General features: G+C 35.6%; 3 protein-coding genes and 1 pseudogene across 3 annotated transcripts; 3 read left to right on the top strand and 1 right to left on the bottom strand.

Moving 5' to 3' along the window:
• Positions 1-12,672: 12,672 nt before the first annotated feature.
• On the top strand, positions 12,673-19,959 carry LOC146131828 (carbohydrate sulfotransferase 9-like). The gene is made up of 4 exons (XM_083397082.1): positions 12,673-12,710; positions 12,956-13,199; positions 17,014-17,171; positions 18,208-19,959. Exons 1-4 carry the CDS (start codon positions 12,673-12,675, stop codon positions 18,593-18,595), a joined length of 828 nt encoding a protein of 275 aa, XP_083253208.1. The 3' UTR covers positions 18,596-19,959.
• A 4,613-nt stretch (positions 19,960-24,572) lies between these two features.
• On the top strand, positions 24,573-27,043 carry LOC146131827 (uncharacterized; annotated as a pseudogene).
• A 47-nt stretch (positions 27,044-27,090) lies between these two features.
• Positions 27,091-36,782, top strand: LOC146131826 (uncharacterized). Its single transcript, XM_083397079.1, has 10 exons — positions 27,091-27,102; positions 27,307-27,379; positions 28,057-28,189; positions 28,649-28,817; positions 30,296-30,464; positions 32,722-32,819; positions 33,231-33,302; positions 34,382-34,537; positions 35,115-35,277; positions 36,658-36,782. The coding sequence occupies exons 1-10, from the start codon at positions 27,091-27,093 to the stop codon at positions 36,780-36,782; spliced, it is 1,170 nt and encodes a 389-aa protein (XP_083253205.1).
• A 1,181-nt stretch (positions 36,783-37,963) lies between these two features.
• Positions 37,964-42,690, bottom strand: LOC146131825 (uncharacterized). Its single transcript, XM_083397077.1, has 7 exons — positions 42,579-42,690; positions 42,079-42,149; positions 41,518-41,613; positions 40,925-41,123; positions 39,937-40,086; positions 38,840-39,022; positions 37,964-38,082 (listed from the first exon to the last, which is right to left on the bottom strand). Exons 1-7 carry the CDS (start codon positions 42,688-42,690, stop codon positions 37,964-37,966), a joined length of 930 nt encoding a protein of 309 aa, XP_083253203.1.
• Between the last annotated feature and the right edge of the window lie 29,399 nt (positions 42,691-72,089).

Genomic DNA, 72,089 nt, shown 5'->3' with positions numbered 1-72,089 from the left:
CATTAAATCGAAAGTTACGTCATTCTCTACCCAGACCGTCACAAAAAATGCTTTTAAAAATTTGGCGGGATTATGAAGACGATTTTCCGGCAGAAATTCTAAATTTTTCCCAATGTCTCAAAAATTGTATCGACCATTTCTTCGGAGGAGGGGACAAAAACCTGTTAGAACCGCCTTAAAACTGGTTTAATCAAGAATTTGTGGCAATTAGAAGCAAAAAGGTTTGCATAAAGTGTTTGCATGTACGTAGTTCAATTAGGCAAAAAAAAACAGTCCTTTTTTGGGGGGCTTGGCCAAGTCCCTAACCCACATAGACCCCCCCTGAAAATCAATACTGTCGGCCCTGTAGGTCAAGTTGCGCTGGCTTAACAATGGCATCACGAACAAATATGTGCAGTCGACTAAACTGCGGTCAAAAGTGACATTCAGGCGATAAAAAAACGGAACACACATTGGCTTTGTGTTTGTCGGCCAGCAATGTGGACGTGCCGCAAATCGCGCGTTACATTACAGTATAGGTGTTGAATATAACGTTGGACGACAGGAGGTTGGTAACAGTTTATTTAAAATCCGAACAGATAAAGAAACTGTACAGCTGAAATGATAGGATCACAAAGTAGTTGAGATTATTAGTTGTATATATCAAGTGATCGACGATTTTTAAACTCCTTCAGTTGTTAATACTATGATTAAAGCCAATTCGAAATAAATCTGTTTAAATATTTTTGCCAGAATTGACAATATCAACCTCGGCTTTGTTGCAGTTTTCTGGGCCGTTAAATAAAGTTGCTCTAGTTTATTTTGAACGTTTGAAGTTAATTCTTTTTATCTGTAATGTAATTAGTGATTATCTTAAAGGTATTTGTTTTCCTTTTTTGACTATAGATGTTTTAAAAGCGATTAATTTTGAAATGTTGTGGAATTCAATTCAAAACTGTATTTTGTTAAATAATATGTAAACAAATTTATAAGTTTGGCGCTGGTCTAGAATCCCACCACAGCGTTTAAACAATAATTAAATTAACGCGCAATATTTGGTTTAGGGTGTCGGTTAGTGTTTGGGTTAGGGTGGGTCAAGTATTATTATTTAATAATGTTACTTAACCTACCTAAACCCAAACGTTAAACCAGCACCCTAACCCAAATAATTTTTTGAAACTTCATTAAAAATGATTTTGAAACATGTTAAAGATAGGATTTGCGCGTTTTTTCGTTTAAGTTAAAGTCGAACTATTAAGTTCAGTTGAGACAAAATTCAAGTTTAGATTCAAGAAATACTTTATATTGCATGAGATTAGTTTTAGGAATGTTAGGAATGCCTCTAAAAAAAACTATTTAACGTTAAGATTTCGGCAAGATTGAACTTTTAAAAACGGGGTTGTTGAGCCTCTTAAACTTAAGGCTACCCTATTTTCAGCACCCACAAAGAGGACATTTTTTGCCGGCAAGTAAAACGAAAGTAGAGTTGTTACGTTTGAGTTCTATGATGTTTTATGCTGATTTTCGGGATGTTTGATTGTTTTGGGATTCTGCTGGCCGACTTGAACGCAAATATTGATCTATTTACGAGCGCGATGGTTTTGCTGTTGACGGCTACGAAGAGAGTTTTAAAGTGAATACAAATCACACGCCTTTACTCTATTAATGGGCCTATTTACATTTGAGGTTCGGTTGCAATTTTTCTGGCGCAATGCTTGCAATAACAATCAAGAAGGTAGGGCTGGTATGGCAATTTGTTGGAAAAACTATTTTAAACCAGAAATTCAGTATGTTTGATGGCTACAGTAAATTTTTTTGGAACAAATACAACGTCTCGGCTAAAAATTAAAATTATTTTTCTAAGTAAGTAACTAACTCAAGATGCGAAAAAAGAAATCATTCGGGCATTTTTGAGCGTCCTCGGAGGACCATTCACTTTTCTTGAGAAAATAGGACAAATCCTCCTAGGACATATGGTAGGGCTGTTTACCACACGGCACAAATCGTGTGACGTCACGTTGCCTCATGCCTCGCTGCCGAGTTGATGTTACCACGACAAGAGACCAGTTCAACTTAACCACCTAAACTTCGTGTCTATATTACGAAGTGATGAAGTGGCTTTAAGCGGGAAATGCTCGTCACAAGTTCGCAGTCTTCCGATTTAAACACCTTCGTTTTAAACACGGTAAACACCTTAAAATCGTTCAAGGGAACAAATTAAATGATAATATAATTTAATATTCATTTGACAAAGGCGGCGTTTTTTTTATTAAGGTAATTTTGACACATCGTTCAAGGTACACTTTCGTAAAGTTAAGGTATCGCCTCATATTAGAACAGTTTTACAAATCCTCCTAAAAGAGGACATAAGCCTACTTAAACTCCAAGCAGGAAAACAGTGCGTTTTGTTGTTAAAATTCTTGGGTGAAGTTACTTTCGTTACGATGACCATATTGTAACTACGTTAAAAAATACATAAATGCTTTCATCGCGCATAACTTTCATGTTTGAAAACGTTTTTGTCCACAAGAATGTCACAAAGAGAAGGCTGTAACATGAAGACTTACCGGAAACGACACAAGCTTAGTTGTTTTTTGTTTATTGGTGTAACTTGAATAAGACCGATATACTCTCGATGTTCTGTCATATTTAAAACCCGTACATATTCACGTCAAGCGCAAGAAAATCATTTCTATTTCGAGTACGATTGCGAAAACTTCCATAGTTGAGAGTTACATGCTTTGCGTGGCGCAGGGATGACCAACCTTTTTTTTTTTTAGCAGAATGGGACGCATTGCAACATTAAAATGTTCGATGGGCCGCCTACCCTATTAAATTAAAGGGGTGACGTCATAAGTTACGTCAATTCATGACGTCATTAAAGAACTTAACTTGTAAAACCGTTTTTCGAGAGTGAACTCGTGCGCAAATATGCAAGTAAAGCTAGGCCTTTTGGGCGAGAAAGATGAGTTTACATGCCGTAATATGCCATGATGCGACACCTTTGGGCTGATATATATCCTTGAAACCTTCCGCAAAACACACACAATTAGAAAACACACATCAAGCTTAACAATGATGTGCAAAAGTGTTCGATGGTTGTTAAAATGCGACATTAGACTCGATTATAGTCTCAGAAAATTTATAAGATTAGGCCTACCTCAAATACTGCGCGTTCTACACGTTTTGATGATAGTCGAAACAACTGTTTTTAATAAAGGCTACTGAAAGGATAAGTGGTGGGCCGCACGTAAGTATCAGGCGGGCCGCGGGTTGGACATCCCTGCATGGCGTAGCGCATTTTGGATCAGCAAATTACCGCAAACAAGCCAGAAAGTTGAAGTGATTTACGCAAAGATTTTTGTTATTTTTGTGGGATAATAACCAAAGTATGAGGCACTGCCTTGTACCTAGTTTGAAACAGAGGCGGCCGGATGATTTAAATTGGCGGGTTGGGCCAGATGATTTAAATTGGCGGGTGGCTCTAGGTTTCCTTGCCTGTGTGAAATTGAAATGCAAATGGGCAGAATCTTTGTGTGCCCAATTTGTCACGTATACCCTTTTAAATTGAAAAGTTCAATGAAACTAAACAGAAGCATTATCGTCAAAAATCAAAAAAAAAAAAAAATTATTTTTAACCAAAAAAACTTTTTTTGCTTTTAATTCAACCAAATTCTCGATTAAACCAGTGAAAGGCGGTCCCAAATTTTTGTGTATTTCGTAGACTTTGACTAAAATAAATTTTTACAAATGTTGACCAAATTGTGATGATATGTTGGCACACTGTACTTTGCAATATTACCGAATGTGACTCTATTATATTGACATGACGTGATGTAACTATGCATTGACGACTGTTTAACAACACCAGGGATGGTAAATTGCACTTGCATTCACCTTAAAACATGGGGATTTGTACTGCACTAACGCTGCGTATTTGCGCAGTCCGAAAATATTGCATTCAAGTTACAATGCTTCTGTCAACTTCAGGATGCGGCCTGGGATTTTTCGTTTGCTTGTTGCGGCCCGTGTGGCATTTTGAGTTGTGCAGTCCTTAAACAAACCTGTTGTGCCGCGTCCATATCCTTATTGACATAATTAACAATTGCTGTACCGCCGCACATCACAATCCAAACTGACGCATTATATTGGTAGTTATTAATTTACAGATTTCCGTTGCATACCGCACGATGAAAGTTCTATTCTTCTTGTTTCGAAGTGCTGTCTTTTGTTTCTCAGATTAAACGCCTTCTGTATTAAAGTCATTTGCTCATGGCAAATAAGTCCTTAAGGGTTTTTTAGATTTAACAGCGTTTTTTTAAGTTTAAAGGGTCGGATCCATGATTTTTGTTTATTTATGTCATAAAAAATTTGGGATGACGTGGCAAAGTTAGGCCAAAACGTGACGTCATAAACTTAGATATGTGGCGACCCATAAAAGTTGTAACTTACGAGCACCACAGATTACGTTAATTTTGTTAATTTTGTTTAAAAAAATTCACTCGACAAACTAGTTTTGGGTTGAAAGGGTGCTTTGTTGAGAAATAGATATTCCAAAGGTGTTATCGATTCGCGAAACTGCGCAACCGAATACCTTTCAGTGAATTTATTTGAAGAAATTTCATTTTGGTTAAATTGTAGTTTTAACAAAAGCTTCGACAGACAGAGTCGTTTTAAGAATCACATTTTTAGAACGCTATAAAACGATAGGTTTAAAGTTTGTCTTTGGCAGTTAGGCTCCAAGCGTGTTCGAGGTATTCCTGACTTTGGCCTACGATCGTGGAGAATAACCGGAAGCCCGATGAATTTTATCGTTTATAAGAAAGTGCAAAAAGTGTAGTTTGAAAATGTCATAAAAAATAGTGTAAAAAGTGTAGTTTGAAAATGTCTGTTATTTTATTATATTGAGAAGACTGAAGTGCTTATATGGTTTAAGCTGCCAAGTTTTGGAGGGTGCTTTAGGACGCACGACGCATTTGGACAAAAAACAGTTTATTATAATGAGCGCACATTGTTTTTTAGCACGTATGGGTAAAATAGCCAAAATAGATAGTTGGGGGGCCATGGCTTTAAACGCCAGCTTTTTCCATTTTTTCTTTTTTAAACGTTCATGAGACTTAGTAAGAATATCAATCAGAGCCCATGCAGAGTTATTCGAAACACTCTAAGTCCAAATTCTACTTACTTCTGTATGGGCTTTGATATTCTTACTACGTCCTACTAAACCTCCAACCATTATGCTCCGAAATTTATACAACTATTGGATTTTTTTTTTGAAGACGCGTTAATATTTGTTGTCAAATTTATGAAATCCGTTGGTGTAATAACATCGCCGCTTTTTTCCGCTTATTTTTCGGCTGTTTTTAAGCTTTTTTTAAGTTGTACAATATTGGAGGTTGTAGTCTTTTCATATTCCACTGATTGAGTTAATCGCGATTACTCGAGATTCGTTAACTTTAATGTGTTATGCGTAGCCAGTGTTTTTTTAAGGACCGAAACGGTCCCACAAATTTCTCCAGCGGTTTCCCAAATTTTGGACTTGCAACTTTTTGGTATTTAAATGAAACACTTGCGGTATCTTAAAACTACTTAGCGGTCACCCAAACCAAACCTTAAAAAAAAAACTGGTCTTGACACTCCCTTATATATCAGTAAACTATGTTATATAAGAAACATTGCACCTGGCATACGAAACACATCGGTGCCTATCGCCGCCGCCTAATCACCACTCGTTATTGTTGTTTCAATTAGCAGTTCGCCTATCAACGACTCAATATATTTTTTAGTAAAACGAAAAGACTTCTCAACGACGTAAAAAAACAGGCGTGTAAGCTACAACAATGCGCATTTAAACTAAATCAATTTCGCTCCCAATTTTTTTATTTGAAATCCTGAATATTATCATCAACGGAGTATTTAATTTTCCGGTGTTCGTTCTTTAGCGATAAGCCGGTCAAGCGTTCTTCGCCGCATGTCGCTCTATTGAACGTTTTTATCAGCCTCGTGTAAAAAAGGTTTAAAAAAAAGAAGCGCTCCGCCGTCGTAGTTGTAACAGGCAGAGTCATTGCACGCTTTATACAACCGGCGAAATCTAACTACAAATATCACCAAAAAAATTTTAATCCTTGGATTTTAATCCAAAAGGGATTCCTATCCAATATAATTTGAAGTTTTACTGCGCATGGTTACGCTTAGTTGTACATACGCGAGTGGTAAGTTTGGATAAGGCCTATCGCTGTGGCGGCGCATTGCAAGGGCTTGCTTTCAATGTAGCCGGGTAGTGCAGTGTCAACGTGTTTTCGGGCGACCAATTACTTCACCTCACGATAACATTAACCTAATAATTAGGTGTCAATTAAAGTATTTTAATTAAAGTATTTTAAACTCGGGAAGTATTTTAATAAGAATGTGAGTGATAATTCTGTGTGTGCTGATTTTTAAGCCTTTTAACATAGCCCATGCTTTATAGACATATATTCAACTGATATCCTAATTCAAATGCATTCAAGAAGATGGCGGGATGCCTGGTAAATTACCCGTTCGCCGTTCAGGCTTATTTTACACCGTAACAAACTAAATGAAGTAGTAGCCAACACCAGTGGTCGCAAACCTTTGTCTGCCCCAATTAAAATTAAACTAAAATCAGCATTTTAATGCGACCACAGTTGTTTTTAGATGTGCAGCCTTATAATGCTTGAAATAAATAACACAGGCGATTAATTTTTTTTTATTATCCACAAGGCCAGATTCTGTTTGATTCGATCCCCCTTTTTTTCATAATTACGCATCCATAACTAATTTCTGCTGTTGTTATTGCTTTAATTAGAGCAATACCTATACAGTGATATAAGCCTTGATTAGAGTCAATAAGGAGGAAAATTGATTTTTTGTTCCTGTTCTAAAGTAACATACTGGATCCGACACATAACTTTGATCTTTATAACAAATCAATTTACGACACATCTGGTAAAAAGAATTTAATTCTTGCAATCTTATACCGCCCCTTTTATTCGTTTTTATGTCCCCCTCAACCTCAAGTAGGCTGATTGAAAATATACACCAGCGCAGTGAATTCACTCTAAAACCCACATGGTGTCATAGCAATAGTTGTTTGCTTTTATCGTCAATGGTTAATGACGGTGGTTAGCTGTAGGGCTAGGCATACCGTAAAGGTCCAGTTACCGCGACATTTTATGAAAACCGATATTTATATCAAAATTCAGAGTTAGTTTCCAAATTTGGGTTGAATTTTAGCAAACTATAAACCTTTTCAATTTAAAAAACACACATAAAGGGCTTTATTACGAAACTGTGTTTTCTTTCATTCAATCCAGGGTAAAAATCTTATAAATTTGTTACAGATTCTAAGGCAAAGGAAACGTTAGTGGAGCAGTAAGTTTTTTTTTTACCAGAAGCTTGTATGCCTACTTACAAATCAGGCCAGAGAGATTTGTTTTTAAAGCATCCTGAAGGCAAAGTGTCAAATGCTATTTGCAAAAAATTGGAGTCTGTATGATTTAGTTTTAGAATATTTCTTTTAGGGTTTTATTTAGAATCATTTTTCTTCAATAGGGTTCCATTTATTAAAATGAATAGTAATGGTATAAATGACTAGTAATTACAGTTATTTTGTTTCAGTCTGTCACTTATAGTACGGCAGCAAAAGCGAGAAACTTTTAAAAGTAGGGCCTACTACTTTAAACTTTCCAGAGCAAATAAAGATAAGAACACTCAATGCCTTTAAGCAGATCAATTAGTGTACTTATAGGAAACTTAACTTGTTACTAAACTATATCATGTAATGAGTGATTACACAAAAACTAGTTCTATGTAGACTACTGCGTTTAAATAATTTCACACAAATGTTAAACAGCAAGTTTTGCCTTTTGATTGACAGTTTTACAAAATACAAAGGCTACGCCTAATTCCAATACAAAACTATCATTAATTGTATGATTTTGTACTTTATGTTAGTTTAAACATTAAACTCAAAGATTAAAAATTTGAGTATTTCGATAAGTAAAGTAACACAGATTAGGTAAAAGTTTAAAAACAAAACTAGGCTTTTTAGAAGAAAACTTTATGGCTTTCTGAAAGGTGGTCTAATACAAAACACAACAAAACCTGACTATGTTAGTTTGTTGCGGCGGCCCGTGTATATTTTTAATACATATTTTTTAAGAAACAATTAAGCCTTGACGTGTTTACAGAATATATGACATTTTGCAATATCCCCAAATTCCAGTTCTTTTCAAACTTGCTAAATATTAGGTGCCCTTTTTTAGCCGTAGATTTTGCAGGCAATATGTAACGTTGCAGGTAATATGCGAATCCTTAAAATGATGAGCCAGTGTTTTTTGCGAATAAATCGTTCATCAGAGTCCAGCCATAAACCGAAAGTAGAATAACATCAACGTCGGGAAAAAGCACAGTTCGAAATAAGACCAAAAACGGACTAGCACCAAACAAATAACGTCCACCAAAATAATAATGGCCGGAAACCTGCAAAACATATAAAAGGCCTGGTTGACGTCTCTTCAAACCTTTATCTAACAATTACCTCTCCCTGTAGTTCAAGGCGTTATTTTGTCCATTTAAATCTTATTTTAATGAATTTTCTCTTGTTCAGACAAGTTTAGTTATTATTCAATCGTGCTTTTTACTGAGTATTTGGCTTTATGCTTTATTATGTCGTTGGTCTTAATTCTATGGTATAATAGATTATTCTTCTTTAGATATTGCTGCTTTTTTAGGTCTTATGTGAAACATTCAGCTATCAAATTCTTCAAGAAAAGAGTCTAGTATGAGAAATAGGAACATTAAGCTTGTTTTCGTTCTGTGCATTTTCGGCTTTGCATTACACACGTTGAGAAGAACCCTAAAGCTCCCTATCCATGGGCCGTCGACGGTCAACAAGGCCGCGCCGCAAATACGTGACGTCACTTACAATGACGTCACAGTGAAACATGTCAACTTGGGTGCGGAGTTAAAAAAAGAAAACGACGCGGAAAGTGTTTTCAAGAGACGACGTGATCTAGTTGAAGCTGTTTGCGCAAAGTACACCCCAAATTATCGCGACCTTTGGAAAAAGAACAGTGTTTCTGGTGAGTGCTTGAAGTATATAAGTAGAACATAATAATTAAGATTAAAGGTAGTAAAAAACTTAGCAAACATGTAACGCCAAAAACTAATTTTCAGGTTGCAAAGTTTTGGACCTAGTTTAATCCTTATCATTAATATGCAACCAAAAATCTGATTGTAAAAATTGGGAATGCCAGATAATATCGGATCTGAGCCAATACCCGATACCAAGTGGTAGTATCGGTACTCGTCCGATAATATCGGATCGGAGCCGATACTTGATACCAAGTGATAGTATTGTTGCTTGTCCGATACAAGGGTAGTATCGGTGCCGAAAAATATTTATACAGGATTGTCGAACATGGTTTGCAATCTGTTCAGTTTATCTGCCTTAAAAGCTAAATTTATCATGAAACAGAAAGTTAACTACTGGTGATAACGAACTTCTTTAGGCTAAAGCAATTTTTGACATAATAACGTAGAAAAAATACCTTTGAAGATATAATTTCACCTATTTTTGCCTTTTTTTGTGAGCGTGATAATAAATTCATTTGGGATCGTATCGAGTTGCGATTCTTGCCTAAAATATTGGGTGTTGGTTTTATAATAGAAATGTCAAATATCGAGTATCCCTTCTAGTCTCTTTATGGCCACTGATTACCCAGGGGTGGAAATAAATCAATTTTCTTACTGGAACGATAAAATACTTTCCTATAGGAACGCATGAAAGTATTTAGACGTCACATAGCTGCGCTACTGGGTCTAAAACAAGTAGTATTAGGAAATCTGAGGGTATTATTCGATATAGTACACAAATGTACAACGTAATATTAGTTAAGTTAGATTTAAAGAGATGGCGGGATGGTCTTGTGAAAACCGGACATATAAAAATATTTTTTTGGTTAATACATCGTTCCAGCATACTTTTAACACTGGTCACCTTCTTTATGCTAAATACATAGGATACGACGTGTTTGTTAGTTAATAAACGTAAAAACACATGTGAAGTTACCCCTTACTTATAGTAGCCTAGTTGTTTTTCTTCATAGTGTTTTCCGATTAAAAAAAAATATTTATAACATGTTTACTGAGCCAAATTAAAAACTTATTTCACGTTTTAAAATATTGGAATTAAGTTTATGACAAGAAAACAGGTTTTTATGTCATTCGCTAGCAATGCTGGTCAATGAGCATTATTTTGAAAATGGTGACCATTTTACGTATAGGGTAGGGCTTTTTTTAAGATTTTTGTTTAACTTCTTCAAAAATAAAAAGGTTGAGTAGATCGACATCATCTTGATTAAGACGTTTCCGTACGAACTTGTATCACAATAACAGAAGATTATACAAGTTCGTATACGAGCTTTGCATAGCAACGTGGTTATCAAGATGGTGTTGTTCTACTCGATATTTTTGGCTTTGCAATTCATTATCAAGATCCATTACAGATCAGTGCACAGTGTACCCAACCAAATGTGCTTTTGTAATATAGTAGTATAGCTCACATTTTGTACACAGTTGGCGGTATAAGCATTATTTACACTTAACGAAAACTGACGGAAATCAGTCAATTAATCTGTCGCCAACTTTTAAAAATCCCATTCGTCTTCTATATTATTAATCAGGTGATGCTGTTTTTATATATTGGGCTTTTCAGACTTATTTCTCGTCCAAATCTTTTTATCAACTTATTCAAAGCCAAAATGGTCGAGTGGATCGACATTATCTTGAACTTGTGTCATATTCGTAATAAGAATATCAAGGCCCATACATAAGTAGGTATCATTTTGGACGTTTCGAATAACTGTTTAATCCTTTTCAACTTTATTCATTTGAATAAAGACTTATTAAAACGTCCAAAATGATACCTACTTCTGTATGGGCTTTGATATTCTTATTACGTCTTACTACAACCTCCAACCATTATGTATCATCTTCAGTTTTGTACATTAACTAATAATGAAGTTAGTTTCGAAACGTTCGAATCAAGATGATCTCGACCTACTCGACCTTTTTGGCTTGCACTTCATTATTATCAAGATATATTCCAGATCAGTGTATAGGTTACCCGTTTAAAGGTAGTTTTGTAATATAGTGTATAGCTCACATTAGACTAAAGTTGGTAAATTATAGTGCACAGTTGGCGGTATTAAGCATTATTTACGTTTACCGCAAACTGACGGAAATAGGTCTAACTTTTGATAAATCCTATTAGTCTTCTGTATTATGAATCAGGTGATGCTATTTTTGTATATTGGTCATTTCCCGAACTGCTTAGATGTTATTAATCACTTTAATCATTTTGATTGTTTTATGATCAATTGCTTTTCACTCTGCTGCAAACTGTTTAAGGTGGACCGAGCTTTATCACATAAAGCTAACGAGTACCAATGTTGAGGTTTTCTCGTAGTTTTTGCGTTTTCTCGTAGTTTTGTCGTTTAGTATTGAAAAATTCAAAGCAAACATTTGTCCCGATTTGTCAATCTCAAAAAAACGCCTCGACATTTTGCTTGTAGAGATTTTCGAACGAAAATCAATAACTTGGATTAAATTGAAATGTTTTCGTTAAATCGCTTTCGGTTAAAAGTTGCTAGTTTTCTAATTCTTACTTTAGAGATTCATAAATTTAGATCACTTATTTGTCATTTTCTGTGTTTTTTAAATGGTATTGTTTATAAATTTATAATTGACTGTTTAAGATGTAAACCTTATTTAAAAACTTAATTTTGAGGGTTTTAAAAATGTGATTTACAAACGAGCTTTAATTCGTTTTTGAGGGTTTTAAAAATGTGATTTACAAACGAGCTTTAATTAACATCTTAACTAGCCTTTTAAAACTCCGGAATGGCGTACCGTTTGGGTAAATATTTACTTTTTAAAGCCAATCACCTATACCAGGGGTCGGCAACCTTTTTCTAGTCGCGGGCCAAAACCAATCTCAGAAAGGTTTCTGCGGGCCGCACACATTGTTAACTAAGAATTGCGTTATTAAATTGTTGGAACAACTGTAAATCAGGCGGGCCTCGGATCTTTTATTGCTACATTACAGAAGCATCACAGAGGGCATAAAAATGTTGACACAGACCGCGAAAAAAAAGCGTTTGTTTGGTTTAAAATTCGAGTCCACACGTCGCCATTCATACTACCAATAAAAAGTGTAATAAAACTACTTTGATGGAACGCGATAACTTTAGTAGTTAATCTAGTTCAGTGTTTGTTAACCTTTTATGTCCGGGCACACCTGGCGAGCAAAGCAAGCGCGGTTTATTTTGGTTTACCGGCATTTCTTTTGTTCCTTGCAAGGTTTTATTACAATTGCCAAAAATCAAAAAATCAAAATGGTAAAAAATATATGCTTAATATTTTTGAATACGTTTTCCGTTTGTACGCGACGCACGACGCAACCATAAATAATCTGTGATCTCTAGTTCAAAAGACAGCATCAAAACGTAAAAAAACGACTTTTCGCGCGAAAGCGCAAAATTGTTTTCCGTTTACGTAGTTACAATAGTCAAAAAGTATTTGAAAAGGACTCGTGACCAGTTTGTTAAAGAGGCGGCGGGCCGGATAATTTAGGTGGCCAACCCCTGACCTATACCTTGTGTTTTGATGATGCTTGAACTGACACAACTTAAAAAATGGACTTTCAGGTAGAACATGTTGATTAAAAACTATCTTTTAAGCCCATCACCTAACTTGTGATATGCACTCACTACAGACTTGGTATAGTCACAATAACCTAACACAGTATTCAGGTCGTAAAATATAGAGTTGTACCCATTACCCAAATTTATGGTATTATATTACTGAGCTTAAATTTAAAAACTTTAAAAATCATTTTCTAGATCCAATTTAGATTCATTTTATTCCAATTTCCTAACTTGTGCCATGCTAGCAACAACAACAACAGCCTTACACTACATCCAGGTGCCCCACACGTTAACTTCATAGCAAGCTTGGATCGCAAGGCATTGATGTGCGTAACGCTCAAGGCTGGCAGCTCAAGTTGGCACGATCTATTTTGGCACTTCCGCGAACCTGAAGCGGCCAAAACGCAGCCGTTTTACACGAGGGCTACCAAAGGAAACGAAGTCTATTACAAAGGCCTTTCAATACAGCAAAGAAGAAATCTATCAGAGGTGATCACTAATTTAACTTAATTTTCCAATTTTTTCAATCAATAGGAAACATTGAAGTTTGATTTCTTCATAGTGAATCGTAAGCTTTGGTGTTAATATGTGTTACATATTATGCGACATATGTAAATGCGGCATAACTGTTCCCAAGAATTACTTTGTTTGGTCTTTCATAATTAGATTAAAAGAATTATAGGGAAGCCAATCAGAGTTGGATCAATTGTAATTGATGTAATGAGTTACAGGATTTAATGTTATTGTAATTGTAAAATAATTAAAACATTTAAGGGGGTAATTGTAACTGTAATTGAACTGAATTAATGTAATTGATCCAATTCTGAAGAAAACTTTTATTTGTTAGTAAAGATGCACTTTTTGCCTACTGGTTGAAAATGATACGGTTTGACGAAAGCTTGTAGAATGACATAGGGATCCGACAGGTTAGCTAAGGTTAAGAATTATAACCACTGTAATAGACAGTACCGATGTAAATATTGTTACTTTACACCAGGGGTCGGCAACCGACGGCCCGCGGGCCGGATCTCATGTAATTCATCCGGCCCGCCGCCTATTTGACAAACTGGAAACGAGTTTATTTCAAATAGCCTACTTTTGACTATTTTAACTACCTAGGTGCAAAAAAATTTCGCGCTCGCGTGAATGATCTTTATTCGTCCGTATTTGTCAATTTTGAACTAGGCCAGCGCTTATTTACCGTTGCGCCGCGAAAGGCTGCCAAGTGCGGCGCGGACAAACGGAAAACGTATTTAAAAATATTGAGCATATATTCGTTATCGCATTTCCCCAAAGTAGTTTAAATACACTTTTCATTAGTAGTATGGATGACGACGTGTTTAACAGGAATTTTAAACCAAATTAACGTTTTTTGCGCGCTTTGCGCCAACTTTTTCTACGTTCCTAAATGTAATTAAACACGTTTTTAAACGCAAAAAAGATCCGGGGCCAGCCTGAATAAAAGTTGTTCTTACACTTAAATAACTCAATTCTTAGTTAACATTTTGTGCGGCCCGCAAAGACCTTTCCAAGTTTGGTTTTGGCCCGCAACTAGAAACTCCTTTATACGTTTTAATGTGTTTGCATGGTAGTAGGAGTAGCAGTGTAAATTTAACCAAGATAACCTGTTTAATCAAGATAACCTATAATTATACAATTTTTCTGTATGAAATACGTGCCAAAAAGAAAATTATTAAACACGAATTTTCTCGCTCGAAATATTTTGACTTTATTGTCCGATATTTCGATTAACTGTTTAAATCGGTCGATATCCTACTCCGTTTCTGCTAATAGATCGGTATACTTGGGCTTATATTTTTGCTGATATTTAAAGCCTGTGCATCTCAACTTATGGTGGCGGCCCCAAATTGTCTTCGCCGACTGCAGTAGTTCCAAATTGTGGTTCGCCGACTGCAGTAGTTCACATGTTTAAATTTGTTTAGATTGAATTTACACTGTAAAAAAATTGTGTACACTATGCACGGATCTGTAATGTAGCTTAATAATAAATTTCAACGCCTAGTCAGTTACTAACTGAAGATGATACAAGTTCGTATCGAAACGTCTTAATCAAGATGCTGTCGATCTACTCGACCTTTTTGGCTTTGAAATTTATTATTAAGAAAATTGTGTATATATAAAAACAAATACTTTATTTAATGGTCAAAATAACGGCCCAAATAAACGTAAAAAGCGACATGCTTTATTATTCAAACGTTTCGGCAAATGCTCATGCCATGATCAGTGATATGAAGGCCACATCAGTTACACCCGTTTATATACACAAGTCGCACAAACGTTTGAATAATAAAGCATGTCGTTTTTTACGTCTTTTGGGGCCGTTATTTTCACCATTAAACTTTTATACAGATCCGTATATAGTGTTCCAAAGACTATATTCTTTGAACGAAAAATGTGGGTACAAACCTTATATAGTATGTAATGTAGCCCACGCGTTAAGGATATCATTTATGAGAGTCTCTTGGTAAACCCCAATACATAATATTCCACTTACCGCAATGCCTTACGGCGCGCAATTCAGGTCTGTTGACTTAAAACAGAATGTCGATAAATGATCAACATAACGTACGTATAGTTAGCCGACGTTGATACGACTGTTTAGTTAGGCACAGGTGCCATTATTGACCCACATCCAAACAATGTTTGCCCATAAACTCGGTTGCAGTTTAGCCACTCCTTAGAGCAGTGGTCTGCCAACTTTTTTTGTCGCGGCCCAAAGTAATCTTTTCAGAGCTACTGCGGCCCACTATACGTAAAACTACTATGAAAACAGTGGCGGATTCAGGATTTTTGATTTGAAGTTTAAATATTACATAGCGACTTGATGGGCAAAACGCTATTTTTGCCCCCCATATTTTTTTTTTTTTTTTTTTGCCAAACGCGCGTACCGTATTCTTTTGGTTTTATCGTAGGCTATGTTTTACATGTCATGTAAAACATAGCCTACGATAAAACCAAAAGAATACGGTACGCGCGAAGCGCGAAAAAAATTGCGTTTACCTATAGTTAAAGTTAACAAAAATATAGGTCGACAGGCTCTCAGGACCACATTTGGCACGTGGGCCTTTCTAAGCTGATCCATTATAAAATTTCTATGCCATATTTTAAAAGAAAGTGCAATGAAAGTACTCTCGCGCGGTCCGCAACTACATTACAACACTAAGCTATTCATAAGTAACGCGCGGCCCACAAAAACGGCTGTGCGGCCCACATTTAGGCCGCGGCCCACAGTGTACCGACCACTGCTTTCCACTGAGTGACCACTGAGTATTACATTCATACACAAATATATAAATTACCAAGCTTACTTCCACCAACAGTAGTTCGAAGTGACTTAATTTATTCTAATGTCAGTTCAAAAAACTAAACAAAAACACTCCTAGTCAAGGGATTTGCAAAAAATACATCCACTTATATGCGTAGGCTACAACCGCCTTCTAAAATTTCATTTGTTATTCCACACCGATACCCGATATATTTTGTCAAATTGATCAGCCGTCCGATCCGATAAAGACGCCATTACTATAGTTAATTAAGAAAATTGAAACTTCTGAACTCACTCTTCTTTAAAAGATTAATGCACGATTTACCGTTAAAACGTTTAGTTGCTTTCAAAGGGTAAAATTAATATGTTGGTCTGAAATTTACCTTTAAAAAAAGAAAATTCTTTAGTAGACGGCAATCCATGTTTGTATCAAGAATTTTATAAGCAAACTGATGGGCACCAATAAAATCCTAGTATCGACTCCAATCCGATATTTTCGGGCTATACTAATTGTTGGTAGAATTACAACTACGAACTGACTTTTTTGTAAGCACAACGATACTATTCGGATGGTGAACGTCCGACATCATTTTGGTCGCCTTAGAACTTAAGTTCAAGTCAATTGATTTGCAAAATAATTCAAGTCCAAGTCAAGATCATCGCAAAATAACTTAAGTCCAAGTCAAGTGAATTGCAAAATTACTTAAGTCCAAGTCAAGTGATTCGCAAAATAACTTAAGTCCAAGTCAAGTGATTCGCAAAATAACTTAAATCCAAGTTAAGTGAATTGCAAAATAACTCAAGTCCAAGTCAAGATCATCGCAAAATAACTTAAATCCAAGTTAAGTGAATTGCAAAATAACTCAAGTCCAAGTTAAGTAATTTGCAAAATAACTTAAGTCCAAGTCAAGTGATTCGCAAAATAACTAAAGTCCAAGTCAAGTCATCTGGGTTACGAAATGATTGAACAGCCTTAATTGCTAATATATTTACGACTACGAACTGACTTTTTTTTAGGACAACGATACTATCCGCTTGGTGAACGTCCGACATCCTTTCGGTCGTCTTATTTCGGGCTGGAATGACAAGTTCATGAAAAACGTCTACTACACCATCCTATTCAGGGCCTACCCGATGCTAAAAAACTACCCGTCCGAGTATGGACACTGGAACGGGTGAGTTAGCTCAAGTTTAAAAGGAATTCGAGTTACGAACAATACTACATGCTGAAAAGCCACCCAGACTCGCCAAATCTGTCGATCAATGATGCAACAAGGCTAAAAAAAATAGCAAGACTGTAGTGAGGTTCGAACTCACGACCTCCAGTTATCCGGTCATTTTTTCCCTGCCTGCCCTGCTTGAATCAAAGATCTACAGATTCGGTGAGTCTGCAATGGCTTTTTGATGTACTGTAATGTTACGGAAGCCGTAATCGTTGGTCAACGAGCTTCCGAGGGGCTCGATAACAGTTGCTAATAAACACATACATGTGTGTGTCTTTCATTGAGTTACCAACAAGTTGTGGTTATACAGCAGCAGGCCTGGATTAACCATTAGGCAAAATAATCACGTGCTTAGGGCACCAAGGGAAGGGGGCACCAGAGAAATATTTACAGCCGAATTTTAAATGGTGGCTCAGTGTTTAATGAAATAATTCGCGTGAGTCAGACGACTCAGACCTCAATAGTGGACCGGTTGAAATAAATTCTTGCTTATTTTTCTTTCTCAGGTATAATCTTAAACCTCATTATAAATGTTTGTAGATATGAGAAGTATTTCCGAAACAAAAATCAAGTAAATTTATCATTACTTGACCATCAATTGAGTACTGAAACTTAGTTATTCGATTTTACATAACATGTAACACCAGTTGAATTTGACATATAGAGCACCGAAGTCTTAGTGGCTGAGGGCCTCTACAAGTAAAAAGACATGAAACGGCCCTGTATAGAACTAACGTAATAATACTCGGATGTGTTACGAGGTGACTTATGCACTATTCAGTTGAATAACTTCTAAGATTTTTCTGTTAAGTTAAGTATCGGTTTCAAGGGCCTTTGTATATATATATATATATATGTAGGCCTATATATAATGTAGAAAGTGTGCCAAATTTTTATTAAATTTCTCGAATGTGTCGCATTTCGTTTACTTTTAAATGTGACGTCAAACTACCAGATTAAGGCTTAAAATTGTTGCTTTTCACTTCAGGACCGGTCACTTTATGCCCTGGAAGTCATTCATGCGCTACGTGGCGGACCATGGCTCGAACACACGCAACTTAGACGAGCATTTTCGCCCCATTCTTGCCACTTGCCACCCCTGCAACTTCCAGTTCGACTACATCGTCAAATCCGAGTCTTTCGCCGCCGTTTCTGATTGGTTGTTGCGCACCAAGCTTAGGTACGACACCATGCGGCGGCTAAACGCGGCCGACGACGACCACATCGTCAATGAGGCGCTAAAGATCAAGGAGATGTTTTCGCAGTTGGATCGTACAACGGTAGAGAAGATAAAGCAGATTTACGCGCGGGAAATGGAGCTTTTTGGCTACACTTTCGACATTGATACGATGACGGCTGGAGGATGGGACGACTAGATCTAGGTTTTTTAACCCAGGTATCGAGGGACGTGTTAAAGGCAGTGCATGGTCTTTGGGCCCATTTGGACATAAAGAGACCTTAATTATTCGCAAGTTAAACACAAACTCTAGTCTTAAAGACCTCCCCCCTTCTGCGACGTATATCTATTAAACGTGAGCAAGGGGGCTTAGAGCCCATGGATAATCAGGAGTTACCAAACTTTTCCATAAAGGGCCGGTTAAACAAAAGAAATGCACCAAAACTGCAGAGAACTTTAATAAATTGTCGCTCAGTTTACATTTTATCAAATTGTAGCTTGGAATTGCAGTCGGCAACTTTTCAACTGTAAATTTCTTTATTTATGTTTGAAAGGTAGCGGGCTGGCAGAATTACCTATGCAGCCTGTAGTTTGGTGACCTTATAGTGACCTGGCCTCCTTGTGACGTTTTGTGACGTAAATTTCTGAAACGTGAGTTCCATTGAAGTTAGTACAACTCATTAAAGGTTGAGAACCACTCGACTAGATAAGGAGTCATCAAACTTTTTTCATAAAAGGACGGATAACTGTAAGGATTGGCGATCGCCGGAAGGATGTAAAATTTGTGTTTTTTAGCTTATGAGCATAATGGCTGGAGGTTGTAATAAGACGTAGTACGAATATTAAAGCTCATACAGAAGTAGGTAGCATTTTAAACGTTTCGAATAACTCTGCATTCATTTTCAACATCTTAACTTGATTATATCGTTAAACCAAAAATATATACCTAACTCTGCAATAAAAACTGTAGTGAGCTTGTATATTGGCAACCACTGGACTACAGATAAGGAGTCCCCAATTTTTTTTCATAAAAGGCTGAATAACTGTAGGACTTGACGATCGCGTGCCGGCCATTAATAATGTGTCATACTTTATTTACTCTATTTTATCGTTAGACGTTGTGAGCTTTAACAAATTCGTTTAGTTTACATTTTGTCTAAATGTAGCTTGGAATTGCTTAGAACAAGGTTTCAACCGTCTGTTTTCTGTGATTATAAAATATGTAGCGGTCCGGTTGGACTAACTTCCGGCCCACAGGCAGTAGTTTGGTGACCTGACTTCCCTTGAGGGCTGGTGCACCTTATTGAAGGTTGGGAACCACTTGGCCAGATCAATGACTGGCGAATTAAAAAAGACAAAATAGCAATTTTAGGCGATGCTGTCGTTTTAACTTGCGTTTTTTTAGGGCATTAATCCTGATGTAAAAGTATTTATTTACGAAGTTGTGTAAAATCGTCGTTAAAAAATATATATTTTTTTACTCTTTTTATGAGAGTTGTTAAGGCATTAATACGTCATGTCGTTATTGTTATAACAGGTAGTCCCAACGACTGCTTTTTTGAACTATACACAACTTTATTTGATTTTCAGACTTATTAAACAAAAAAAGTTAAAAGTGAAATTTTTTTTTGCCGTTCATACGCTGGTTGACTTGGCTTTTCAATATTGCTGTTTTGTATAATTATAACCGGTGCTGTGCCTTTAGTCGATTATATGCAACGCGATATATTGTGTTCGTAATAAAATTGTACTTATAATTTTGTTGTTAATTGTGACCCATTCGCTGGTTAAGTCGATATGCAAGACCAGTCTGTTAGTTTTTTAGTTATACTTTTTCGTGCTATCCAGTAAACCACGAAAACGTTAGGTTTGCTTTTGGATTTAAAGGTGGTTATGTAAACCTCTCTTTGTGTGCTCAGTAATTTACATGTTTTGCGGGGTAATACTAATTTACGGAATAATGAATGGTCGGAATGGTCGGAACGCTCTCTAATTTAAGTGTTACGCCATTAAAACAATTATTAAACCAACGCACAATATTTGGGTTAGGGTGGGGGTTAGCGTTTGGGTGAAGGTAGGTCAAGTGTTATTATATTTGATGATAATTCTGTGAGCGTTCCGACCATTCCGACCGTTCATCATTCCGTAAATTAGTGTTATCCTGTTTTGCGCTGCTGGCAGTTAGGTAGTAGATTAGCGAAGGACTGTAACGTTAGGTGCTTTAAAACCATGGAGCAGGGCCGTAATTTCGTCAGTTGTGGCCCCGGTGCAAACATTACTTTGGAACACTTCTAAACCATGATTTTTGGGGACTTGAAAAAACAGGGATGACGTCACAAATTGTATGGGTACAAAAGTGTTTGAAACAGAGCTCCAAGTAAGTTAGGACAAAATCATAGCGAAAAATCTAAAAATTCTACGCGTATGTTATAAATAAAATATTTACAAGTTTACCAAAGTTTTTGCCGTAGATATTTGCAATATAGAATCAGGTGCCCACTTGCTTTGGGGTGATGGTGTATTGAACTGCCTGAACCAGTAGTGCAGTGATTCTCTTTTAATATACGCTCTATTGAAAACGTTTAAATCTTGAGACTTTACGGTAACAGCGGCTTATTTTTTTAATCATCTGGATTATGTTAAAACTAGCATGCGGGTTGTGTAAACATTTTTTAGAAAAAAGTAAAATCATTTAGTGTAATTAATTAATGAAATAAAAACTTGACCATAAAATCGCCTGATTTTGAAATTACCCAAATAAAAACTAAATACAAATTAAAATGTTGAACAAAATTCTCAACCCTTTATGGCTTACGGCACCCCTCAAAATAATAAATAGATTTGGGAACCCACGGCTGGAATTTTTGTTGAGGATTTGTACTGAAATGTCACTATAAATGTCACTGCAACAACACACTCAACAAAAAAACATGTAGGAAAAAGCCATTTAATATAATGGTGTATCAAGAAGCTTACCAATTGAGCAAAAAACTAAATCTTAAAAATTCTCAAATACCCACCGGCACCTCGAGCATTAGAAATGGCACACAAGGGCGCCGCGGCACCACGGTTAAGAACCACTGCCGGCCTAATTCAAATATGAAATAAGTTTTTAAGAAAAACCAACAATTAAAAACCTAGTTGTCCCTTGTTCTAGTGGAAATTTTTTTATACTCTACTTTGGTTTCTCACGAGTTTGGCCAAAGACAGCACGTTTTTAAGTCTACAGTTTTTATAACGTAATCTCTGAAGAATTTCATAGCGACCTCGATCCATGCGAAATAAAAACGTTTTTTAACAAAAAGGAGCATTACGAAAACATCTTAACTAGTAGAAAATGGTGCCATCTTGGCGCGACAAACAATTTGTAAATCAGTTGATACGGCTATTGACGGGTAACATTGACTCACTTGGAATTCGGCTGAATAACCAGGCCATAGTAAATAGAGAAATGCGAATCTTGAAAGCGAAAGGCCTTAGACTGTCTTACACTGTATTGTAATATACTTTATCTGTTCTAGATAAATGCAACTTTATTTAGAGCGCAACTCAATAACGCCGTGGTTAGTCATTCTGGTAGAGGTGTACTAGTCTAAACATTTTATAGTTAGCCTTATTTATACATGATCCGCGGGTGTTGTGAGAACCACTTTGTAAATCGGGGAGCAAAATACAGAAAATATTGTTAAGTTAGTAAAGTCGCTTTGAAAAGATAATTTTTAAATTTCACTTTTTGTGATTGATTGAGCCTGGGTGTATAAGGTTGCCAATATACAATCGAGTTTTTTGAGCACGAAGATGACGGTGTAAAAAATACTGTTTAACAAAATAAAAAAACCTCAAACGCTGTTGTTCATATCACAGTCCTAAACTAATGTTGTGTGCCAGTTGTTTTAAAATTTGCTGTTAAGCTAATATTAGAAGAAGGTTAGCTTTAAAAAGGCAGCACCGGTGATAAATAAACCCATTTAAACTTGTATTCACAGTAATTAAGTTTTCGACGGAACGTAATGGGCCCTAATTGCTTGTCTCAGTTAAGAACGTCTGTAAAGTATATAAGTTTTACCAGAGGGTGTCATTGCAAGCAGTTATGCGTATATAGTCTCCCCAACCAACTGGAGTAGAATTATATTTAAGGAAAAGCCTGTATAAAGTATAAAAGGCTCCTTTTATAGGGCAATTTAACAGAAATTGAAAACAGGAAGAAGGGCATAGAATTGTTCACTGAAGATCTGCACAACATACGGTCCCAGCAATCTTTTAATGCGTCGCTTTTGTATCAAGCCACTGGCTGGATTTATTTGTCTGCATTTGCGCTATGCTCGTCTGTGAAACGATGTAAAACACGGGAAAGCGTGGTTAATCAAGCAGAGATAAGACGGTCTTCTAATTACCAGTGAAATAAGAACAGGGTTTGTTATTAGGGTTTTGGTTTGGTTGCATAGCGATTCTCACCGTGGCCTACTATAAGCCTTAATTATTCATGCTAGGTATGTCTGATACCTGACATTATATTCTGATACCGATGCCCAATATTTTAAACAAAAAGTGTGGCGATCCGATCTGAATGGCGCCATTACTTAGCTCAAACAGGCAAAATTGGTGAAATTGAAACTTTCAATTTTATATAGAGTTTTTACATATGTAAACGAGTCATTTTTAAATGACTGAAGTTCCGGTTACTTTTTTCAAATGAAAAGTCAAGTTTAAAAACAGTGACTAAGTGCACGTAAGGCTTGTTACTGTAAACAAATCGTACCTACGTGAAAAAAGAAACTGCTTCCCTATTTTATCGCACCAGTGACGTTTAAAGGAATGTTTACCTCCAGTAGAGCGTGCAGAGTTTTACTGCAGACAAGTCAGGGTAGACGTGTTGTAAATAGTTTTGAAATAGCCGTGTTGTAAATAGATCATTTTCAAATGACTATATGCTAGTCAAGTCATTTGTGAAATAACTAAAGTCTAGTCAATTCTTTTTGAATAAATAACAAGTCAAGCCCCAGTCAAGTCATGATTAGAGCAAGTTATCGTACTATGACTAAAGTCCAAGTCAAGTCATTTTGCCAGAACGACTAAAGTCAAGTTATTTAACAACTGTGACTCAAGTGCATCTTTGTCAAGTCATTGAATTAAGTCATTACAACACTGTAGAGTAGGTATCCACAGTATCAAGGTCACAATATTCAATGCATCATCAGCTGCTAATACACAAAAACGAAGCGTACGGAAACAAAGAAAGGATACGGAAAGAGCCATAACCTTTTGCAATCTGTTGTTATGCAAAAGAAATCTCCCTCCAGCAGGCTAATGCGATTTGTTGTGCTAAGCTAAAACGTGCAGAAAAATTCAACGTCCTACGATTGCAGTAAAAATGTAAAGCACGAAGTTACGTGTACACTTTGCAGGTTTGTCTGATGGTTTAAGTGCTAGTTCGACGTAGATAGAAATATGTAATAAAGCCCATACAGAGTAGGCAGCATTTGTTAACGTTTCGAATAAGTTTTAAGCTATTGGCTGGAGGTCGTGGTTAGACGTAGAGTGAACGTCAAAGCCCATACAGAAGTTGATAGCATAGTTGAACGTTTCGAATAACTTTATTATTTTTTCAACATCCTTCGAAGTAAATAAAGAGTTATTCAAAATGTTCAAAATGTCACCTACCAAAGAAATCTGCAGATTACATGTTCGTGAATTTGTTATTTGCAGACAAACGATAAAAAATGGCTAGTTACGTCTCCATATAGAAAATAAGTATGTTTTTGACAGTGATTTATTTGTCCACAAATTCCGTACCCTCAGAAATCACTAAAAGTTAAACTACTTACCCGTTTTGCTAAACTTCTTGAAGAATTTATTACATGGTCCGAAAATTTATTTTTGGGACATATCTTATTTTTTGGCCCTATTCTTTTTTGGTTTGCTATGTTTCAGAGCGGTTTGTTTTTGTCCAGAGCTTTATGGAAAAAGTATCGCAGAATTTTACAATTTTCAGTCGTGGCGTAGAATAGTACTTAGGTGCATATAACAGGTTTAGGAGTCTGCACCCCTAGGGGCCTTCGATTGGGGGACAAACTATCCAATAGTGTGACGTAATCGTTTTAGTTCTTTACAGCTATAATTTTATTCGTAATTCTAACCAAATACAGATCCTTAAGTATAGTTAGCCCGAAGAAAGTATGATTTTGCAAAACGCCGATTCGGATATCGTCATACCTGATGACGTCAGTTTCAGCGAATTGATGCTGACACGCTTGAGAGAACACGGCGACAAAATGGCAATGGTGAGCAAAATTATTTTCGATATTTTGTATTTGAACCTGATAACCGATATTTTCAGTTAAAATGCGTCCTTCTGATCCATTCGACACCAATTAGTCCATTAGTGTCAAATTAACAAAAAAGCTTAGTAGTGGAAACACAGCAGAATGTTGCCCTGCAAAATAACACCTAATGCCTTCGATTAAAGGTAACAAGATTTGGTTAAACTAAGCTAAATTTATGACGTCATATATTTATGTGGCGAATTGTATATTTTTATTAAACGTTTTAAACCTTGTTTTTCAATCAATGAGCATTGAGCATGAACTCAGAAAGGGTTTTTATTTTAAGAGCCAGGTGATATACCAGTGTTGTAAACAAGTCATTCTAGTCCCAGTCCAAGTCATCGCTTGCCCAAGTCAAGTCCCAGTCAAGTCGTTATGAGAGTAAGTCAATTGCAAGTCATGTCATTGACGTAAAAATAGAACGTTAAACCATTAAAATTAGTAAACTCTTTCGATTATAAGCCACAATTTAATTAAAAAAATAACACAAACACAATATACAGCAATAAAAGTGTTTAATGTACTAAACTTTAGAAAAAATTAATTTAATCCCAAGTTATTTGATAAAATGTGACTTAAGTGCACTTAAGTCATTACAACACTGGTGATATATCCATACAAGTAGGGATGCCCGGTATTTGACCATTTTCCCGATACCCGATACCCGAAATTTTGGACAAGAAGTATCGCGATCTGATCCGATAGTGACTTACGTATGTGATAAAAAGCAAAATAGATGGGAAAGGTTCAAAACATGTTTTACTGATTGTTACGCAAAATCTGCTTCAGCGTTAAGAAGTTTAGCGCCATCCAGTTGTTAAACTACTATTTTCTAATAAATTTACATTTCAAGGTACTGCTTTTAAGAACGCAAATCATGGTTTAAATTCCGATAGAAATTAGGTATCGGATCGGCACCGGTACAACCCAAGTATCGCACGAGTACCGATACCACCCTAGTAAGTATCGATACTACCTCTTGACTTGAAGTATCGGCTGCGTTCCGTTATTATCGAACACCCTAGATATGTTGCACTGAATATGTGAATAATAGAAATCACCTTGACCCTCGCAAGAAAAATGTCGACCTTAATTCTTGATCAGTAACAGCAGAATAATCTAGCAAAGCTAGCAATTCAGTTCAGACACAATAAACAGATCTTAAAAATGTATGTATATTTCGCCAACCAAGGCATTGTCAGTATATCTTAATTTTAATGAATCCTTAGATATGAGTATAATCAGAAGGACCAAGACATTCAAATTCCCTTGAAAATAAAGTGAATCCAAACAAAAACAACATTACTTTTAGGTGGAACTTGACGAAAATCGTCGAACGACCACTTATCGCCAGCTGCACGACAGCGCCACCTTGTGTGCGGCCGCCCTGAACCAACTGGGCGTGACGAGCGGTGACGTAGTGGCCGTTTCCCTTGGTAACCGACGCGAGTTCGCCGTTGTGTTCCTGGGAACTGCGGCTTGCGGGGGGGATACTGACAACTTGTAACCCTTACTACAAAGAGGGTGAGTACTGAGCAGGGCTGCCGAGTCCGTTTTTTACCAACCCGAGTCAATTTCCGAGTTCTGAGTAAAATTTTTTTGGCCGATCAACTACAAAAAATAGCCCGCACTTATTTTACACAAAAAAACACTGGTTAAAACAGCGTTTTTTTATTTCAAGTATTTCGCTTGTTTTGAGCGTAGCAATAACGTCATTTTGAATCTGAATACTTTTGTTCAAAATATCGGATATCGTTACCGGAATAAAATATCGATACCGGAAGTATCGTACGATCGTAATGTTGATGTAATTTCAGATGAGATCACGAAACAGTTTTCCCACTCCAGACCGAAAGTTGTTTTCGTGGAAAGCAGTGGATACAAGATGATGAAGTCGGTCGCCAGCAGAGTGGACTCCATTAAAGTTGGTCAAAGTTTGCTTTTTTATATTATACTACATCAGTAATAATATTATCATTGTTGTTGACAATGAATAAAGAGATCTTCAAAATGTTCAAAATACTGCCTACTTTTGTATGGGCCTTGATACTCTTACTACGACTTTTGTCATACTTTTACGGCGCAATTATCTTGAGTTGCTTTCCAACTCTATTACAGTACAAAGTATTTGCACGACCAAACGATCTTGATAAAGACGTTTTGATACACATTGATATCATCATCAGTTAATGTTGATGAAGTATCTCCAAACCTCATTTATAAAAGGTTGAACAGCATTCTTGTCTTATCAAGATGATGTCGATCTGCTCGACCTTCGTGGTTTTGAGATTCATTATCAAGCTACGTTACAGATGCGTGCATAGTGCTAAATGTTAACCTATGTAGCAATATATATTATGAAAAATTGAAAATGCAGCAGCGGGTAACATTCAAACCTTGGTAACATTCAAACCATGCCAATATTCCGCTTTATCCTTATTTTGTTGTAGGCCTACCATAACCTGTTTTTTGGTTTAAAATTGATTTTGTTTTTTAATTATGTTAAACTAATATTTTACGTTGCCTCTATTTTTGCAGTGTTTTTCTAAACGTGGTTATAATTGTTTAAAAGTTTTACCTTTCGCAGAATGTCTTTCCTGTAAAATCCGTAAACGGTTCAACTTCATACGAAGAGTTGCTTTCTAATGCTGATCTTAAAGGTTTGTTGACATAACTGAAAATATACAAAATACAGAAGTAAAGAACACTAATCAAGAAGTGTAGTTTTTTATCCGGATTAGGCAAACTGAATTTGGTAAACCTTTTCGAAGGTATCATGTTTATTATAGTTTCTTCAGCATCCAAAAATTATTACAGTTTTGCGCACATGATTTCAGTTGTTTTAATTCTCATCCTAACTTTAAGGTTTTGTCACTTAGATAGGCTACAGTATTATGTCGAAATGTTTTACAGTTTAAAAGATGGCTAAAGAACGTATTGAAACATAAAATTCAAATTTCCCTGTCAGTCAAAACCAATCGTTTGTGGTAAATCTTGCCGTGGAAAGATGCCCAACACCCCGGCAACGGTGTTCTTTTAGGTAGATTCCTGTGATACATTAACTAATTACAATGGCTTTCAAGTGTATATCGTACAGAACTTTAAGGCCAAGCGTTTTTGATATGCCCATGTTAAAAATGAATAAAGAGCAATTGGAAACGTTCAAAATACTACCTACTTCTTTATGGAATTTGATATTCTTACTACTTATACGTTAAACCTCCAACTATAAGTGCTCCAAAGTTTTTTGGATTGTGTCTTTAAAAGCGAAATGCAACGGTCTACAGACCAGCTGCAGCAAATTTACATAATTATTACTATTTGCCTTTTCCTTCAGATTTCCCTTTCGGCCGACATCCCCAAACGAGGGGAAGCCCCTTTTTCCTGCCTTACTCAAGCGGAACGACAGGACTTCCCAAAGGAGTGATGCTTACCCACCACAACACAGTGGCACTCGTATTACTGTGCAGGTGGTTAAGCTGTATGACATTGTTTTTAAGGGAAAGGACATTTCATCAAGTACAGTATTACCGCCGCACTGCGCCTGGGCATTATAAAACATAAAAACACTAATTGACAGAAACACGTAAAAAGCTTATTTGAGGAAAAGAAACTAAACTATATGTTCGTCTAGAAACAAACATTGCTATGGTCGCACAAGCAAATGTTTTCAAATTAAAAAATGAAGTTTTTTAGATTATCTAAGCGTTTGTATCGCAATCTGTAACGCTGGAAAACTATGAACCATATGACAAAAAACCCTTACAACTAAAATATATGCCAGAATTTTAAATTAAGTTTACAAAATTGCCTGTAAAAAGAATACACAGAACCAATATCAATGAATCCAACTATGTGAATTACTGAAGAGGTTGAGAGACACTGATCTGTAGAGACCACTTACGGACTTTGTGTCTTGTTCGTTTCAGTGTCACACTTCTCAGCACCACAGATGACGACATTTACTATCTGGTGCTACCCCTGTTCCACATGTTCGGCGCCATGATCATATTCACTTGCTTGTTCAACGGCACAAAGATGGTTGTACAGCAGAGATTCGCGGTGAAGACCTTCCTGGGAGCGATACAAGAGTACAGGGTGAGTAATTGAACCTTTAAGGGACAACAACAAGCTAGAACGTTGAAGCTTTGTAAACGTTGAACCTTGGATTTTACTTGATAGTTGAATGAATATAGCACGGGTGGCCAAACCGCGGCTTGCGAGCCATATGCGACTCTTTAAACAGTTTTATGCGGCTCTTACGGTTAGGTTGAATTTGATTTTTTTAGTTTTTCCTAATTTATATAGTTTGTGCAAAATGTTTAACTCTTTAAACTTTCCAATATTAGCAAGTTTCAATACATCTCGTCAGAATATAAACACCGTGAATTGTACGGCGGTTTGCTAACTTTCATGGGACAAGGGCTTTTTTGTCGCCTTACCCTTTACAGTCACGTGTTTACCATATCCTTCGAACAAAATTACGGTGTCAATGAATGCTCAAATCCTATTCATTTTTGTAGAGTCAATTCAGCTGACAGAGTGATGGTATTTAGTTGCGAAGTCTTGTAGTGTGAATCAAAATTCGCTAAATTTAGTAGTTTTATTAAGTCTTACTTAACCTAAACCGAATCGAGTATTATCCTTAAGTAACATAACAGATTAGGCTAAAGTAAAAAATATATCACAGAAAAGAAAAACAAACATACTAGGCTATACAAGTATAAAAAAAGGTTGGAGTTTTAAAACAAACTGAACAGAAGTCTGCGAAGTAGTGATGTCCATAATATTCAAAAATAATAATTTAAACTCGAATATTAGTATTTCACTGGGATGGTGAACCACTGACCCGCGGGTGACGAAGTGACCCACCAATGATTTTTAATGACCCACTTGTCTCCCAATAAATGCCAAAACATGGTCAATCATTTTCAGGTAAGAATAAATGAAAAAATACAATTCATCCTTATATAGTACTACACTGTTTAAATCAGTGCTGCCCAATCTGTGGGTCGTGCAAAAGTGTTCAAGGGGTGACGAGTAGGCCTACACTCCACTTTACCAAATGCGTGCAGAAAAGCACATAACTGAAAGCACTATGTTTACCGCTGTAAAACGTGAATGGAGGCGATCGTTTAATTAAGGGAAACTAACAAATCGCAGACTAAAAATTCTGAAAACCCTGGTTGAACCAGACTAAAAAGCTTTCTGCTGAACTCCTGTTATTCCACAAAAAATGCTGCATTCGTGGGAATCCAAATTTAAAAATCGTGTAAAAATCTTGAATTACCAACCCGGACAATAACAACAACGCAACAGCAAAGTTTCGCATAAAATTAGCAAATAATTAAATATATGACCCACTTGTTAAAATATATGACCCAAATATATGACTTTGCTTTGTGCATTTTGTAAGATTAAGGTCGTGTTTGTGACCTTAAGCGATGAAAAAGATTCGCCATCCCTGGTCTATCACATTATAACAAACAAATCCGAATATTTGGCCGTGCGTAACTTTTCGACTTACTTTGCCCGCTTTGTATTCCTCTCAACCAACAAAGCAAGTTCTTCTTCAGGTGACCAAGTTATCTTTGGTTCCTCCGATCGTTCTTGCGGTCTCCAACTCTCCCCTCCTCTCCTCCTACGACACTTCCTCATTGAGGAAGATCCTCTGCGCAGCTGCTCCTCTCCCAGGAGGAGTGGGAGAAGAGGTGGCAAGGAAACTCAACGTGGAAGTAGTTCAAGGTTAGCGTTACTACAAGGTCCTAGCTTTTTGACACGGTAAAAATACGTATCTTTTTAAGTTATGTGGACTAAAAACTGGTTGGATCTATGTAAATCAGTGATCACCAAGATATACCTTGTTCTATGGCGGAGGTTTACTGGCCACAATAAAATAAAATGCAACTTTGAGTGTATGGCTTTGTCAATTCTCACTAGAGATATAAATATTTATATTTACAGTTAACGATATAAATGTTAGAATTCTGCATTCAGTTTTACACAGGGCCGGCAACTAGCAATCCTTGCCGATTTTTTTACCGGAACGGTATTTCAGCTTACGTTTACTAGTGTGACTAATGTATATATATGTATATATCAAGCATAAACTAAAGCAACTACTTAAGCAAATATTGCTGACCTGCTGTCGTGCACACCCTTTCCAATAACTTGATCTTTTGTTGGTTAAGTGAAGTGCGCAACGCGTATGCCTACAAAAGTACGATCACACTGGTCAACGCCACAACGAGACTGTCCTGCTTTTTTAAATTGTGAAAGCAACAATCAAGTAATATCGCTTTAGGGCTAAAGCAAGGCAAAAACGTAAAACAATCAGGGATCATTAGCAAGGATTGATCCAGGGAGAAACGTGATTATTGCCCCTCCAAACTGTATTTTTGTTTTTTTATCAACGTAAATGCAAAACAATTAGCCCTCCACGCGGATATTAATTACATTTCTTAAATTTCTAACCCAATTTTAAAAGCATTCTCTTCAACCCAAAGGTGTTGTGCGTTTCATTGCAAGATCTAAGATGAAATCTTGCAACTTTTACAAGATAGGAGCGCGTTTTAATGTAACTTTGTGATGTAACGTTATGACGTGACTTTGTAAAGTCATATTTTACGTTTCCAAGTCTTAACGATTACCCACATTGGAAATTCTTCTACATTTTCGAATTTGGCATCGGAATGCTAAGTCATGCATTCTCGAGGTGCTGCCTGGGTATTTTACAACCAATAAAAAAGCAACGCCAGCGATTTAGATTAGTACCGGAGCATTCTTAAGGCTATAAACTCAAGATTTTATTGACTTTTAGCATGCCTAGGGGTTGTAGCGTGTGTCTCAAGTAGCGACTTTCTTTGCACAGCACACATTGGTTGTTTGTAGAAGGCTATTTTGCGGTTGAAAACTAGAACGTTGAAGTAATGTACGATTGCTCGTTCAACAGGATTTATTGACACCGATTAACTGACGTGTAGTACACCCGAATTAAATTGTGATTTTGCATATTTGCTTAAAGTTGATTAATGCGAGAATCCCACCAAGTTACATAAAATTTGCCCAGTGTTTTTTAACATGTGGGTAGGTGACCTTAAAGAAGTAATATTTTCAAACCGATAAATTTGACGATTTGCGGGGAATAATTATGTCACTATTATGTGGCAAGGGCGAATCCAGGATTTTTGTTTGGGGGTATCAATGGAAATTTATAAGTATGTCTTCTAAATGAAACAAAAAAACACATGTTCTCGATCGAAAGTTTATTCGGTTTAATTTGATTAAAGTTCCAATTTAAAAAAATGTACACACAAGATTCGCTTATAGCTCTTTAGCTGGGTTGTCGACCGCAATAGTTCAAATGGTTAGACTTATTGAGATCGGCTCTGGGAAAGATTTCTTTTAAATTTTTTTTGAGAAAAACTGTGGGAGCAATATAAAGACATGGTTAGTTTAAATTAAATTTAAATTTATTATATCACATGTTTTCACTTTTCACATGTTTTGACAGTAGTTGAAACACTTTTTCGTTCTATTGCCTTAATTGTGGTTTGTTTAAGTTAAGCTTATAAAAAGTTAAGATAATTGATTCGCCAAAACTCTGCTGTTATGCTAAGCTTGAAGTGTGGGTCAAAATTATTTATATCAGTTTTGATTACCAATCTGCGATCGTTTGGAGAACAAAAATGATAACCAAAGAAGATTTTGTGTTTAATTCTTTTATAACATAGAAATATTAATGTTGGTGTTGTGCTTTATTATATATATACTTTTAACATACGGAGATACCTGGGCATATTACAATCTACGTAACAGCTTTTATAGGGAAGAGTCGGAACTTAAAGCTAAAGAAACCCCTTAGTAGGGAATAGCAAAGCCTATATAAAATATTCGAAGCGATAGTCGAAACGTCCAAAATGTTGTCTACTTCTGAATGTTCTTTGGTATTCTCACTGCCCTATTACGTCTTACTAAACATCCCACCCTTGTTTTGTCTTAGGTTGGGGCATGACTGAAGCGGTTCCACTTACGGCCGCCATGGATCCAACGACCCCCCTCAGATCGGTCGGGCGAGTTTGCCCCAACACCTTGCTTAAGGTACAGTAGCAAAATAACACAGGTATAGTAAAAATAATATTGAGGTATTTTAAGTGCTTTAGACTCTGTAATGTCCTGGCAGAGTTTCCTCAGAGAGCAAGAGGCGTATTTTTTACTTGGTTAACCGCTAGGAATTACAATTTACAATTTACACACAGCTGGAAATAAATCTCACACTGTTTCTTTTCTTCCTTACTTACACACACACACATACTAGGTTTAATGACTTTATGCCGCTTCTTCCCCCCCCCCCCCCTACACACACAACCCCTACCCCAATATAGCCCCATATAACACCAGTATTAGCCCCCAAATCGATATAACCCCAATATTACCCCAATAGATAGCCCCCAAATCCCCTTAGTACACCCCCTCCCCATTAATGTTATATTATAACACTTTGTTTTTCAGATTGTTGATTTGGAAACGGGAAAAGAACTTGAAGCAAATGAAATCGGGGAAATATGCGGCAAAGGTCCCCAGGTGTGAAAAAATAAGTGGAGTAGATGTTTTATCCAATGCTTTCCTAAACGTTTTTTTAGTTCACCCCTAGCTTATATCTCCAGATTTCATTCACCCTTGTCTCATGATAGGATAAAACTATCTCGTCTACATAACAACACAAAATGACTTTTGCAAAGCTACCATCCATTTCTGACGGTTCACCCTTATTCACCCCTTTTGGTTGGTTCACCCCTGCGAAAATTTTTATTCACCCTGATGTCCGATACCCGGCATTTTATTCCGATATCGATACCCGATATTTGGGACAAAAATTATCGCGATTAGATCTGATACGACATTACGTCACTGCTAAACTTAAATATGTAAAATTATAATTTAAAAAACACAAAAACAATTAAAGCTTTTGAAGTAATTACTCTGCTTTGTATCGTAAATTATTTCTAAAATTCGAATATCAATTGATTATCGGACCGGTAGGGATACCATCCAATTATCGGAAGTACGGCTATTAACACTTGGTATCGGGTATCGGCTCCGATCCGATATTATCGGGCGAGTACCGATACTACCACTTGGTATCGGGTATCGGCTCCGATCCGATATTATCGGACGAGTACCGATACTACCACTTGGTATCGGGTATCGGCTCCGATCCGATATTATCGGGCGAGTACCGATACTACCACTTGGTATCGGGTATCGGCTCCGATCCGATATTATCGGACATCCCAATTTCTATAATCAGAATTTTCTTTCGAATAAACAATTCTGCTTCAACCAGAATGGTAAAAACAAATGATACGATCTGGTTGAACATCAATGATAAAGATTAAAACAAGTATATACACTTGATAACGAGAGTCAGTTCTTTTGGACGTAATATGTTAAGTTTTTTACTTCGTTTATTTTAATAATTGTGTTCTACTTATATACGTCAACCACTCACCAGAAACACTGTTCTTATTCCAAAGGTCGCGATAATTTGGGGTGTACTTCGCGCAGACAGCTTCAACTAGATCACGTCGCCTCTTGAAAACACCCGATCCGATATTATCGACATCCCTAATTGTGATATTTTACCAAAAAATTGTTCACAGGTTATGTTGGGTTATTACAAGAACCCTCAAGCCACCTCGAATACCATCGACTCCCAAGGTTGGATTCACACCGGAGACATCGGGTATTTCGACAAACTTGGACGAGTTTACGTCATCGACCGATTAAAGGAGCTTATCAAGGTTAAGGCATTCCAGGTAAAATAAGGTCTAATTAATAGGGCTTTACCAATAACTGCTTTAAAAAACGTTAAAAGTTTTAGGAAGTTTTAACAGTGACTTTGCAGTTTTTTATTTACACTATGTTGGCACGTCTTATAATACAACAAAAAGTTGTACAATGAATTTGGCAAATAGATGGAGTAAAATTAACAGATTCAACGGGGGACACAAACTGTAAATTGTTAAGGTAGAATACGAAAAATATCTTGGCTGGATGAGTTATATTACATCCCTATATAGATTGCTCTATATCCACCGTATTCTAATTACTTAAATGGGTAAAATACAGGCTTTATATAGTCACAGCCGGGCTCGGGACTCGACGAAATCGCAAATTTGACTGGAGCATGGAAATAGATTTGTTAAACCTGAACTTGGTTACACCCTAACCCTAACCCGAACGATAAACTCAAATCTTAAATTACAAATGATGGAATATTTTAAGAATTCTATAAACGTCCGAACTCAATGTACAATTACAAATAGGTGTATGCGTAAGATGGCAAGCCGGACAAATACTTACTTAATGATATTTTACATTTGTTCATTGAAGGTGGCTCCAGCCGAACTGGAGGAATTACTGCTGACTCATCCAAATATCACTGACGCTGCAGTTATCGGAGTGCCGGATCCCGATAGCGGGGAAGTCCCCAAAGCATTTCTGGTCAAGAACGATGAAAGTTTAAATGAATCGGACGTCCATCAGTTTTTACGAGGTGTGTTAATTATCGGACGAAAATATCGCGATCGGAGCCGATAACAAAATACGTCATTGTTATGCTCAAATAATTAAAATTAGAAATAAAAATTGCAGCTAAAAGACAAACTTAAAATAAACACTATGTTTTCGGACTAAATTCCATTTTTTTAAATTACTCAAGGTAATAACTAGGGCTCGCAAAAGTCAATAAAGTTAAAATTTTTTAAGGACCTCGTCTGTTCATGAATCGAAGAATAAAGTTGTTTTCAGCACCTAGGGGACTGTTTCTAAGAAGTTTATAGGTCAAAATAAAGTTAAAATTCACAATAAAGTTAAAATTTTTTAATAAAGTCAAAATTTGTTAAATTATGGCTTTTGACAAAGTTTGTTTGTTTCTTGAGAGTAATTTTTGTAAAAATCGTCGTGGAAGAATTGTAAGTCAGGAGCTGCGACACAATTAAACCTTATTAACCCATAAAAGCAGGCAAAATGTCACAATGCTCACTTAGATCAGCGGTAACTTTTATCGCAAATTGTCCATTTTTTTTATTTATTGTTACGTATTTGAATATTTCTTATAAAACTCTTCGTCTTCATAAACATGGTCGTTTCAAAGATCAACAGTTTGGATTTTAGGAATAGCCTACTGACATTCTGTAATACAAAAATGCCTAAGCAAGCTAAATCTATCGCCAAAAAACCCGACGCACTTTTTATAATCCATAAAACAACTTGACTTTGCGACAAAATATTACGTTTGAGTCTGAAATCGACAAAATATTATTTTTGGGTAATTGGCATCAATTCAAGGAAGAACTGTGGCCTCTACCAACAAGCAATTTCGTCAGGTTAAAATAAAGTTAAAGATTGATAAAAATAAAGTTAAAAAAAATTGTTTAGGTTAAAATAAAAATGGCCCTAGTAATAACACTTAAGTCAAGTGAAAAAGTTTGTTTTTCGGAATACCTTATCTTGGATTTCAATAACTTTACAAATGACTTGACGGGACTTGTTTACAACACTGCTAAGTTCTAAGGGTAAACTGCCGTCAATTAAAAGACACTCCTTTCTTTCTTTCCACTTCACTGTACTATAATATGTAAACGGAGATAATTTCCCTGAAATCGAACAAAATTACAGATTTTAATCCAGAGACGTTACTTGCAAATTGTTAATAAAGTAAAATCATTCCAAAATGACTAGATTACAACACTGCTAAGTTCTAAAGAAAAGATTAAGGCGCTACTTGCAATTTATCTAAAAAGGAAAACAAATCTAAAAACGATAATAAACAGAATATAAAAAGGTAATTTGAAATAAACCGTTTTCTATCGTTTTCTCTTAATATTTTGTAATATCCACTTCGTTTAAGTTTGTTTTCATTATTCCTCTCCAGGCAAAGTCTCGTCCTACAAGCATCTCAGGGGAGGGGTGGTCTTCTGTGACGTCATACCTAAGAGCGCGAGCGGGAAAATCTTGCGACGGCAGCTTCGCGACCGAGAGACGAAATCGCGACTGTGATCGCTGCTGTTATTGTGACGTAACAAGGCTCCAAGCGTTTGTCCAGTTCTTTTTAGTTTTGTCCATAAAAATTGTATTTATTCGTTTGTTTATTTTTTATCAGCGTCGTTTTTGAGGAGATTGGAATTCGTGACGTCCGATCATATCGGATCGCGGCCGATACCCGATACAAAGTGTTAGTATCCGTTTTGGTCCAATACTATGGTGGTATCGGTGGCGAGAGGATACTAAATTCATCGATATACATTTTAGCCATGGTTTGTGTAATTTGGCGGCGTTTAGACAGTGGTTGAAAACCTATTTTTGGTCATGAACCCTTTTTACGACAGTATCAGGTAATGGACCCTCAATATGTTTAGGATTAACCTGATTCATTTTTTGCTAAACTACTCTCGCATTTATAAATAGCAGAGAACTGTAAATGTAAATTATTTATCCTTTGGAAGTGAGATTACCTCTGTCGCCAAACTTGGACGCCTTTCGCGTTTTTTAGATATACGAGAAAAATATGTTATACAATATTCTGTATAGAAGTATAGCGTCAGCATAATGTATTTATGATATACGATAACATCGAATAGAGCCGATACCCGGTGCCATCTGGTAGTATCGGGCCGATACTAGGGTGGTATCGGTGCCAATCCGGTATTTAATTAATATAGTTATTTCATCCTGATGAGCAATCAAAAGCAGCGATTCTACATTAAAGTTAAATTTATAAAAATGCAGTAGGTTAACAACTGGATATAACTAATCTCCTGAATGCGGTGGCAAGCTTTTATATAACGACCTGCAAAAAATCAATTTCGAACTTTTCAATTTTATCTTTTTCGCTCGTTTGAGAATAATAATGACGTCATTGATATCGAATCGCGATGCTTTTGTCGAAAATATCGGGTATCGGTATCGCATTCAAATTTCGAGTTTCAGACATCCTACTTATCGTATATACTGTCCAAAAGTGTCCAGTGTCCACTACAAGCAATGTTATAATTGGCCAGTACGACTTTATAATGACTTGATTACAAAATGTACACTTGTGTATGATAAATGTGGAACAGACAATAAGACCTAAAATACATAAAGCAGACAAATGTACAACACCATAGAATTAAGACCAACGACATAAAAAAGTTGTTCTAATTTCGGTCTTATGGCTGGATTCTGATAAATGTTTAAGTTTATTCCTGTTTTCCCTTGCTGGATTTTGTCTCCCGCCATAGCATTGTGACGTTTGCAGCGAAGGCGATTGTTGCGTTGACGAATATAGCCAGGGTGAAAATGCTGTTCGTTATTAAACCTATCGAAAGTATAGCCTTGGTTAATCGTTTTTTACATAGTCAAATTTTGTGTGATTTTACATTGCGTATATCGAAGAAGGGAAATCATTTTGACAGGTTGCCGACAGAACAAGAGATTTGTGATTAAACGAATAAGAGACGTAGTCAGAATATCAAAGCCCATACGAAGGAGGTAACATTTTGAACATTTCGAATAACTCTTTATTCATTTTTAGCACTAAGTTGTTATCTGAAACGTTCAAAAATATACCTAATTCTGTATAGGCTGAACGCCTAAGTACAATCTCCAGCCATTATCTTAACATTTATTCAAAACGTTTAATACAGTCTACCTTTTTATTTGTATTAATAAAATCCACAATCAATTGCCAGAAGAGCTGTATTCGATTGAATTAAGCTTGGCATGAAAAGGCCAGAAACATTTTACTTTTTGGTAGTATTTTAAACTTCTATTATTGGCATTTTACATGTTTGTTTTTTGTACAGAAACTGATGATGCCTTATAGGCGAAATATATATTTCTATTGAAATTATAAAAAAAAGTTGTTTTACCTGTTTATTTCTTATACGAAAACAAGAATTTTTCTTTTACATTTTATTGTCTGCGAGAGATTCCTTCCTACCTAAAGTGTTTCAGCTGTCATGAATAGTTTATAAATCACGCCCCAAAACATGTGCGCAACTATTATATTCCAACCTTTTTCCTAGGCATAGTTTGACAGACAAATAAATGTGTAGTTTTTTGTTTTATTTTACCTTTCTCTGAATCGTAATTTGAAAGAAAGACACCGACTATTCCCAAAGCGAAAGTAGGTTGAAATAACATGAGCTGAAGTCGACAAGGTTTGTAAGTTGTCATTTCATGAGCAGTGTACAGCAAGTGGGTCAGCATTATGAACAAGAGGCCTACACTGGAAGCGCTTGTGACGCTCATAATACCTGGAAGGGTAAATTTAGCCTTCAAGTTGTTTTTAATAAACTCGTTGTTTTAAACACTATCAATGATCACTGATGATGGCATTAGAATTTGCCGAAACGTTTGAAAATAAAGCATGTCGCTTTTAACGTCTATTTGGGTCGTTGTTTTAAGGTTGTTAACAATAAAACATTTCTTAAAAAAACAAACTTGATTTTAATTTATTACAGGAAACCTCTATTACGTAAAAAGCTTTATTTCGTTTTTGTTCTAAAAAGTACGTTATACCTGTTTAACTAGACAAATGAAGAAACCCTTTTGTTGTGTGGTGTTTAGGGAAAAAATGATTTTATATTTACATTTTCTGAAATATAATTAATTATTTGTATTATTGTATTTTCAAAAAAACAAGATAAAAACAATGCAAGCGTACTGAATACGCATTTAGATCAATAATTCTGCAAATTTACTATTAAAAAACAACAAAACAAAAAAACTTCCATCAAATTTTTGAAACTTACATCAGGTTTTTAATATTATGAAGGTATGTGATATAACTTCTAATTTTAACATTTAAAGGTTGGACTTGTTTTAAAAGTATTCGAAGTAATAACAAAGTGTAACCTTAAACTTAAGTGTGTTTAAATATATAAATACAAAACAACAAACGGTTACAGCAAACTTCGAATCCAAACTTTAAAAGAAAAAATATCCAAAAAAATCCAAACTTAAAAAACATGAAAAACAACAACACAACAAAAATACAAAAAAAAATCTCAAAAATACATAAAAAAACAACAAAAAAATAACAACAACAAAAAAAACCTGAAAAAAACAAAAAACATAACAAAAAAAAACTTACAAAAAAACATGAAAAAAGCAATAGAAAAAAATATCTGAAAAAGCCAAACTTAAAACTTAAACAATTTCTCTTTACCAGATGGTATGGCGATGGTGACGTGATTTGAGGGTGTGTAGGCGAGGGGGAAGGCGACTGTTGACCCCATTGCCAACGTCACCCACACGCACTGGAAGATTGATGACGTCACTATGAAGAAGCGGAACTTCCACGTGGAGGCGCTGTTCGCTGGAACGCAAGAGTTCAATTATTTAAAAGAAGGAATTTGAAAAAAAACGGAAGAAAGTGGATGAATCTGAAACCCTTTTGAATTGTTTGTTGTTGTGTGCGCGTTTTGTTATTTACCGCTGTAAGTACGCCGAATCCGTGCCGAATTTAAACATGTTCCTCAGTATGGTCAAATCGGTTCAGAAATTGGAACATCTTATCGTCATTAAGAACAATAAAATTAATGATTTTCTCTTCAAGTGGAGTTAAAACATCCAAGAGTATTCTTTCAGGTTATTAAGCGATAATTTCTTGGGAGTTAAAAATTCTGACGTTAACCTGAAATCGGGTATCGGCTCCGATCCGATATTATCGGACGAGTACCGATACTACCACTTAGCATCGAGTATTGTCTCGGATCCGATATTATCGAACATCCATAGTATAAACCCAATTGAGCTGCATGGCACAGTTGTTCAAACTTATTAAGCCTAATAGCCGCATTAAAATTGGTATCGTTTCCCTGATGTACCTGGTAAAATTTTTATGTCGGTTTTTGTCAGATGACCGACTTGACTTGTTGTTATTTTACAAATGACTTGACTTAAAAAAAAGCATGAAAGGCAATAACGGGTTTAGAGATTTTCAAAAACATCCCGGAATTTTTAGCTTTTTTAATGCATCAAGATTAAAAGTTGGTGGAATTAAAGGATTTTAAAGAATGGCAGTTTCGGAACGTTTTGAGATTTACAGACGCTTTTTAGTGACTTTTGTGATCCAATATTGGTTCCATAGCTTAGTTGCACAAATCTATTAGGCCTAAAAGTCTCATTAAGCTCGGTCGTCTTTCCTGAAGTACCTGGTAACATTTCTATGTCGGTTTCCGCCAGCTGATCGCTCGCCGCATGGAGGCGCTCGCAAGTTTGTATCAACAAGAAGTAGGAAGTGACGTAGACGCAGCAGACCATGACGAAGCATTCTAGGTGGAGCTCGCGATCGAAGAGAAACAACCAGAATGTTGTGGCGATCATAGAAGCTATCCATGCCCGGTAATAGCTCTATTAATATAGGTAAAATTAGTGAAATTCGTATCGCTTGGTGCGTCGCAAGTACAGCAACCTTTTCCAAAGGTTTCGCTCGAAAAAAAAAGCTCGATAAAAATCCCGCATGAAGAACTGGCGGGCTGGTCGTAGGTTGGTGACTTCTGGCTTTACGCAACTGGTCCACTGGTTTGGATTACAAAATTGTTTGCTTGTTCAACTTAAAATACCTGTTTCGTAAAATCCCAAACTATTCCAATAGGACTATGCTTCAAACAATGGGTCTACTGGTCGCAACAATAGTTGAAAGTTTGTAAAATCCCAAAACTTTGCGTTAAAATGTACACGATAAGAGGCCTCTTCGTTGTTTAGATTGCAAAATATTTTGCGTCTGACCTCACGAAAACCTCACCTCACGAAATATCCGCCTCTTTCCGTCGTGCATTCGCCACAGAAAATACAACGCTGTAAGTTTGGTAAGCGCTATGACAGGATGGGAGATCTCCGACTGAAAACAAGCAGTGTTTAATCAGTATAAATTTACTAAAAAAAAAGAAATTATTAAAAAAGAGAACCGAATCCAAACGCTACCCCCTAACCCGAATAAATGGAAAATCACTACTGTTTATGCTAGCTAAACAATTTTCTTATATTTTTGTCCAACAATAAAAAAAATATTCTCGTCCAATTTTCGCATAATTCTTGTCCAACAATAAAAAATGAAGAAAAAACACATAAAAAAGTCTAAAAATGAATCTAAAAGTTTTATTATTGTTTACTGTTTTGAACTTGTAGTTTAGTTTGTACAGACTGTGGCCAGATCTGTGGTCCCGTCGTACAATTATTCACAACACTTGGTCTAACAAATAAGACTGTTTTTTGGTAGAAAACTCAACAGTGGATTGTTTTATGTGTTCTTTAAAGACAATGTGCATTGTTTTGAAAAACAAAGATAAATGACGTAAAGTCTAACCATTGTTTTTCCTGGTGCGATTTCTAAGGCGTACTTCTGCCCAATTTCGGATGGTATGTGAAGAAAAAGACCTGAAAATAAAATTAAACACATTTAATATCAAAATCCTTGACATGAACTTAGGATTTACTTGAAGCAAAATATGATACATATATTCTTCTGTAGGAACATGTCCATTCTACGTCTAACTACTACCTTTAGTTATTTGTTAGGATAACCAACTTCTGAATGCACTGTGACATCTATTTGAAGTCGAAACTTTAAGCGTTTGAGGGCAAGCATTTGCTTTCAAAATAATTTTTGTAAGAATGTTTTAGAATATTAATAAAGGATTTTTATTTATTAATTAACTACCGTATACCACATGTTTGACAGCAATATTTAGTTATCAGCATTTACAAAATGTGCTCCCAAATCGATCTACTAAATGTGATCGTAAAAAAGGAAACTTAAACTGGTCGTTTTGCATGCAAATATAACACGCCTAATAATTAGTTTACCTGATTCCTGGATCAATTGAATTCGTTTGGTGAAAGTAAAGGCTACACTTAAGACCAAGCAAAGCAAAGTGCTTAAAATTGTAAGTTGTATCAACTTGCTTTCACAAAGCATGTCTACAAGTCTTCAAATTCACCTAAAAATTCAAGCTGAAGTGGTTTAAAAGTGCAATTTTACACAGGGAGTCGAACCGTTTGCCTTTTCCGGTTCAGGTTCGGTTCGGGTTCAGGGATTTTTTCGGAATACGGTTCAGTTCCGGTTTCGGTTCGGAGTAATTTAAAATTTCCGGTTAAGTTCCGGTTCGAACATCGTTATTTCAAAACCGGTTCATAAGTTCCGGTTCGGATACGATATAAGTTGCGTTAAATCTCAAAATGTCAGTCAACAAATGTAGAGAATAATCTTTGAATAAAAAAAAATCATTCAAGCAAAGTTACGTGACGCATTAAAAAACAGCAACTCATTATTGAAATATCTAAAAAATAAAAAATCCACGTTATATTTAATCAATTTTCATATTTCTTCCTAAAATTTTAAACATGGCATAACGTGAGTCTTTAAAATACACGTCATGCTGGAGTGAACCGCTTTTGTTAACAGGTTCGGGTTAGGTTAAGGTTCATGTTTTTTCAAATTATTCGGTTCAGTTCCAGTTCGGCTACTTAAAATCGTTCAAAAAACGGTTCAGCGGTTACGGTTCGGAAAAAAATTAACCCAAAACCTGTTCAGGTTCGGTTCCGGTTCGACTCCCTGGTTTTACATTCATTTTGCAGTTTTACATTCATAAACTATTTAACTGAAGAACAATTTTACTATTGATACAATGCCTGGAGACGGCTATGTGAACATTTTTTGCACAGTGTGCGTAACTCCAACTCAAAAAGGCGCGCACATTTTTGAAAGTATTTTGAAAAGTGGGCACCAATTTAAGTTAATCGCAATTTGTTCTTATGAGAACGTGAATGGTAAAGTTTTGTGTGCTAATGTTTATACTATTTTGTATGGCCTATCCTTTTCAGATTATAAAATTACCTACGAGGCTTTCCGACCAATGAGTATTAATTTAATGCTCTGTTCCGACTGAGAGACAAAAAATGCCGACGAAGTAGAATTTTTTGTAAAATCGAATTAGACGAGAACTAGAATTTGAGCACAAAGGCAATTTACAAATTAGATTAGAATTAGAATTAGCGGCATTTTGCTCTAATTCATTAAATTAAAAAACTATAATGATGTGTAGTTGTCCAAGTCTGCCTCCAACCATTATGCTGCAAAAAAACATAACTTCAGTTTCAAAAAAACATAACTTCAGTTAAGTTCAACAAGAATAACACGCCAACCAATTGCATTAGGCACAACTAATTCTCTGAGATTAAGGTTCAAAGTATCTCTTTTTCCTCTCATTTACGGACACACTTGAGCGCTGTAAATATCAGTTCTAAACTGTAGGGAACTATAACGTAACAATGCACGTCTTTATGACGTCAGGCCGGAAGAAACCTACTTTTTGACCTCACACAAATACACATACGCCAGTTTGACCTGTTTAAGTTGCAAAGGCTACAGGCTCTGCTATCTGCATTTCGACCTACTTACAACTGCCTATGCTGAACATCATTTCCGGTATGATGCAGATCAGTGTTCTTTGTTACAACTAAAGTTCTCCAAGATCCCATTTAATGCTTTCTTATTAGCATTTTTGTTTTCATTTCGCAAGAAGTCATTACGCGATTCTGATTGTGTTGTAAACAAGACTTACAAAAAGTCATCTGAAACAGTAGAGTTGTTACTATGGATGTCCGATAGTTGACATTTTATTCCGATACCGATTCCCGATATTTTGCACAAAAGTATCGCGCGATCCGATACCAATGACGTCATTACTATGCTCGAACGAGCAAAATAGATGACAACAAAAACATTCGGATTTGGTTGTTTACAGGTTATTAGATTGAAACCTACTCTATAGCATTCAGAAGATAAGTATCGCACATGGTCCGACACTATGCGACGTCATTGCTCAATTAGGCAAAATTGATCAAATGAAAACGTTCGAAGGAATATTTTTCCAGGTTAGTCGACCAAAATTAGCTGAGCTTTAAATGTTGTAAACAAGTCATTTTAAAATGGTTTGTTGCAGCCGAGTTATTTGGAAATTACCTACATGTCAAAATATGGGTCAAGTGGAAAAATCAATCCAGTGGGAAGACGGGATTAGGCCATGGCGCTTCAAAACTAAGTAATTTAAAAATGTTTATATTAAAAATTAAAAATGCACACTAGGTTATGTTATGCTGAGTGGCTCATAAACTCTACAAAGTGCAATTTTTGTCAAAATATTTTTAACGGTAGGTGCTCCCCATCACCTAAATTAAGATCCGCCCGGCGAAAACCACTGATATGAGCACTAGTTTGCTTTGCTGTAGTCGAATGACATATAACTCAGAAAATGTATCAACAAAATTTACTGGCAGTACAACGTGCATATTTGTTGCCAGTAACATATTTCTAATTGTATGGTTAGAATTATAAACATTGCCAACTTATCTGATATTTCCATACGTTTACGGAGAAATAAAATCCCGGTGTGCATTTTCTACTGTCAAGCATACCGGCACTAAATACATTATGTTAACCAGATCAACTTGAAAAACGCAAAAATAAAAATTTCTTATACATACTTACCACGAGTCAATATCTAAATATCACACTGTTGAAGCTTCTCACATCTAGTGCTTTGATGGATCTGACGACATACTTCTGAAAAACACGAAAACAACATAAACGTATAGGCCGCCACCAGAAAAGGACCAAGTATTTTGTTTGGGTCGTGCTGGCCTAAACTTTTCAAGGATGACGTCAGGTTATAACGTGACGTCATAAGACAATTTACTTGATCCACCCAAAAACGTTAGTTCTCGATGAAGCTCGTGTTGAAATATACAGCGAATATCCAAATTAATCGAGCGAATCGCGTAAAACTGTGCGTTTTTTGGTAAAATTATCAAAATCATTTTTTTTGGCAAAATCTGGTAACGCGACGCATTGGCACGCAATATAAATTTAAACATTATACTTAGATTCAAATTTAGGACAGCCGTTTATTACTTATTAATTTTATATTAGAGGATAAAATTCTATCTCGCTGCATTTTATTTGCTCATTAAGGGGTGACAGAACTTGGCCAGCAATTATACTTGCAGAAAAATAAATAAATAAACAATTATGGTGAGGTTCAAACTCACGACCTTCGCTATACGGGTATCTTAAGTATGACCTAATCGTTGGCTGGCAGTACTACTTCAGTAGAGCTAGGTCACACTTTATACCCATGTGAATTCCATGGCTTAGTTACCATTCACATAATACTGACCGAGTGAACGTTTTGTTGTAGCCTACCAGAGTACCAGGTACTTATAAGTTTGGCTACTAGGGTTTTGGACAAGCTATTTATACAATGCATTAATTCAAGGTAATGATGTTTCTCTGAAACAACCTACCTCCTAACAAATATATGCGAAGTTATAGTCAATTGAAATACCTTTAAACGTAAACTCAATGCCAATTGGCAACAACGAAAGCCAAATATGTATGAAGGTAAAACCGTAGCGGTAACATCAACAGAATCAAACTCTTTGCCCCAAAACAGGCTTTTAAAACAAAAAGAGCTTACAAAAAAGTTAGGGTCTATAGTATACTCATGTTATGTCATATGCATTTATCTAATAAAGCAATACTAATTTTCACAATAAGCACTCATTCTACTAAAATTTATCAGCAAAAATAGAGGAAGATGACAAACAAATTTTGGTAAAGCAATTTTTTGACAAATATATAAAAAAAATTTCCCAGATTTAAGTAATTGTCAGTTGTGTATGGAAATATAAAATCCTTATATTATATTATGACCAAAATTTGTAACAGTAAATATTGTGATCTGTGAAACAGCATTTTTATTGCATTTATTTGGAATTAATGAACTGAAATTCACAAACAAAAATAGAAAAATACAGTTTTAGATACATACTTGAATAAAATCAAATAAACACTACCCGTGATCACACACAATTAATATGCTGTCATCAAAAGATCTGCAGAACGAAATAAGTAACTTTAAAACACGATATTTTATTCGTGTAAAGCGAAAAAAGCCCTTATATTTGTCAAGTTGTAGAAAATTAAAATGTGAATTTCTCAAAATGGGGGAAGACATGCTAGAAGCATAATTTAGATTCATTTTTTCGCGTTAACGGGGTTGAAATAGGAGAAAATACATCAGCCAATAAAAGCTAACGACGCGTGTATGAAAGTTAAAAAAGAAGGGTATTTGTGGTGAGATTTGAACTAACGACCTTGTTCAAATCGTGTATTGTCCATGTATTGTAGGCAACCGGTTTAGTACAGCAGTTAATACGTCACGGAGAGTGGTCGGTACGATTTCATAATAACCGGGGCACTGAGATACACAGGCGTATAGCAACAAAAAGTACAGTGTATAATAAACTAGGTGTTACTAAACGAATTAGAAAGGGGTTCTTCTGACAAATATGTATTTAGCGCCGACGCTTCGACTACCTATACAGGTAACCTTCTTCAGGGCAATAAACTTGTAACTTTACAGAAGGGTATATATACCTTTGGAGCGTAATGGTTGGAGGTTGTAGTAAGACGTGATAAGAATATCAAACCCATACAGAAGTAGCATTTTTAACGTTTCGAATAACTCTTTATTCATTTTCAACATCAATATATATACCAATACCAAAGTGTTGCATTATGTCTAAACATTTAAAAAAATACAGAGGTGTATGATAAATCAAATATACACGTGTATATGCTGAATCTCATATAAAGACATCCATGATAAATCAGATGTACACACAGTCACACGTGTATAAAAAATCTCATATAGACATTTGTATGGTGAATCAGGTGTAAAATATAAATCTGCGATAAATCCAGACAGTTGTATGATATCAGATATAAACAGGCGTAAATTGTAAAATTGTTCTTCCGGCAAATACGTTTTTATCTGTACCGACGTTTCGATAACCTACACAGGAAATCTTCATCAGGGCAATTGCCAAAATATTTGTCGGAAGAACAATTTTATAATTGATTCAATGCCTGGCAGCAACAATATATTCATAAACAGGTGTATGATAAATCAAAGAAGGCATGTGCTTGAAAAATTAAATGTACATGCGTGTTTAATTAATGTCATATAGAGAGGTGCTTGATAAATCGGTTGATAAATTACATTTAAACATGTGATAAATATACACAGGTGTATGATATCACAATTATACACATTGGAGCACAATGGTTGGAGTTTGTGGTTAGACGTAAAATGAATATCAAGGCCCAAACAGAAGTAGGGAGCATTTTGAATATTTGGAATAAATCTTAAAGTAATGGCTGGAGGTTGTAGTTAGACGTAGAATGATAATATCAAAGCTCATACAGAAGTAAAACAAGGATTTTGTGAATGTTTTTTTCGAATATATATTTATTCATTTTCAGCATTTAGGGCGATGCTGAAACCGAAATATTGAAATTGCTTAGATATGCGCAGTCAGTTTATGATAAATGTTCAAGTCCAGGTTCAATCTTGCTTTCCCTCAAGGGACTTTCTCTCACGGCACCACATTATGACGTTTGCAATGAAGGCGATTGTTGCGTTGACAAACATGACCAGGATAAATATGTGAGTGCCCATCAAACCTGAAAAAAGTATATTTAGGATAAAACGTTTGCACATAATCTTTTGTTCATCATTTAAGCGGTTTGGTTTAAATACATTACAATTATACAAAAAAATGAACATTGTTGTTGCTGCTATATATCAAATTAAGCTGCTTAAGTTTTTTAGCCATAATAAAAGTTGTTGCGTAATCACAAGCGCCTATAATCTTCCGGTTCCCGTTGAGCATATAGCCTATAGTTCCTATATGTGTCACATTTTTTTTTATATATTTTAGTCGCATATGTAGGCGGTAATATACCTTACTCATGGGGTGTCTGCTATTTTCACTGAACGTTTTGCAAGATCTTATTTTTTACACTTGCAATTTTCTTGTTATTGAACTTTAAACTTTTACACAATCGCCACTTTGACGAAGATTTAATTATTGAAGGTTTTACTTTTTATTAGATGGGAGTCGGTGTAAAAAATCAGAGCTAGTCAAAGAATATTTTAGCTCACAAACTTTTAATTTAAAAAAGTTTCCCATTTTTTTCTGCGTTTAAAAACTATAAAAATGTCAAATAAAATTCCTTAGAAATTGGATTTCGCAATCATAATATAAATTGCCATAAGAACTATTAAACGTAGACATTATGAATGGCAACAACCGTTCCAATAAGACACACCGAAACTAGGAATTAATTGTTTTATTTCACCTTTCTCTGGATCGTAGTTTGATAGAAATAACCCTAACATTCCCACAGCGAAAGTAGGTTGAAACAGCTTGAGCAGAAGTCGATAATGTTTGTATGTCGTCATTTCATGGCCGGTGTATAGGATGTGGGTCAGCAATATGAACAACACACCGCAGTATGAAGCTACCTCAACGCTCATGATACCTGGAAATTATATAGTTTTTTATTATTTTTGAAAAATGTAGCGTAAAAAAATATACATCTTAAGACAATGGCTGGAGGTTGTAGTTAGACGTAAGTATGTCACACATGTAGGGTAAATATGTAATCGCAAAAATATTAATTTAAAATCAAAGTCAACCTTTAATTATCAGTTAAACATGTTTGATTTCACAAAATATAACCCTAAATCTTAGAGTGTTTAAATCTTTAAAATGGAAAAAAGGTAAAAATAGTCAGAGCATGTGGCACTGTATAACGACAAATTGTATTGAAATCTCGGCCAGCTTTCGCACAACCGTGCTTCATCAGGTCAAAGTATATAAATAAAAATTAAAATGCAAGTAGAAGCACAAGCGGCGCGAGTAAAAGGCAATAATTATGGTGACGTCTAACATATCCACAGGCACATGCTCGCAGTGCAAAGTTGCTAAAATATACAGGATCACAAAGTTCACAAGACTCGCAAGACATACAAGGATGCGTACCTTATAAGGGTGTGTACCTTGCGGTCCTCTAGAGTCTATATTTTAGATCAGGGGTTCTTACACTGGGGTCCATGGAACCCTTTGGGGTCCATGAACTAGTTTTAGGGAGTCCATAAAATCCAATTGAAATATAAGTGTATATTTAAGAAGTAATATATTTATCAAAAAATAAATATAACAGTGTTGCACTGAATGCATTAAAACTCCATTTCACTTTCACATTTTTGGACCAAAATCAGCAGATTTATTTGTTTTGTGACGTAAATTTCTGACGTCATTTTTGAAATTTTTGCCTACCGTGGTACATGCGAGACAAAAAAATTTAGGGGTCCGCGGTAAAAACAGTTTAAGAATCCCTGTATTAGATGCACCGGAAAAAAATACGCTTACATGAATAAAAAAAAAGAAAAAGAAAAAAAAAAAACTTAAACTTAAAAAAACATAAGCAACAAAAAACAAGAAAACTTAAAAAAAAAAAATTAAAAAAAGTGAAAAAATCAAAATATTTCTCTTTACCAGATGGGATGGCGTTGGTGACGTGACTTGAGGGTGCGTAGGCGAGGGGGAAGGCGACTGTTGACCCCATCACCAACGTCACCCACACGCACTGGAAGATTGATGACGTCAGTATGAAGAAGCGGAACTTCCACGCTGAGAGGCTGTTCGCTGTACGACGAAATAATTAATCGTTTATAAATAAATGAATTAATCAAAAAATAAATAATAAAAAAATTATATTTTTTTGACTTGAGTATTTAACCTTGGTTATTATTCCTAGAAGAGAGGTTCTTAAAGTTTTTTAACGCAGACCCTTTAAAATTTTCTTTTTCTTTTCGTAGATTGATTTTGTAAGAAATGACGTCATAAATTGACTCCGTAAAATCAGTACAAAAAACACGCTACTTTCAGTCCAAAAAATGTAAGACTAAAATGAAATCGAAATACATTTAAAAAGAAAGCGCCGTTTTTTCAATTAAACTCTTTTCTTAAAAATTTGTTTCTTTTTTAAATTATTACTTGTACATGCTAAATTTTCTCATATTTTTAATATTTAGGGCTAGGTTTGCGCACCGTTTAAATGTCGTGTTTCACATTCCGAGAAACACGGTTGTGAGCGTTGTAGTGAGTGAAGTCTATGACTTGATTTGAGTACACTTAAGTCGTGAACTTAAATTTCTAGTTACTCGTATGTCGAGTCAATTTTGTACAGAAAATGACTCGACAATTAAACAAGTTTTTGGTAGCATTTGTGGTCGTTTTAAAACGAAATTTAAGGTAAATGTGTCAGATGATTGATGTCCAGAAAACGACTTTGGAATTCAATGTGTCTTTTCACTCTGAATTATGGTTTCCTACTAAAGTCAAAATTCTAAAGGAGGTGCAATAGATTTACATTTTACGAGTATCAGCTCGATTTTAAACGACCATCCACAAGTCAGGTTATCAATTAACTTGGTAACTGTAACGCAACCACTATTTTCCACTTTTCAGAGGCGGAAGGAGAAGCACAAAGAGGAATTACCCGCGGTAAGGCCACTTTACCCGTAGCACCACGTACAGGCTCATTTCCTACTGCTGTTGCTAAATAAGGAATGAGAATATTTTATCGGCTGTTATCAACAAGGAATTAGCGCATTGTTATAAGGCTGGCAAAATTCCACCCGTACAACCGCCTTGATTAAAATCGGTGTGTGTAAGGCCTACGTTAAGCATCCGTTTGCGTTTAACAATTTCCGCTGAACTGAATATGACGCCATATTTTGCCTGCTCCGTATACGCTCTAACAGAGGGTGGATTCCTATTAAGTGATGCATTAATACGTGGTATACAGGGTGTCATACTTTTTATAAGCAATGTCCGAGGTTCTGCTTTAGCATAATATAAGTACTATGTTTGTTAAAATATGCGCATTTTTTCTATCACATTATAACAACTATTTTACGCTAAAAAATTCGTTGTATTCTTAAAGGCACAACCAAACTCATCAAGCAAAATTTTATTTGACTTTCGTTATTAATATTATAAGCATATTCGTGCTTGTGACGTCAAGAAACGACGTCACCAATTTTAGAAATGATGTGACATTAGATACTAGAGGTGTGACATTAGCTATAAGCTAGTAATGCAAATGTTAGAGATGGTTTTGCCCTCTTTGATGAGCAAAAAGTGATATACGGGCATTTGCTTTGTTGAGATGTGTGCGTGATATTTTTGTTCGAATTTAACACACTCTTTCTTAAATGGCTCTTTGCAGTTTGACAGATATTTTGCGTGTTTTACGACTTGTTAAACCTTGGCAAATTTAACCACACAAACATACGTTTAAACTGATCGGCCTACATTTAGTGATTTTACCGATATCAAACGCTTTTGGGTAAAAATAGGAGATTCTTTCACCCTTTTATTATTAATTTAGTTATTTTTTTACAATTGTCTTCATATATAAATGTCTCGTGTGTGTACGTCGTAAAGTATTTGGTTGTGGTTATAGTGGTAATTTGTAGCATTAAAAAAGGCTTTTAAAGTATGAATAGTCACGGAAAACGAAGTTTAAATGCATTGGCGTGAAAGTTACATTAAAGAACACAAGAAGCTAACACATGTTAACTGAATCTTGTAATAAATGATGCAAGTATGGCAGGCTAGCAAAACACCTAGTCTGTGAGTGAGCTTTGAACGACCTCCGGCCAGGCCGGAAACGTCGCTCTACCAACTGAGCTACACAGGCTCAGAGAGGAGCGGGTCGTGAAACAACCATGCGTTAATGCTTAATCAATCTGTTAGTACAAGCAATTCAATTGAATGGAATCCACAGTACCATATCATTTATTCAATGAAACTTGCACACATATGTGTGTTAACAACTGAGATCTAGCCCTTCTGAAGTTGCTTTTTGACCAACGACTACGGCTTATGTATTATTATTAGTACACCAAAGCCATCGCAGACTCACCGAATCTGTTGATCTATGATGCAAGCAGGGCAGGCCAGAAAAATAATCAGCCTGCAGTGAGGTTCGAACTCACGACCTCCGGTCAGGCCGGGACCGTCGCTCTATACCAACTGAGCTACAAGGCTCAGAAGGGTATTATGTTACGTAAGCCGTAATCGTTGGTCAAAAAGCTACGTCAGAAGGGCTATAGATTGCAGGTGTTGGACACATGTGCGTATCTTACATTGCCTTAAAATCGTTTCGACAAGAATTTTACTACTTGTAAAACTATAACCTTGGCAAGTTTCTAACTATAGTAAACCCATTTATCTAAAATAAGGCAAACTGTGTAGTATGATATATTAGGCGTTATAGTTGGTAAAGCAGCTTGAAAGAAGATCAAGATTACAGTTGTATTTGGAAGAATTATACTAGTTATAAAACTATAACATTGGGAAGTTTCTAGCTACAAAATAGCTGGTTTAACTATAATAGGGAAAACTTGGTGCCTTTTCGTAGCAACATATCCTTATTTATTTGAAATAGGGCAAACTGTGTAGTATGTTATGTAGGACGTTATACTTGCAGCTTCAGATGAGCAAGATTACATTTGTATTTGACTGGGATTTTACTCGTTATAAAATTATAACCTTGTTAAGTTTCTAGCTTAATGAATTCTCATTTAACTGTAATAGCATTGACTACGTATGTACCTGGTAACATGTCCATGTCGGTCCCCATCAGCTGTTCACCGCCCACGTGGAGGCGCTCGCAAGCTTGCAGCAGCACGCAGTAGGAAGTGACGTAGACGCAGCTAACCACGACGAGCGCCTCAAGGTGGCGCTCGCGATCGAAGAGGAACACCCAGAAAGTTGTGGCGGTCATAGAAGCTATCCAAGACCAGTAGAAACTCTGCAATGTTCAGGGGGTGGGTTTTATCACTTAAAAGATGCAATAGAACCAGCTAAACAACCACCACAGAATATTTGGAGTCTGAAAATTATATTGTGGCGATCATAGCAGCTATCCAAGTCCAGAAGAAACTTTGCAATGTTTAAGGATGGAATTTGGATGTTTTTCAGCTTGCCCACTCAAAGCTTGTTAACAACATGTTCTATCAATGTATAGGCAGTGGTTCTCAACCGATAAGTCGCCATTTTATATCGTTGAGTCGCTGATTACAGTAGTTTACATGGTTGCGTTTTTAGATCGATTTTGAAACTGCATTTTTATCGATTTTGATTCAACTAAGTATATAGTAATGACGTCATTTTACGTTGTCTACAATATCGGCCATCCTTATCGGGTTAAAACGTCAACTATGGGACACTTTAGTGCGAATTCACAGCGGAAAGTGGAAAGGACAAAATAAAATAATATTTGGCAGTTGTAGTCGGGCAATTATAATACAAGGGTTCTTTGTTCGAGCGCCTAACCTGATGGAAGAAACACTGTAAACTGTTGTAACATACTTGTTGTAAAGCACTAAAGGGGCTCACCTTACGGAAGATGCGCCTTTTCCCGTCGTGAATCCTCCACAGAAAGTACAACGCTCCAAGCCTAGTGAGAACCACAGTCGGACGGGCGATGGCTGACTGAAAAAAAAATGTGTTAAATGTGTTAAAAATCCTGAATACAGCACATTCAACCATTTTTGCACTTTGTTATTTAACCTAGCTATTTTTGACCTTACGAAACGTTGTTTAGTCGAGAAACAACCTTTGCACCATTTCTTCCTATTAGTAAGTGTTGTAAACAAGTCATTTTGAAATGACTGAAGACCAAGTTAAGTCATTTCAAATTAACTTAAAGTCAAGTCGTTTGAAAAAAATAAAAATAAAGTCCCAGCCCAAGCCATCAGTTGCCCAAGTCAAGTCCCAGTCAAGTCATTATGACAGCAAGTCAGTTTCAAGTCATGTCATTAACATAAAAGTAAATTGTTAAACTATTTAAATTGCTAAACCTGTTCGATTATTAGCAACAATTTAACTAAAAAATAACATAAACGCATTATACAGCAATAAAAGTGTTTAATGTGCAAAACTTATAATCCCAAGATAATCTAAAGTTATTTGACAAAATGACTTAAATCCAAGTCAAGTCAAGTCATTTGTCCAAAATACTTAAGTCAAGTCCAGTCTTTTTGGTAAAAGGACTTTAGTCCAAGTCATTTGAAAACAGTGACTTAAGTCATTAAAACACTGCTGTTAATACAAATTAACAGCTTTATATATTGAAGGGGGTCTACAATTCCATGACTAGTCAATGAAAGAAACATACACAATACACATGCTTGTACAACAACTGTGATTTATGGAAGGTTGTTATTTCATCATGCGAAGTACTCACCATTGAATCCCCTGGTGAGATCTCTAAGACGTACTTACCCCCCACATCAGCTGGAATGTGAAGGAAAATACCTACAAGCACAATAATGCACGGTTATTCCCATTTACCACGTGATATTAGTTGGCCTTTAATTTGAGTGGCAATTAGCCTTCTGTAGAATTTCAAAGCGGCAGCATTAAAATATTGGACATAGTTTTTTTTCCGTTTTCACAAAACCTTATATTATTATTTTTAGTAAGTAAACTATTTCCTCAACGTTGAAAAAGTATGTCGATGTTATCCCTTGTTATGACTTTGATATTTTTGCTGAAGTTACCCAAACTAATTCAAAATTACCTTTTCTGGTTTCAAGAAATAGGATTTTCCTTTCTTGATATATTTTATGCGATTTTTGAATGCAAATGTAAAATAAAAACTATAAATCGTCTTTTTTCAGCGGTCGATCATAAATCATATGTTCTTGACGACGGCAAATTTTGTCCCACTTCGTTTATCCAACAACAAAAAACGGCTGTTGAAACATAGTGGCGAGAAACATAAGGACAATTTTAAATGCTATTCGCTAACCATTATCATGGATGGGATAGGGAGGACAAATATATGCTCCATTGGTAAAACAAAGCCTTTAAACTTGCTAAAAGAGCTAGCGCAACCCAGAAATAGAAAAGCAAAGCTTGTATTTTTACATGCAAGTATGACACGACTGCTATATAGCGTACCTGATTGTTGGAGCCATGCAATTCGCTGGCTCAGAGCAAAGGCAAGACTGCAAATCAAACAGATTGCTGTACTAAGGGCTGTAAGCCGAATTAGCTTGGCTTCAAATAACATATTTACGGATTGTCCAAGTTTAGCTTGAGATACAACCTGTATAAGGCACAAACGCAACTTGACATGTAATTAGGTAAGTATAGGTAATACGTACTAAGAATATCAAAGCCCATACAAAAGTATAGGTAGCATTTGGAACGTTTCGAATATCAATTTAACAATTTTCAAATTCTTGAAAATGAACAAAGAGTGTTGAAAATCCATAAAGATGTATTCGAAGCGTTCACAAAATACTTCCGACTTCTATATAGGATTTGATATTCATTCCACGTCTAACTAAAACCACCAGCCAGTATCATAAGACTTATTCCAAACGTTCAAAATGCTTCCTTCTTCTGTATGGGCTTTGATATTCGTATTACGTATTACTACAACCTCCAACCATTGTGATCCTATAATTTTTATTGGTTATTCGTACCGAAAAATATTACGCAATATACTAAGGGATAAGTGAGTACGCAATATGCATCCTGTCTGTAAAAGTTTTGGAATGAAACTTTTAAAGCAAGCGTAATAACTGCGCTGTTATAAGATAGAAATACTAAAAGTGAAGTAAAAAATTGGCTACAAAACGTTTAAAAAAGAAGAAATCAAAATCAGTTTGCATAAAACCTATGTTCAAGCTATAACATCAATACAACCCATTTTTGCTTCGTTTTATATCTAAGCTTTCCGTTTTATAATAGTCCCTGATACGTGCATACCAAAACGAAATTTTCTGATTGTAACTGTCTGGTATACAACAAACAAATTAATCAAAGTTGTGAAAACCCTATCACCAGCTGCGCCGCAAGTACAGCCAACTTCTTAAAAGGCGTCGCAAGAAAACATAGTCCACTGGCCTTGCCTGTTTACTACCGTACTGCTTCATAATGTCAGGGCTAAGCTAGAAGCTCCCATAACAATGCACATCCCCGCTATGCCAAGCCGGAAGAATCTTTACTTCCCGTCCTGATATGAATACACAGTGTATTATGCACACGTCAGTTTCGGATATTTCACCGTTTATATCACTAAGGTCACTGACAGCAATCTTAAACACCTATAAATAGTAAAATTCAAAGTTCAAAAAAATGACTAAATCCAGAATCACGCATTTTGTTAAAGGAATATATATTTTCGCCTAGAAATACATATATATCGCAGAGGTATCTATGTTTATATACGCGTCAGCGGAACAGTGATCGACAAGCAAAATCCTGCCGCCAATGGTTGTGGATTCCATACGGATACGCCCTTTTACATAAACAATCATAGGTATATAGATAATTCTAACGAGTTGAATATCAACGGAATACAGATACATTCTGATAATTTTAATACAAATGTAGTGCATTGCTCTTTCTAATAATCTAAATTCTTTGGAACACCAAGTTTTTTTAGTAATTTCAATAAAAATATAAAGCCATTATATATTTTTTACACTAATGATGGCATGAGTTATTGCTGAAACGTCTGTAAATTGCGAAATGTCGCTTTTATCGAATATTATGGCTTTTATATTTTTATTAAAGCCATGTTCGATAAAATTGACATTAGACTTTTATTTTTACACTGATGGTGGCCCGAGGTATATTGCCGAAACGTTTGTAAACAGCGAAATGTCGATTTTATCGAATATAATGACTTTAATAAAAATATAAAAGCCATAATATTCGATAAAAGCGACATTTTCGCAATTTACAGGGAGTTTTTTTTTTTTGAAATCTAAACTCTGTTCGTAATAAAATGCCACAAAGCATTTTTTTATACTTTCTCGGTCGAACCAAATTGACATACAGGTAAAATATTCAATTTGAAAAACTGAATAGCAACAACTAGGTGTTCTCTATTATTTCCGCAAATATTCTAAAGAGAAACAAAGCAGTTTTACTTGGGTTTTAGAGGGATATTCTAGTTAAAAATTTTAGCTGACCCAACATTGCAGAGACACATAATATAAAATACCATTTTAGCAAACCCAGGCCCGACATCGTTTTTTGTGGCCCGCGATGCACTGTTGAATTATTGTAATACGTAAAGTTGAGGGTTTAATCAAAGAAATATAACTGAGCAACGATCATCGGCAAGCATATTGCAATTGTTTGATTATAGGCCTAGTTACATTATTAAATAAATTAATCGGTTTACTATCGCCCATCAAGTTTTAATCCGGGGTGGCAAGAACGCCTAATTTTTTTATGTGTTAGACCGGTTTGAAAGTCGCAGTATGTCCTATATGGAACTTTCCAAAATGGCTGTTTTGCGAACTTGTAGGTTACAGTTGCATTTTGTTTTATGTCTTTTTAATGTACCGACAAACATAACATAAAAAGTACGACCCTATATAAATTACTATTTTTGCCACTTCAAGGTAAATGAATGATGAAATATATAGCGCTTCGGGAAAGTATTGTTTTACAGGATTTCACTGTAACTAAAGGTTAACGCCCAGGACCTTTCTATCGTGCAATTCTAGCCACATATATCTAGTTAAAAAACATTCTACGCTTATAAATTCAGTATTCTGTCTTGTCAAATACGCAATTTTTTCGCGCTTCGCGCGCACCATTTTTGCAGCAGTCTCATTGACACATTACTTTTTGACGATGCTTTTTGTCGTCATCTTTGAACATTTCATGCCCCGACTTACGACAATTGTTGATCGCTCCTGGCACGCATATATAGCCTGCTTTATGTGGCCCGCCAAGTATATCAAAGAAATATTGTGGCCCGCGATACTTGGACCAGCCTGCTATATACCATGCTGTATTCGTACTATTAAAATATTCTTGGTTGATAGCCGGAAAACGAGCGGCAATCTAGCTATTTAGTTTAAACCAAGTGACCCCATTCTAGGTTCATATACAAGATTGGCGTTAAATATATCCAGTATATAAGTTATATCGGGCTACATCTTTTATATTACCTTGGTGATAAAAATATTCATTTAAAAAACAGCAAACCCGTTTTAATCTACCTTTAACAGCACGATATCAACACACGTTAAAAAACTGAAGCAGTTTAATTGCTTTTGGCGTCTCTAACTTAATCTCTATTCGCGTTTGTAGCTGAAAATGAGTAAAGCCACCCACAGCTAGCAGGTCCAGGTCCAGGTTCAGGTTCAGGGAGGCACAAATATTCGATAATTACCAATGTTGCTTCGCGTGAACTTATTCATGGCAAAACTATCGACAAACAATAGTCGGTTCTGCCCTTCGTCGCCTTAAAACTTTATAAAAAGGCAAGGTAACAAAAAAATAGTCAATCGCTTAAAGTAGGAATGCTAGAAATTAAACTTAATTTAATTGGAAGTGGAATTGTAGTCTGATGCAGCTTAAAATAAACCTAATAGTGTCATCGTTAGCAAATATAATCCTGGTTTTGTAGCGGCCCTGTAATTTCCCACATACGTGTACTGTACACTGTACACGAAGTGAACCTTTTTCTTATTTTCTCTTCTCTCGTTTTTTATGCGCGCGGTCACCGGTCGCCCCTTTCGTTTTGGTTGCTGAATAAACTGATTGTCGCCTTAGTTTATTGGAAAATGTAACTAAGCTCCACAACATGGCACAAAAATGGCGCTGAAAAATGCTGACGTGAGTTGCCAATACGCGTATTAATGCAACGAAGCGTGATAAAATAGCTAACTCTAACTGGCTAATTACTGAAATTATCATGAAAACGTTGCTGACAAGAGAGTTTTTCATGCTTTTTATAGAATTCGTGAATACCCTGCTCAACTTGGTAACACTGAAACTAATAAAAATATATAACATACTAAAATTCACACCATATATTTTTGCACCATAGACACCTATACCGACTTGGAAAATTGAACGATTGTTCTTTATATTTCAGGAGATTAAACCTCTGCGAATTTTAGTGACCCGGATAGAATGGACTCATATCGAATTTGGCTGAAACGGGTAAATTGCACGGATCTGTACTGTGATATAGCTTGATAATAAATTGCAAAGCCAAAAGGTCGAGTAGATCGACATCATCTTGATTAAGACGTTTCGATACGAGCTTGTATCAGTTAATGTGACTGAGAAGCAATTCAAGCATCACTTATAAGAGATGGGACGCAATTGTTATCAGTCTGAGTTTCGAAAGTAGGAGCATTATTTAGCACCTTCAGGTGTTGAACAGGTACAGCGGTCTTGAAATGGCACTTACTATGATAAAGTTAAAATGTAGTGTAATGTAGAATAAAGTACAGTAATCGTATGACAAGGCTCTTTTTGTAGGCACACACTCGAAGTGGAGAACTTGAATAAACTTCATTTACTTAAAAGCAATCACAAACTATTAAACTAACTGAAACTAAAAATGACTTGGCTAAGTACTTCAACTGGCTCTTGCAGATTAAGACCTAATTCTGATTGCATTCTCTACAATTCTAAGCCATTGCAGTTCCGCAGCAATAAGCGGTTGCATGTTGTTGACAAGCCTCTTTTGTCCTTTCAAAAGGAAAGCGTGCGCTGTTTTCAGAGAATTTCGTGCACAACGGACACAAAAAACATATCTCCATCTATCTGTCTTCATTGACATCACTGAGAAGCGATCGGGTTTACTGTCTGAAAGCTGTTTTGTATAACGACACTCGTCCTAATAGTCACCTCGGGACGAAAGAATTGTTTGGTGAGCGCTGATATAGAACAACTAACAACGTCATGACACGACACGGTGAAGTGCACTATACGGTAGATCAGCTTTCCTAAACTTTTCTAAAAATTCTCCGGTGGACCCTTGCAATTATTTTAAAATGTCGCGACCCTATAGAAGTTCAAGGGTCGGTTGAGCCATGTTTCTTGTAGTACATCAGTGCAGTCACGATTCTTTCTTAATGTAACAACTTTCTATAGTACAGCATAAGTGATGCTTTATGATGTTACAGGAGACATAAAAAAAACGCTACAATTCAGGGGTGGGCAACCTACGGCCCGCGGGCCAGATCCGGCCCGCCACCTCTTTGACAAAAACTATACACGAGTCTATTTTAAATACTATTTCACTATTTTAACTATGTAATTGCGAATTGCGAAAAATAATTTGCGAATGATCATTCTACGTCCGGCTTGTTTACGTTTTGATGCTGCCTTTTCAACTAGACCCGCGCTTCTTTACCGTTGGCGGGGAAGGCTACCAATTGCGTCGCGGAAAAACGGAAAACGTATTCAAAAAATATTGGACATATATTTTTTAATTTTTTTTTATTTTTTATTTTCAATGTAATAAAAACTTGCAAGAAATTAAAAAAAATACCGGTATACCGGTATACCGGTACCAAAAAAATCGCGCTCGCTTAGCTACCGGTACCAAAAAAATCGCGCTCGCTTAGCTACCGGTACCAAAAAAATCGCGCTCGCTTTGCTCGCCAGGTCAGCCTTCACCTAAAACGGTTAACAAATACTAAGCTACATTAACTTTAAATGTTATCACGTTCACTCAAGGTAGTTGTATTACACTTTTTATTAATAGTATGGATGACGACGTGTGAACTCGAATTTTAAACCAAATAAATCCTTTTTTTCCAGCTTTACGTTAACATTTTACAGCCTCTGTAAATGTAATTAAACACGTTATTAAGTGCAAATAACATCCGAGGCCCACCTGATTCACATTTTCCACATTTTAATAGCACAATTCTTAGCTAACATTTTGTGCGGCCCGCAGAGACCTTTCTGAGTTTGGTTTTGGCCCGCGACTAGAAAAAGGTTGCCGACCCCTGGGCTACATGATCGAATATTAAAGCATAACTAATGACAATAATGATGACAGAAAGTGTTTAAAACATAAACTAATGTTTATATACATTCGCTAAAGTCTAATGTTGGAAACTTAAAGCCTAACTGCTGTAAGGACTGCAGTTTGAGAAACGCTGGTATAGATCAAAGACCTATTTCTCCACATGTTGGTTGTGAGTACCCAAGGTTTGTTAAAGATATGGAACCTTGAAAGTTGTTTGGTGGTATCAAAGGACTTCCAGATTGGGTGAAAATACATGATATTTACATTGTTTTCAAGTAGAATTTCCTCAAAAAGCGCGCTTTGTACAACAAGATTATCACATAAGTACAATGTTTTATACTAAAAACAATTGTAGATACCAGTTGATAAAACAATAATATAATCATAATTTTTTTTATATTCGGATCTAAGTCTTTTCCAACACTGTAAGTTGTTAAATGTTTTATCCAAACGTGAGATCTAAACAGAATTACAAATAGAAATGATCTAGAACAAATTTATTCAAAAAAAGCAGGATACTAAAATGCATTGTCAGTTCTGCTTAGAATTTTTATTCAAATAAAGCCGAACTGAGGATGCTTTTACGTAACTATAGCATTTTTCTCCTTTTGAATAAACTTGTTTTAGATCTTTTTTCACCTGTTTGTGTTTGGAAGATAGAAACAATAGATTACAAGGTAAAAATGCGAGGTTTTATAAGTGCGAAGCAAGTGAAGTGAGTATATACAGTGCATTTAACAGGTCAAGTATTCCATTCTCAAACGTGGTGTTGCGTGCCAAGCGATTACGTAAAGTTTAAAGTATCGAGCGTGGATAGCTTCAGGAAACCGGTTCACTGTGTAGTGCGTGGCGTTGAACATCTACAAAGACATAGATATCACTGTAATAAACTTTGCAGCATAACGGTTGGAGGTTGTATTAAGAATATCAAAGCCCATACAGAAGTAGGCATCATTTTGAACTTTTCTAATATCTTTTTAATCATTTGCATCTTTTTTTATATCTCTTTATTCATTTTTCGATATTAAAAATGAATAAAGATATATTCGGAACGTTCAAAGTTCTACCTACTTCTGCATGGAATTTGATATTCATTCTACGTCTAACTTTACAACCTCCAGTCGTTATCTTAAGAAGATTTAATCAAAATGTTCAAAATGATACCTATACCTCTGTATGGACATCACTACAATACTTACATATAAATAAAAAAAAAAAAAAAAAAAAGCAACACAGAAAATCAAGCAAATTAAAACATAGAAAAAGTCGTGCGAAATACTAGCTTTAAATCGGAGAAAAGATATGCAAATAAAAAACCTCAAACACCACACACGTACCAAGGGTTCGCCTCGCTGATCGACGATAAAATTCCCGCCTTTGTTTTCGTCAACTTCGAACATTATCGCAAACTGCGTCACCCACTTGCCTTCATGGTTGAACTTGAATCCCTTAGAAGATAAAAAACTGCCAGTCATGCGGCCAGTTAAAGTCAACATCCAATTTTTGAATGTTCGTGTATTAAGCCTCGAGAGGCAGAGTACTATAGCGTGTGTTGTAAACAAGTCATTTAAACAAGTGATTTTGAAATGACGTAAGACCAGTAAAGTCATTTGTGAAATAGCTTAAAGTCGAGTCCAAGTTTAAAGTCATTATTAGAGCAAATCATTTCCAAGTAAAATCTTTGATATATATATAAATAAAATTAAAACGTCGCCATGAACCCCCAAACTGTACATTTTGCCTGTTTTAACTAAGTAAATGCCAAACCTTTAGCGCCATGCGCAAATCTGGTAGGTTTGTACGATGTCTTTGAAGATATAAAGGTGTTTTATCGATAACATCGTTGTAACTTTCCTACTGTTATTAACCTTTCCAATCTAAAACTATACCAAAATAAACGATCTGTGTGGTGTATGTAATATAAGGTTACTTTTTATGACGTCACGTTTAGTCACAACTTTATGACGTCACATTTTAACGTCACCTCCAAATACAGTTGTTATGCCCCCTCTCAAAAAAAATTCCAAGATCAGCGCCTGTCACAGGTTTCTTTTGTTTTGTGAACTCTTGCACAAGACAAATCCAATAATATCCGGACATATTTTTCAAGCCGCTAAGCTGAAAACTATTTTTAGTTGGAGCATAAGGATTGGAGGTTGTAGAAAGACGTAGTAAGAATATCAAAGCCCATAAAGAAGTAGGTAGCATTTTGTGAACGTTTCGGATAACGTGATGATGTTGAAAATGAATAAAGAGTCATTCGAAACGTTCACAAAATGCTACTAGGGCTCTGATATTCTTATTGCTTATTTTTAACTGCATATTTGAATTTCTAAGTTTTAGTCACCTCTTGGGTGATGATTCCGAAGATTGAGCGCTTTTGCAAGAAATCCACACGAATCCATTCGATCCAAGGTTTTGAGGCTGTAAGTAAAATAAAACACAACAAAGAATTTCTGTGAAGTTGAAATTGAAATGTATTGAGGAGCATCATGGCTGGAGTTTGTAGTAAGAATATTAAAGCCAATATAGAAGTAGGTAGAATTTGGAGCGTTTCTAGTAAGTCTTTATTCATTTCATTTTCAACATCAGTTGTTTATAATCTGACGCGACGGTTTTGGAAAAGTGGAAATCAGTGGAAACGAAATGTGGTTAAGGTTGTCGGTTGGCAAAAATAACGGATGGAAGCCAAAATGTTATATTAAATCGTAGGCTACCAGCAATCGACCGATACTAGAGTAGTATTGATGTTGATGAGAAACCAAAAATGATTTAAGCGTGGTTTGTTATACAAAGAACCGTTTCCAATATAATATGTATTTTTTAGAATAGGAAAATACTGAAATTTCGAAAATCTTTAGCAGGGAGGGGGAGTATAGGGGATCAACGAAGCCATGCACCCCTAAAACTGTATTTTCACGGCGTTTAACTACATTTTGTTCCATATCTAAATACTGTTTTCACTATATTTCTTAGACCAGAGATGTCCAACCCGCGGCCCGCCTGATATTTACGTGCGGCCCACCACATTCTCACTTTTAGTAGCCTTTATTAAAACAATTGTTTAGACTATCATCAAAACGCGTAAAACGCGCAGTATTTGACGAAGGCCTAATCTTATAAATTTTCTGAGACTATAATTAAGTCTAATATCGCATTTTAACAGCCAACGAACGCTTGTGCAGTGAGCACCCATCATTGTTAAGCAAGATTGGTGGTTTTCTAAATGTGTGCTTTTGCGGACCGTTTTAAGGAAATATATCAGCCCAAAGGTGTCGTACCATGGCATAATACTACTTGTGAACTCAATTTGTCGCGCTTCGCGCGATAAGGCTGACATTTTACCACGAAATGACGCAACTTATGACGTCACCCCTTTCATTTTATTAGGTTTTACGGCCCATCGAAATTTTTAAAGTGGCAATTTTCGGCCCATTCTGTTAAAACGTTGGACATCCGTGCCCTGGATATTTTAATAAAACCGATTCAGCTGAAAGGTGTCGTGTGTCTCAACGCGCCATCCAAACTAACAGATTGGCAAATTTAAACGATTTAAATGATTTTTTGCTTTGATCGAATCGATTACATCTTTGTAATGTCAGCTTTTATATTAAAATGCACAACTCTCCAACTTCAAAAAATAAAATAAACGCATGTTGTGGTGTTCTTAAGGTTCTTTCTTTGCGGCGCCATGTTTTAACGTAACTTTGTGACGTCACGCTGTGACGCAACTTTTCGATGTCATCTCTAAAAAAACAATTACATGCGCACCTGATCTCTAGTTTATACACCAACCTTATGTTTAAGCTATTTTTCTAAAAAGAATCAACATTTTAGTTACGGTATAATGGTTGGAGTTTGTGGTAAGATATAGTAAGAATATCAAAGCCCATTCAGAAGTATTGAATTTTGTTGAAAATGAATAAATAGTTATTCGGATCGTTCAAAATGATACCTAAATCAGCATTTTGTTTTGAACACATTGTAAAACTTACTGTTCGGTCTCCAAAATTCGGGACCGTCCAGTCTAGCTTTGTAGGGATTCCTCATAGCTAAAAACGATGAGGCGGTTATTTGGTTGTTTGCAACCGAATAGTCGTTTAAACCGGCAAAACATTTGGTAATATCTACAAAAACAGAAAGTCTCGTTAGGATATTTAATGTAGACTGATATGAACCCTTTGTGGAATGGCTGGCAATCTCTTTAGATGGCTTTAACTTGATCAACTAAATTTCGTCAAGTAATTAACGACAAAACTTGAAAACAAAACCGATTATTCATTGTTTCTTGCACTAAGTGTAGAAATGTGATGTAATTGTTTGCAATACAATAAAATCACACTATAATTTTTTAGGTGTCAAATTAACTAAAGGTGAACTTTAATGTCAAATATCTGGCATTTCTAGTAACTTAATAAAACATAAAGCTATAACAATGTGAATAATGATACTGATCCGAAAATGTCCGCAAATGTATGACAGCTTGGTCGTAAGCCATCAAGTTTTGGTAAATCTGGCAGAGGATTGCTTGTAAACATTTGTTTTAGTAACAGACCCTTTTAAAGTTTAAACGAAATCAAGTCATAAGACCGAAATCAAAACAGCGTTTAAAAACGAAAGGTATAGGATTCTTTATTTTTTTCTGGCTATAAAAGTGAAGAAATACGACGCCGAATTAATGTCGGCATTGTTTGCTTATTGCTCTACTTACAGACATTTTAGACGACTTCTGGTTGTAAAACACTAATTACAATTTTATTTTTCAACTTTTCATTTCGAAAAACAACTCACCCTTCTCGCAAAATTCTCCGCCAAAGTCATCGCCACATATGCACCGGCCTCTTGTGACGTCACACAGTCCGTTGTTCTGGCAGGTTATTTCGTCACAAGGTGTGGTTGACGTCGCTAAATAATTTACGAGTTTAAATTTATAAAAAATTACACGGTCGATAACAGACATAAAAATTAAAAGATTATCTTTGACAAGCACGGTATTATTTTTCGAATAAATATTTACAAAACACGTGAAATGTTTTCCTACCAGAAGAAATTCATAACTTCTTGTATTTTTTTAAGTTGTTTCAACTAAATGTTGAAATAGTTTTGCACACATTGTTTCCACGAGTCAATATTTTGACGTTCTTATTTTTAAATCAACACTGAAGACAAAACGAAACTAAACGATTTGTTTCTCATAAAGGAATAGATTTGCAAAAATTAAACAAAAAACGCTTTTGCGATATATTTTCCACTATAACTAATTTTTTTTTGTTTTTTTTGTGGAATGCAAGCACTTAATGTGGTAATTGTTTAACATATCTAGGATTAGGAAAACATTTAATATTAGGCCTATACCACGGAAAAGCACATTTATTAAACATCTTACCGCATTTAGCAGCTTTGAATGCAAATGAAGTTTGTGTGTAACCTTAAAAGAGAAAAATAGAAATACGTATTATTGTAAAAGAGTCAGTTTAAGATTTCAAGATTTTAGTCTCTATAATGTTTTTACCACCCAACTACGTTTATAATGGTTTAAAGTTCAAATTTTACGTAGAATAAATAATAAAGCTCATACGTAAGTAAGTGGCATTTTGTAAACGCTCATGTTGTACATTCTGTGAATTATGTGAAGTATCTAAGGACAAGTACTTTCTTCACCTTTAATATGAAAAAGATTTGTTCAAAACGTTCATAAAATGCTGGAAACGTGAATGGATTTGAAATTTTGGAGCATAATGGTTGGAGATTGTAGTAAGACGTAATAAGAATATCAATGCGCACACAGAAGTAATTACCATTTTGAACGTTTCGAATAACTCTAAAGATTTATTCTAAGCGTTCAAAATGATACCTACTACTGTTTGGGCTTTGATTTGAGATTTATTCTATATTTAGGCTTGTTTCACAAATGTCAAATGACAACACACCTGCATACGAACACATGACATTTGCAACATAAGCGATTGTTATGCAATAGACATGCGTCGTTTGTAATTTAAACAAAGGAAAATAACGTAAATCACAATCACGCATTTCGCGTCACAATTGAGCCTAATTCAGGAAATGATTTCGCGCGTCAATTAATTAACGGAAAAATCCCTATTACTGTATAACAACCTGTAAATCGAGATGGACGCAAATGGTAGTTAATGCAAAAGGGTAAACAAAACACTGTAACCAGATTGATGCCCTTGTTAAAAATACGCAACAAAAATGCTTCTACAAATAAGTCAAACTCAATTAACTGGTTTAATGGCCAAATATGGATGTTCCTTTAGATTTACAGTTAAATACGTTTCGCTATGCTTTGCTGTTTTCATTATGCTTCGTTAAAAATCTCTTCACCATAATTTTGTCGTAACACAAAAATTTTGGGGCTGGCTACAGCATTGACCATGAGTCAATGGAAGGGATAACGTTTTTCACTTGATCATTTGTTAGTATATTGTTTATATTTTTACTAATAAAAAGTTCTTTCCCAACTAATTGAAGACCATGAGTCACATAGGTTACTTGGTTAACTGCAAATAGCCGCCATGGGCGGAAATGAATATCACCCTGTTTCTTCCATACTTACACACACACCTTTTTTCACATATAAACAAACGTCCTGCCAATTAGCCTAATAAACAATAAAACTAAAAAAAAACTAGTAAAACCAGGATCAGGCCTTTTTTAAGGATTATATATATTCGCCTATATAGGCATCGTCAGTTCTAAAAGTAAAGTAAAATACATATACAAAGCAAAGTAATATTGAAATCAATAAATAGTCAAAAACATATGAAATCAGTAGGTTATTTTTGACTATTTTATTGATTGCATTAATACTTTGCTATAAATGGTTTTCAATTTTATAAAGATACGCCCTTTTATATATTTTTCACATATGTTTATTGTAAATCTTATAAACTGATATTTATGCTGCTTAAACGCAAATTGGTATTCGCAATTGGAGCTTGTTAAATTAATGCATTTAAAGCGGCCAAACTTCTAGAACGTATTGATTCAACTAAAAGTAATAGGACCTAGAAAAAAAAAACAGCTCAATGGCTTGACCTCAGAACGAATATCAAAGCTCATTCAGAAGTTAGCAAACGCTTCGAATTAAAAAATATGCTGTTGCTACCAGACATAGTATATTTAAAATAGGTTCGTCTGGCATATCTTTCTTTAACCAACGTTTTACTATCCGGTAGGGACTAACACACAAAGCCAAACGGGGCGCAAAGTGAAATCACACAAAGAAAACTTTGCGTTTTGTTGGCTTTGTGTGTCAGTCCCTGACGAAGGCTTGCCGTATAGTAAGCCGAAACGTTGGTTGAAGAAATACATGACGAACCTATTTTAAATATTTCGAATTATAGTTTAATATCTTGACCACAGTTTCTCAAACGACCGGGCTTGACTTTTGACCACTTTTGTTCTTTCAATCGAACTACATTTTAATATATTGGGTTTGCTGTACAAAATAGTGCTCGGAAAACCACGCGTTCAACAATTTTAAAGTGCTTGGTTTTACGAAAAAGGTTGTTTTGGAGTAGAACTTGGTTTAAAAGTGCTTAGTTTCGTGATTTAGGCAGTTAATAGGCCTAATTGTTATTCGTTAATAAGTATTGAGCAACCTGAGAAGAAGAATAGGCGGGGTTGTGCAAAGCAACCTGTTGTGGGTTCTCCTGATATATTTTGTTCCGACACCATTATGGCCACTGCACCTCCATCCATAACTGTAAAAAACGAACTTAAATTCGTCAAAAATACCGAAAAATATAGGTAAATAATAAACTAAAATATAAGCAAAGTCAATTTATTTGTATAATGGAACAAAACTTCAGACCTTCAACAATTTTTGTAATTCACGTTATTTTATTTACTAAAATCTATGGCAAATTTACACTCGATTCTTGTTAATATTGCACTCAATTTTATGTAAGTCCATTTAGTAGTATTTAATAAAATTTTTTACCGGGGTATTCGTGTCATCTCACACCTAAGTCAATTTCATCTGACTTTAAAGTTCAAGTAAGTTTACACCTATGTCCAAGTAATCTTTCACTTAAGTTTGTGTTATTTTAATTTAGGTTTATGACATTTTGCCGATAAGCGTACATAATCTTTCACTTGGGATAATGTATTTGTCACTTAAGTTTATGCCATTTTTCACTTAAGTACAAGTAATTTTACACCTAAGTTCGTTTAATTTGAATTTGAGTTCATGAAAATTTTTCCATAATATGTAATATTTCACTTAAGTTAAAGCATTTTTCACGTAAGTTCCTTGTTGCTTTTACACCTATAAGTGCATCTAATCTTCTACATAAGTCCATGTTATTTCATAGCTTTAGGCGGTCAATATCATTAAGACCTTGTATTTTTTCTCTGTTGACATTTCTACTAAATTCCCAGTCCTTAAAACTTAAACTTACCTGTTATGACGCCGGTTTCTATGGCAGAAGAGCAGACATAATTTGTTCCGATAAACATTTCATTCTCACAAACCAGGTGGTCATTTTGTTGTGGACAGTCTCGGGAACAAATAACGATGGAGGGGAAAGTGACCGTCAGGTCGGAGAACTTGGTGTCGCATCCGACTGAAAATATAACATTGTTAAGCCAGTAAATAAATAAACGATTACTAAGGAACTGTTAAAGCTCGTAATGTTAAAACGTAAACTTTATTTTAAAAAATGAGCGCTCAGTTCAGTGTTAAATTGTTCTAATTTTCAATCCTCGTTTGTGAAGCTCAATAATCCAACCGGCAGTCTTTTAGAAGCAAAAATAGCTTAAAGTCAGTTTATTCTGTCAAATATTTAAGTTTGTTTTACTGATTTTCAAAATGTACATCGCCAAATTTAAAGCGACCTGACAAAATTGTGATGCAAAAAAAAATCAGTGATTTTTAGCTGATGTTTGCAGTAAATTATCATGTCGTTTTACAGGTTAACAAAAAATTCATGGAAAACCTTTTTTTGCGGCCCCTGACAAAAATTAAAACAAATAATGGCTATGATCAGCAGTTTTTAAAGTAGTCCAACATTATGGAGGAATTAATGCCCTTAAAAATATGGCAACAATAACAACCCTAATGAAATAATCACAAATTCAAAAGTATTTTTCATTGTTAAAATAAGTTCGTCAAATAGAATAAACTAATTATACTCACTGGAAGTAGACAAACTTTTCTTTAAGAACACTAGGAATAGAATTTGAAGAGCTCTGCCTAACATTTTAAGTTCTCTGGTTACATAAAAAACTTTTAGCCTAACAACTTCGTTAGTAAGTGCACCTATAGCTTTCAACATAACAGTAAATCAGATGGTGTCACTAAATCTATTAACAGCATTCATGACATATTGACACTTTTGCGGTATTATGATGAATTTACTCGCAGACTGACAACACAATATTGCAATGGCCTCGTACTTTCATGCCAACACATATTCATATTTCTACCCAACAGAATTAACTATGACTGGCTAGCAGAGTGTTTCTCAACCCTTGGGTCACGACCACAAATTGCGTCGCCCTTTGATTTGGATGGGTTGCAGTTCGCAGTTGTTTTATTTGGTTAGATTTATTAAAAATGGGTCAAGCCAGATTTCTCTAAAATCTGAGCAAACAATACGACGTCATTGCTCGTATCAATTAAATTTGAATTTATTTTATTGGTCTTCAGTTGGTTAAAACAATCGGTGGTAATCATTGGGTCGCGGACACTTCACTTTTATCGTAAACGCTCAATATTTTAAACGCCGCAAAAAAAGGTTAAGGAACAATGGTTTAACAGAGCTTTTCAGTTTAAAGTAATAAATAGGTCGGGAGAAGTCGTTTACAGCTAATATTGCGATGGTAAAATGAACATTAATGAATTAAAACAACGCACATTATAGAAATTTAAAAAAATATTTCTGAGATTTATTGTACCCAGCTTGAGTATTAAAGGTGATAGCCTGCTAAACTAGAAAGCAAACACAATTTAGGGAAAGTAAGAAGTTTATTTCTTGCGAAAACAATCAAAAAGCACTTTATACATCAGTCAAAGAAAATGAAACGACGAGAAGAGAAGGTATTTTTCACAAAATAAAAAAAATTTAAGATCGTATAAACTTTGAAGTATTAAGCAGTAATTGTATTAACAAGTTAAGTACTCCATCCTTAAGCGAGGTTTGCCGCGCCATTCCAGTACATTGAGCCGTATATAGCGAGCTTGGACAACTTCTGGAAACCGGTTTATCGTGTAACTTTCAGCTTTAAAAACCTGCAATGGAGAAATAAAACAACATTACCGTTTATAATCACGCCTTTAATAGTTTATGCATAACCTATAACGCAGTGTTTCTCAACATATTGTGTTGGAGTCAAAATTTGGTCGCCCTGTGATTTAAATGTGTCACCGACTGCAGTAGTCCGTAATTGGCTATGATTTATTGAACAAGATTTCTCCAAAAAAGTAGGAATTCGAAGACATTTCTCATATCAACTTTATTATATGCTTGGTTTACTTACACAACATCTAGTGAATTAAGCCTATAGTATTAGGTTCACCCCGAAAAGCGAAAAAACATAAAATAAAT

The sequence above is a fragment of the Ascidiella aspersa genome, chromosome 9 (genome assembly GCF_963924565.1).
Source record: "Ascidiella aspersa chromosome 9, kaAscAspe10.2, whole genome shotgun sequence".
NCBI classification, from domain to species: domain Eukaryota; kingdom Metazoa; phylum Chordata; class Ascidiacea; order Phlebobranchia; family Ascidiidae; genus Ascidiella; species Ascidiella aspersa.
The sequence above is the reverse complement of the archived record's forward strand: the minus strand, read 5'-3'. Positions and strand labels throughout refer to the sequence as shown.

Excerpts from the sequence above, each read along its gene's own strand:
- LOC146131828 (XM_083397082.1), top strand. The coding sequence starts at position 12,673 with ATGCTTGAACTGACACAACTTAAAAAATGGACTTTCAG. Across the intron at positions 12,711-12,955 it reads CTTAAAAAATGGACTTTCAG|CAACAACAACAACAGCCTTA; the intron begins GTAGAACATGTT and ends GTGCCATGCTAG. Across the intron at positions 17,172-18,207 it reads GAGTATGGACACTGGAACGG|GACCGGTCACTTTATGCCCT; the intron begins GTGAGTTAGCTC and ends TTTTCACTTCAG.
- LOC146131826 (XM_083397079.1), top strand. Across the intron at positions 28,190-28,648 it reads GCACTCGTATTACTGTGCAG|TGTCACACTTCTCAGCACCA; the intron begins GTGGTTAAGCTG and ends TGTTCGTTTCAG. Across the intron at positions 32,820-33,230 it reads GCCCCAACACCTTGCTTAAG|ATTGTTGATTTGGAAACGGG; the intron begins GTACAGTAGCAA and ends TTTGTTTTTCAG.
- LOC146131825 (XM_083397077.1), bottom strand. The coding sequence starts at position 42,690 with ATGCTTTGTGAAAGCAAGTTGATACAACTTACAATTTTAAGCACTTTG. Across the intron at positions 41,614-42,078 it reads TCGCACCAGGAAAAACAATG|TCGGAGATCTCCCATCCTGT; the intron begins GTTAGACTTTAC and ends GCTTGTTTTCAG. Across the intron at positions 38,083-38,839 it reads AAATTACGATTCAGAGAAAG|GTTTAATAACGAACAGCATT; the intron begins GTAAAATAAAAC and ends TACTTTCGATAG.